The sequence below is a fragment of the Panicum virgatum genome, chromosome 9N, assembly GCF_016808335.1.
Source record: "Panicum virgatum strain AP13 chromosome 9N, P.virgatum_v5, whole genome shotgun sequence".
Classification (NCBI taxonomy): domain Eukaryota; kingdom Viridiplantae; phylum Streptophyta; class Magnoliopsida; order Poales; family Poaceae; genus Panicum; species Panicum virgatum.
The window spans coordinates 37,163,457-37,235,545 of NC_053153.1; the positions used below are offsets into that span (position 1 = coordinate 37,163,457).

Sequence of the window (72,089 nt, forward strand, 5' to 3'; positions counted from 1 at the left end):
TGAGCATTTCCATCTCTGTGACACGTAGCGTCACCGGACCTGTCCCTACGTGGAGGAGTAGGTCCGAGGCCGTTGGCCCGGTGAGACAGAGTCAGACCGCTGGGGGCCGGCTGCTCAGGCCCTCAGGGCGTAGTTACGGATAACTACACGTGTATCATCCTTGACATAGTAGGAGTGGGTACCCCGGTCTGGGTACACCGACAACCAGTGTTTGGTCTAGTGGGAGGTGGTCCGTGTAGATGATTCCAGCGAGGTTTCGCTTGCTGACATGAATGCCTGGGATGCGGAAGGGCAAGAGCCGATCTCAGGGATCGCGCTGGAAGACTGTGATCAGATCGAAGCGACAAAAAACGGGCTGAGGCTGGTCTTATCCACTGGCCTCAAAGAGTAGACACATCCTGGCAAGCTATGGAATTCAGCAAGGTTAGAGAGGCCGGTCCCAGCGACCGGCCCCAAAAAATGAGTAATATAGACTTGGGGCTACAATTGTTACATTATGTACAAACAATGGCCTTTGCTGAGCATTCAGTTTTGAATAATAACGGCCATGTGGGAACGGCCAGCCCGTGCGGTTGGCCGGAAAATTTTTCTTGTTACCTCCCTGTGTTTGCTGTCGATGTCGATCTTTCAGACGGCGGCAAGTTAGGATACGGGTTTACGTCTGCTGACGATTTGGAGGAAGTCGATATCGGTCCCGGGGATAAGCCGCGACCGACATTTATCAGCAAAAAGTTAGGCCCGATCTTGCGTGAGCAAATGATAGCACTGTTGAAGGAGTACAGGGACTGTTTCGCATGGGATTATACTGAGATGCCCGGCCTAGATAGAAACATCGTCAAGCATCGGCTCCCGCTTAAGAAGGGATTTTTAGAGGAGGTTAAGAAAGAGGTGCAAAAGATGCTGGATGCAGGATTCATCAGGCCATGTCGGTATGCGGAGTGGATCTCCAGCGTGGTCCCTGTCCAAAAGAAAGATGGCCGATGGCGAGTCTGCGTGGATTTCAGAGACCTCAACAGAGCAACGCCAAAAGATGAGTATTCGATGCCTGTTGCGGAAACATTGATCAACGCAGCGGCTGGTCATAAGATGATGAGTTTTATGGATGGTAATACTGGCTACAACCAGATTTTTATGGCCCCAGAGGATGTACACAAGACTGCGTTCAGAGTACCAGGTGCGGTCGGGTTGTTCGAGTACTTGGTCATGACCTTTGGATTGAAAAATGCCGGTGCAACGTATCAACGTGCCATGAACTACATCTTTCATGATCTCATCGGCAAGTTGGTAGAGATCTACATTGATGATGTTGTGGTCAAGTCCACATCGACTGGGGGACATCTGGAAGATTTACGTCAGGTCTTGGAGCGGACTCGAAGGTTTGGGCTCAGAATGAACCCAAAGAAGTGCGCCTTTGGTGTATCGGCCGGTCAGTTCTTAGGATTCCTGGTGCATGAACGGGGAATTGAGATCGGCTTGAAGAGTCAGGAAGCTGTAAGGACAGTGAGACTGCCTACTACGAAGAAAGATTTGCAGAAACTCATCGGCAAAATCAACTTTGTCAGATGATTTATCTCCAATCTGTCTGGGCGCATCGAGCCGTTCATGGGTTTAGTGAAAATCAAGTCTGATGCTGAGTTTCGCTGGGGGGCAGAACAACAGAAGGCTTTTGATGAAATTAAGGAATATCTATCGAAGCCTCCGGTGTTGGTTCCACCCCAGCAAGATAGGCCTTTCTATGTGTACCTGTCCGTGGGTGACACTTCCATTGCTTTGGTATTGGTTCAGAAGCATGACGGCCAGGAGAGGGTGGTTTTCTACCTCAGTAGGCGCATGTTAGACGCCGAGACCAGGTACCTTGAGATCGAGAAGCTTTGCCTCTGTTTATTCTTTACATGCACAAAGCTTCGTCATATTTTGCTCTCGGTGGAAACGATTGTCATATGCAAATCGGATGTCATAAAGTATATGCTGTCGCTCTAGTTCTGAAAGGCCAGCTCGGAAAGTGGATGTTTGCATTGTCAGAGTTCGATATCCGATATCAGCCTGCGAAAGCAGTCAAAGGACAGGCACTGGCGGATCTCGTGGCAGACAGGGTCAGCACCGATAAAGCTGCACTGTTTATTCGTGCCTGGGCCATGTTTTTTGACGGGTCGGCATGCGATGATGGATGCGGCATGGGAATTCTGTTGGTATCACCGCAAGGGGTGACTTATTCTTTTTCCATCAGAATGACTGCTCCATGCACCAATAATTTAGTAGAATATGAGGTCGTGCGCAGAGGGATGGAATTACTCCTAGAAGTTGGTGCAGAGGCAGTGGAAATATTTGGGGATTCGAAATTGGTGATTTCTCAGCTCACGGAAGAATACAAATGTGAGAGCGAGGCTCTTTTCCAAATATGGATGCAATGCCGTGAATTGATGTCATAATTCAGGTATATTAATTTCCACTAGATACGCCGAACTCTGAACAATGAAGCCAATGATTTGGCACAGATGGCTTCAGGTTACAAGGAAACGGCCGATGGGGTCGATGTGGAGGTTCAGTTTCTAGAACCTGGAGACTGGAGATCCGATATCTTCAATTATTTGAAGGATTCGGCTCAGGGGCACCCAGAAGGATAAGACTCAAAGCCATGAAGTATGTTCTGGTCGGGGACGACATGTTCTACAGGACTTTGGAAGGGCTGCTGCTTAAATGTCTGGGACCTGCAGAGTCGAATCGGCTCTTGCATGAGATTCATGAAGGAGCCTGCGGCACTCATCAATCGGCTCATAAGATGAAATGGCTGATTAGGCGATCGGGATATTACTGGCCTACCATGCTTAAGATTGCTTCAAATATTACAAGGGATGTCAGGCATGTCAAAGATTCGGCAAGATTCAGATAGTGCCGGCATCAGTAATGAATCGTATTATTAAGTCGTGGCCGTTCAGGGGTTGGGCCATGGATATGATTGGCCAGATTAACCCACCATCTAGCAAGGGCCACCAATGTGTGTTAGCTGTTACAGATTATTTCACAAAATGGGTAGAGGCAGTACCCATGAGGTCGGTGGCATCAAGAGATGTGATTTGTTTTGTCAAAGAGCACATTATTCATAGGTTCGGGATTCCTCAAACCATTACGACTGATGGAGGATCGGAGGAATTCAGGAAATTCGCTGATGACATGGGGTTCAAGCTGATCAGATCATCCCCATATTATGCCCAGGCTAATGGACAAGCTGAAGCATCCAACCAGAGCCTGATCAAGCTGATCAAAAGGAAGATTGATGAATATCCTAGGCGCTGGCATGAGGTGTTGTCAGAGGCTTTGTGGGCATATCGTATTTCGTGTCACGGATCCATCAAGACATCACCATACCATCTGGCCTACGGTCAAGACGCTGTGTTACCATGGGAGATCACAGCCGGATCGAGGCGTGTTGAGTTTCAGAATGATCTATCGGCTGGAGAGTATGCAACCTTGATGAATGATAATGTGGAGGATCTTACAGAGCTAAGACTTTGGTCACTTGAGAAAATTAAGGAAAACAAGGCTAAAGTTGCTTGTGCATACAACAAAAAGGTCAGGCCGAAAGAATTCCAGGTTGGAGACCTAGTTTGGGAGGCAGTGTTACCATTGGGAACCAAAGATAGAAAATATGGCAAGTGGTCTCCAACTTGGCACGGGTCGTACAAGGTTGATCAGGTTTTGCCTGGAAATGCATACATGCTTGAGGAGTTGGAAGGTATCAAGTTTCCTGTGGCTGTCAATGGCCAACACCTCAAGAAATATTTCCCGAGCATGTGGGAGGGCGAGTGACAAAAGCCGATGAAATCCATCTGGTTGTATCATGAGAGGCCAACACGTTGAGTTGGCCAGTAAAAAAAATCATGAGAGGCCAACACGTTGAGTTGGTCAGTAAAAAAAGAGATAATATATGAGAAGCTAGACAGCCGATGTGTGACCATCGACTTAAGATGTTTTAAACAGTTACAAGTTTCAGGTTAACAGGCAATACTAAATGTTTCTTGAGCCTATCTATTAGTTCAGGAATTCTTCTATGGCATGGATGGCTTCTATGCGGACGACGTCTGCTCGTGCTATGATTGCTTCGTCATCCTTGTCATCGCCTGTTACTATCTGCCGACTCAAGGTGCTTATCTCTGCAAACTCTGCTTGTATCTACTCGGCTATTTCTTGGGTTTCTTGCCTGGAGTTTGCAATAGAAGCTTCTTCGGCCTGGATGAGTTTCTTGGTTGTGCGGACCTTTTCTTCGAGTTCTGCCAATTCTTTCTTCAGGAGATCGAGTCGGTTCATGTTGGCAGACACGTCGGCTTTGATATCTAGAGTTGCCTTCTTCTGGTTGAGGGCCTTGCATTTTTGAGCAATGTCAGCTTTCAGAGAGACTTGAGAACGACGTGCTTCTATTCTTTGTTGTGCTCTATTCACTTCTACCTGGAAGAATGGAAGATTGCTGGCTGGCCAAAGCTTGATTTGCAATGGCTCCGGGAGTTGGGATTCTATTTGCTCGAAGATGTTCTTTATTTCACTGGAATCACCAACTAGAGCAATAATTGGAGCAGAGAGCAGATGCTTGATATTCTGAAGCTGATTTGTAATTGTAATCGGCTGCTGTGGTGATTGCATTTCTGCATCTGGTGCATTCAGACCCATTGATGCTGGGTCATAGGAGAGCAGGTCTGAAATATTGAAGCCCTGCCGATATGATGAAGATTAGTTGGGAGCGAAGTGCATTAATGGAGTGATCAGCTGATTTAAATCTGCTCATAAAGTTACCTGTTCTGAACAAGAAGTGATGATCGGTTTAAGTGCGGCCGATCCAGTTGGTTGGGAGATGACAACAGGGGCTTCGATTATGTCAGCCTGTTCGTCATGCACATCTGTCAGAGCATTGGAAGTTTCAGTTGCTCCAGTGTCAGCTTCATGAATGATGACTTCGTGTTGTACTGATCTGCTAGTATTAGGGATGTCCTCAGCTGCGTCCTGGAAATAGAATTACAGTCAACCAGAATACATGTATACGCAATAAAGAAGAGGTTTTAGAAAGATGAGTTACCTGGTTGGTGTTAGACTCTGATGGATTTGGGGAAGCTTGTGCTGATTTCTTGATGACTCGCCTCGTGATCATCTTCCTTTTCTTAGTTGGGACTCGGGGGGCAACACTTGCAGAGGTTTGTCTCTGTTTAGAAGCCGACTGAAGTAAGTCTGGTTGAGCAGCCATTATTACTTTCTTCATTGAATGTGATCCCTTGCAAAAGAGGACATCAGGAGCAGTTGGAAGAAAGTGGAATGGTTCCTCGTTACTAGTCACGGGTTCTGGATCATCTTGTTGCTGTAGGCAGGGTGAGCAGGATTAGTCAAGTAAAGGGATAGAGGACTCAGAAAGAATAAGTGCACATATTCAGTACCTCTTCCTCGGGGATTACATATTCTGGATCAATTTGCTGCAGTTGAGGACCTAAAGCTTTTCTGAAAACATGAGTTTTCCACATTCCCCACCATGTACAGAAGCCGATTGATGAGGGAGTGAAGGACAGATCGGCTGGTATTGGGATGTGAAGGTTGTCAAACATGCTGTAGCATCTTGAACTGGTGAGACCATCAGGCAGATCGGCTCTACTCTCCACCAAGTGGTGAATATGGAAGTGGGGAGGGACTTGTCCTAAGCCAAATTGCCGAGTTGCTATGACTAGTTGATAGGTTTCATAGTCTGGTTTGATAATTCTATTGGAAGTACTCATGCCAACAGGGAGAAAGCCAGGTTGAATCATCAAGGAATATAGATGCCGAGTGCTATCGTCATCGGCAAAACTATCCAGTCTAAAGGCAGTTGGGTTCTCAAAAACTTTAGATTTAGTGAATGGAAAATAGAGTGGATTGTCTAGTCCTTTGTAGAAAACTCTGAACCAATTTGCTGCATTTGTTGGATTCAGTTTGCTGCCAGGGAGGCTGAATAGGGCTTGGCCATAGCTGGTGCATCTAATTGGCTTGCCGTTTTCGTCGGGGAAGGAGTTCTTGGTTAGGCTTTGAAAGTTTGGGATTTGATGCTGAAAGTAAAGTTGTGCCCATAGCTGAATAAACCACCAAGGGCCTCCAGTTTTGAGTTTCTTTTGGTTAAGCAAGTTGGTTGTCATCAGGTGGAGACATCTATATGTTTCTCCAAGGAAAAGTTTGCCTAGGCCGGTGCGGTTGCCATCGGCCAGGTGGTAGGCCAAAGGAAAGTAATTCTTAGTTGGAGCTAAGGAAGGACCACAGAAGATGAAATGTTCTAACCAAAGATTTAAAAAGGCTGTGTGTTCCTTTTCGGTCACTGGACCTTTTGTTTTCATGTGCTGGTTCATGTAAGTGCCCCAGTTTGTGCAGTTTGCCTTGGATGAAAGTTTAAAGGGGACTTCTGCCATTTTGTGGGCAGCAGGATTGGGGGATCCAATGTCTAAGCCAGTGATCATGGTGACATCTAGCAGAGTAGGGGTCATGGGACCGTGGCCAAAGAGGAAACAGTTCAGGGCGTCAGACCAAAAATAACCGATGGTTTTCAGAAGGTTCTCATCTTTGTCAAGGGGTGATAATGATAAGCTAAGTGCATCGGCTATATTCAATTCCTGCCACAAGGGCATATGAGTTTTTGCTACTCTGCTGTACCATGTAGTCCAGCTCTTAGGGGGGTTAGGCCAGGCTCTTAAGCAGTCGGCCCAAAGGTTCAAATCAATGTTTTGACTTACAAAAGGGATCCTATTTGCTTCACAAGAGATTAAATCTGTGGGATTTTCATAAGTTCGTGGGCCAAGACAAAAGGATTTGGGATTGGGAGGATGCAGTAGAAGGATGTCTGACACCTAAAGTTCAGAGATTCAGAAATTTACATGTGGTGTCATATTTCAGAGTTTGATTTGTTGGAGGCTCAACAAGCTGAAGAAAGTCAAAAGGGCAGGCTGAATATTACCTTTAAGCCGCAGATTGCCGCATCGTTGGGTGCAGAATTCGTCGTCTGAGCTGCAGAATCCGCCATGGTTCAGATCTGCTGACTTAGGGTTTGGTTGTTTTGCGGGTTCTGATTCAAATTCTGGATGATTTTGCGAGTTTTTACTCGAATTTATGGAGCGGGATTCTTGAATTACACTCGGACTTGGAGTGTCTATTACGAGTTGGATTCAGAGTGGAAGTGGTGTTCTGTTCTTATGCGGGTTGCTTCCAATTTTGAATTTCCGTCGGCTCTTGGACATTAGTAAAGCCTGATGCGATGCCATCGGCTTTTTTGGGAATAATCCAAACAAAACAAGATGAAGAAAAGACTTCATTAAAGATTGGATTTTTACAAGCAAGAAGCCGATTTGACAAAGGATAATTCCTTCGGCTTTACAGACCTGCTTCTACTCTACTATCTACACCTACTACTCGTAGGTACCTAGTACCTACGGCGCTTGGGGCTTCGAGCCGGTGCATCTTCGCCGTCGCTGTCGTCGTCGTCGTCGTCGCTGGCGCCGTCGAAGGCGCTGCTGCCGCCGTCGGTCTCGGCGTTGTCGCTCCAGCCGCCGCCACCGCCGCTCTCTTCCTCGCTGTCTTCCTCAGAGGACCCGAGGAACCGGAAGGGCTTTCCTCCCATCGGCTCATCGTCGCTGGAGGGGGACCCGATCTCCTCTTCCAAGGAGGAATCGGCTCCATCCCAGGAGAAGCCGTTGTCGCTGGTACTCTCCGGCTCCTCCTGGAATAGGAGTCGGAGGTCTTCTCCTTCGGTCTCGGGCTCATTGTCTTCAGAGACGATCCCGAAATCGAACTCCTCTGCATCCCAATGCAGAGGAGCGAGTGCCTCGTGTGCCGCCGTCGGATTGTATTCCGGCGTTGGTTCTCGACTCTCTGGAATGGAGTCGAGGGAGGAGGCAGACAGGTCTGAAGAGGAAGGAGAAGGAGGGGGGAAGAATGGCCGATGGAGTTGGAGCCGGAAGAAGAGGAAATCGCCATGGCTACTGGCTACTGAAGATTGGGGTTTTCTGCACTACTTGGTTTTGGGAGGGAGATGAGTTTGCCGTGAAGAGAGCCAACTCGGGATGAGATTAAATAGTAAAAAATGGGAGATGGATCGGCAGTTTTCACGTTCTACGAGGAGTCAGTTGCAGAAACGTTGTGTCTTCCTTGGTGGTTGCAGTGTGTTTTAATGAGCATTAACGGGAAGATGAAGCGACGGAGTGATTTTGGAATTATCATTGCCAAAACCAGGGGGGCATGTGTTATCGCCATAAATTAACAAGGTTAATTATGGGCCGCGAGTGAGTTGGGCTTGATGAAGAAATTGAAGAAGGCTTACGAATCGGCTCCTGCGTGAGCATTTGGGCCATGTGGGCCATGTATCCTTAGATTTAGTTCAGATTGAGTTAGATATAGAGTCCGGTATGGACACATTAGTTTAGATTGTTTCCCAAGTCTCCGGACTTTAAATATGTACCCTATGATATTCGTAAAAAGAAGAACGTCATCACGTTTTTCAAACAACAACTCTCGGTGCACCGCCACCCCTAATTCTAGGGTTTCATCCAAGTAAGTGCTATGTTGCCCTGATCGCTTCTTGCGATCAGGGCAGCATTGTTCTTGCCTTTATCTTGGTATTACTCGTACTGAAGCATTTTTGATGGCAAGTAGTACTAGTTATCTTGATGTTCGTAGCATGGCTTTTAGTAGATTCATTATGCTTTCGTTGCTTGCCATCTGCGAATATTATGTTCTCTCTATGCATTCATGCTTGATCTTAAGCTAATTCTCGTTACAGAGGGTTAGCTGCGTAGAGTTAACACCTTGCTTTTTTTCTATCTAGTAGATCCAATCTGTTGCGGTTTGTTCTTATTTTATAAGGATTAGCTCAATATCTGCTAGGTTAGGCCCTGCAAACGGATTGGATGTTCCGGTGATGTAATAGATGCTTTATTGTAGCCTTAATAGGGATTGTTCCAGGAATCGGCTCTTGCTAGTTCTTAGGCATCTGTTTTTTGTTATGGTTTAGTTATCTGTTATGTTCGTTAGGCCTAGTTACGTGTAGGACGTTCCGATCTAGTGGTGAAGCTTTTACTGTTGTGGATCGGATCAATTAGATTTAATTGAAGCAAGTTTCTCATAATTATTTGCTTTATTCATCAATATCTGGATAGATGCAGATCCAATCTGACACCGGGACTCGATCGGTTCTTTGAAAGCCGATGCAAGAGTCGTCCCGAGGAGCCGACCACGGCTCGGACTAATGTTTACATGTGTTTGTGCATGCAGGCAAATCGTTTAAAGCACGTTCGCACCTTCCTGATTAGGTATAGGTCAGGTGGCACGCCTTACATTCTCCGAAATCTTCGGCGTGTGCCGGATTGCGGGCCGTTGTCCGAGGAAGCAGTGCCTGCCAGCGCCCCGGCGACCTCCCGGCTCTTCGTGTTGCCTGTCGCTACTCGCCGGTGGGTTTTGACCGACAACAATATCACAGTTTACCTTAGCAAAAGTTGTGTCATCATTCTTCTGTGGTGTATCTGTTGACGTTGCAACCACAGTTTGAGTAAGGGTGTAACCAAGCTATCTTTCGTAAAAATTAAGCGCAAACACTTTTCTGCAACTATTATAAGATCCCCAGACACTCCTACCTCTAATTATCTTGCCGAATTACATCAATCTGATTGTGCATTTTTATAGTGCCTACTTACCTTTCCTTTCCTAGCGTGTATGCAACTGGTTTTGAATGAATTTGGTACATAGGAAAAGGTCTGGCTATGCGCTTTGAGTAGGCTGCTGACCGGATAACTATGTTATAGACAGGAACCTCATTTTTTATTAAAAAGTTTAACTTAAGTAGTCTCCTGCAGATATAAGAGGTCATCTGCCTCTACACCCTTTATCTGTTTAAATGAAAGAAGGCTACAATACATATATATACATGCCTGAATTTTGAATCATCTAGAAGCAGGTATCAGGAAGACTAATTGCAGACCAATGGAACATTGCAAGAATGGGAAAAAATAGAAACAAGCAAAATGCAGAATAACTATATCAAACCCTACCAAACATACATATCCTCACATAAAGAGTAGCCTAGCTGCATTTTTTAGTCCCTTCATTTTTTGGAAAAATACGGTTACTGTCCCTCTATAATACCAGGTCTGTCATGCTGAACTTTCACGCCAAATTGTAGCTACTGATCTGTTAAGGTGGGTTATCCAGATAATTGTGCTAGAGATAGCAACTTGATTTTTACTAAAGAGCAAACTTTCCAAACCTACTGACATCACAAAACATGAGGAAATATAAGTAAGGTAGCCTAATCATAAACTTCTGAACTGAACAACTACTTTGCTGGCAGCAATTTAAAATGACTCAAACATATATAACCACCATAACACACCTAAGGTAAGAAGTAGAGCATCTGCAAGGGTAAAAAAGCTGGAAAGGAAAAGTAGAAACTACAAACTCATTGAAGGAGAAAAAAAGGACCTGGTTCATTAAGCGTTCATCTTTTCTTTGCCCTGCTCACCTGGACCTACAAACAAAACAAAGCGAAATACATTCCAATCATGCTCATGAAAGGGCTGCAGCACCCCGATGGAAAAAAAAGGATCGAAGAAGATGAGATGAGCCCACCTTTAAAAGCTTCAATCTGGGTGTTGCTATGTAACCCTTACCCTCCCAAGGTCAGCTGACGCCATCGCGGTACCTACAACAAAGCACATGGAAACCTTGCAGATTAGGCCAAGGCAAAAACCCAAGAAGCAGCAATTAGTCCTAGGGAAAATTAGTAAGCCGAACAGCACAGAGTAGGAGAGAGAAACAGAAGCAAAAGAAAGGCGCGGAGCTCACAAATCTCTACGTTCTGGCGCGGGAAGCAGAGGGAAGAACAGAGCAAATCAAAACTGCTGCTAGGGTTTGGGCTTGGGCGAGATGGGAAAGGCAGTGGAGGGAGGGGGAGAGGCAGGGGAGGAAGGGGAGGTATACTTAACTCGGCGACCGTCGTAGGGCTGCTGCGAGGGCAGGTAGGCGCCGACGGGATGGCACGGGTTCGGCCAACTGCTCCGTTGAGACAGCCTCGGCATCAGCACGGAGAGGGAGGGGGCGCATGCCTGTATGGGAGCGATGCGTCGCCACGTAGCAGAGAAAGGAGGGAGGGCACGCTCGGCAGCGGATAGCGCGGCTTGCTCCCCTGCTCGGACGGGATGGAACACGTCGGTGAGGGGGCTACAGGCGAATCTGAGGAGATAACGATGGATTGGCTACGGACGGAGCGCTCCACAACTCTATCAGCCTATCCACCGCCCTCCTCTTTTTTTCCCATCTGTACAACCTGCACAATCACCCCTATCCCTGCCAGTGGGGCCATCTTCATAAAAGACCCATCGTCCAGTGAGATGAGGAATTGATGGACTGGTTTGCTGATGGAATAGCGAGCCCCCTTCCATAAATTCAGAGTAGAATATTGCTGCTTGAGTTATAGCAGCTGACGGTGGGGCAACTGACGGTGGGGCAGTAGCATTATGAGGTCCACTTGCCAGCAGGTGCTTGCAGGCTCTATCGAGTGCACAACAAGGCTGTTTCCCTTTTGCCTCTCTCATGGTGGACTGGGGGAGTGAATTCAGTGTTGAGCAGGGAGTCAGCTTTTCCGGCGTGAATCGCTCCCGAGCGAGGAGCGCAGCGTGAATTGCTCTCGAGCGAGGAGGAGGGACCTCTCGTTAAGAAACCCGATAACTGTTCCCCACTTATTCGTGCAGGAGACCTATCACCTACCTTTTGCCGTAGAAACAACTACCCGTCATCTCCGTCAGCGGCTTGCCCCAGAATGTTGTACCAGCTACATGTACAAATATTATCGAAATCTAGCTATTAAGTGTCATGCATCGTTTGTTTGAAGTAGACCTGCTTTCCTTGACAACCTTCTGTGCTGCTTAAGAGTACATATTAAGCCTCTATGGTCAATTCCTTACCTGCTCATCAACATTGCCGATAGGCATCGAGCCTCACGTACAACAAACCAGCATTGCTTTCTTTAACTTGAATAAACTATATTAATTATACGCTTATTGCACTCGCGCGCCAATGACGCGCGTGATGTACTAGTTGATGTAAGGCGTAGGCAAAGACATCGATAGTGAAAAAAAGCAAGTTTCACTGACCTGTGGGACCCCGCCGGCTAGAATTCCTCATGCGGGCCATTTCTGGGAAAAAGAAAAAGCCCCTAGAGAAGAGAGAGACAGTGGTCGTACGCCCCCGTGTTCCTATCTGGCTCTCTTCCCCTTCCAGTCTTCCTCACCCGAACCCCCCTGCCTCCTGGCCTCCCCTCACCAGCGAATCTCCCAAACCCCTGCTCCCCCGATTCCGAATCCCGCCCCGCCCCCGGAGAGATCAGATGCCGGCGGGCCGCTGCTGACCGAGCAGAGCGGAAGCGGAGGCGATGCGGGCGAGCCGGCCGGCGGTGCACCCGGTGGAGGCGCTGCCGCCGGCCGCGGCGCAGGCGCAGGAGCAGGCACAGGCACAGGATCATGGGGAGGGGGAAGGCGTCGCGCACCCGCGCGGGGTGCGGATGAAGGATCCGCCGGGGGCGCCGGGAACGCCCGCGGGGCTGGGTCTACGTCTCACGCAGGCCTTCTTCGCCGCCGCAGCGCTCGCCGTCATGGCTTCCACCAACGACTTCCCGTCCGTCTCCGCCTTCAGGTCCGACGCATCCCTTTTCTTCTGGATCCCCTCTCCGCCTCTCGTCCGAGGAAGTCTGAGCTGACTCCTTTGGTTTGTTTTTACGGCCGGATTAGAAATGCTAGCAATCTCGCACGTTTCTTAGCTTGCGAGATTTCGTGAGCCTTGAGCTTCAGCTTTGCAGCGGAGTAGTCGTATTGGTATTGATATTTGCGGTATATTGAAGCAATCTTGTGCAAGGGGTTGGGCGATGGCGTGATGTGTTTTATTGAATGCTGACCTTACGACTAGGAAAGGTCAAGAGGCTTTCTTTTATCAATGAAAGGTAAATTTTGACAAGTTTCGCTATTCTGGAATCTTTACACATGACCTAATCGTCTAGATTTTCCTCCTGCTAACTACATGTGGACACGTAGCAAATGAATAATTCTCAGTAAGCTTACATTTGAATATGTGTTGAACTGTGACCGACAGACTGGCTGCTGCTATGATTGCAACCAGAATCTGACTAGGCTGTGCGTCCATATATGTATTGCTCGTTCTAATAACTCAAGCAGCAAGTTTTCTTCAGTTCGAACAGACTGATTAGGGCATAACCATCTTATTTTTATGTGCATGATCACAGGACTAATTGAAACAATGAGGAATCACAGTAATCTAGCATGTTTTTTGACCTGGGAGAGTTCTCAAGCCTTGGTTTTCAACTCTGATTAGATTATTTGTATTATCTACAGTATATTAATGTTAAATTGTGAAATGGTTTGGCCGATGATGACATGATGTTTTTGATTGAACTATATACAGAGCTACACATGTGGTAATTAGGGTAATGCTTCAGAATTTCTGTTTAATCAAGGAAAAGGAATCCTTGAATCCCTGAATCATGTTCCATGGCCTAGATTACTTACAAATTGCATGCTCTGATTTTGAGATTGATAAATCTGCTCATTTAGCTAGCTTTTGATTGGTCTTTAAACTATGTGTACTATTTATTTCTGATTATAGCTGAAACTTGAAGACTTTTTGGTGTATATGAATGTTCCTAGAACTCATTCATTCAGCATTGTTTTTTTGCTTTTAAATACAGATTGAGTTCGGCAATATCTTGTGAAACGTTCAAGATGCCTAAGAGGGGGGAGGCCGGGGGTGAATTAGGCTCTAACTAAATTTTCTCGCAGAAAATAAAACCTACACACTAGCCTAATCACCCCATGTGCTTAAACCTTAGAAAGTGTGACTATTCTAGTCGTTCCAAAGTTTTGCAACCTAGTTCCAATCCTACACTAACATGGTAATTCTAGGAATTGAAATTGCGGAATGTAAATTGCCAAAAGTAAAGAGAGGGTTAGTTCGCAGAATTTTTTCTTGAGGTATCGAAGAGTCGGCACTCTCCCCTAGTCCTAGTTGGAGCACCCACGCAAGAGTATTGCTCCCCCTTGATTCACGTAAGGATCAAGTGCTCTCTAGCGGATATCCATTCTCTAACTCCGGATCGGTGGATTCCAAACCGAGCACAACCTTCTTAGGGCTTCTCACAAGACTCCTTGAGAGCTCACCAAGAACACCACCATCAAGCCGTCTAGGTGATGTTGATCACCAAGAGTAACAAGCAACGAACTTCACTTGACCTGCACAAGACCAAGAGAGAGGTGGATGCACACTTGCTACTCTATAAGAGCTAATGATGTCCTTAATCTTCAATTAAGAACTTTGCAAATCACTCTAGTGTTTCTCTTGCCCTTGACTACCAAATGTGTGTGTGAAACTTTCTTGGGGCCAAGAGAGCCTTCTTGGAGCTATAGCAAACATACATATAGACCACTTCGAAAGAACTAGCCGTTGCCCCAAAAGCTGCAGACGAAACACTGACCGACTGATTTGGTCAGTTCAATATACACAGACCATATGAATCAGTCAGCTCAATTTGAACGCAGCCAATGGTCATTGACAAAGGACCGATTGATTCGGTCAAGGCTATCCTTCGCAAAAACTGAATCACCCTGTCAATCCAGAGTGGTATGGAACAAAACACCATGCTGACCTACTGATTCGATCATTGTATAGGTACAACACCGAATTAATCGGTCTGTGCTTCAGTTTGAGCTGCGGTAACTAATGTTGACCAATTGGTTCGGCCATTGCTCATTCCGCGCACCGAAATAATCTGTCAATCCAGTGCCGGAATAAACACTAGCCAAGGAGGACCGACTGATTCGGTGCCCCTTCCTTTTCTTGACCGATTTAGTCGGCCAACTAAAACCTGCCATCCTGAGTTTAGCAAACTCGTCCAATTCGATTTCTTGGAGTTTCTAACTCGCATCTTCACTTCTCATGGATTTTTCTGAGCTACCTAGTACTAAATTTCACAAGTGTGCATCATACCTAACTCTAAGCTAATCTAGGTCAAGCTACTACTTGTTGGAATATAAGTGAATTGCCAACCTCTCCCCATCAGCTTAAGCTTTTGGGTTGAACTGGTCGGTGCATGCAACTCAATATGGTATCAAAGCCAGAGGTCTCGAGTTCGAATCCTGGTTAGCGCAATTAAATAAAATAATTGCTGCTCGCTCCTATTCCACGTTTGAGGTCTGAGGGAGCCTCCACGTGAGGGGGAGTGTTGGAATATAAGTGAATTGCCCACCTCTCTCCAGTCTCCATCAGCTTAAGCTTTTGGGTTGAACTGGTCGATGCATGCAACTCAATACTTGCCCCCCTTTATCGTACGGCGAAAGGAAAAAACAAAGACCTAAACTAATCTAAGTGTCTCTCAACGCCAAACGACACTTATAACTAGCTTATCCTTAACCTTCGCGCATATCCTTTGAACCAATTACAATGAAACCCATAATAATTGGGGCCAAGGAAACCATGAGAACCCATCATTGCACTAACTTAAGATTGCCGCTGCAAAACACACGTTAGTCGCAATGATTATGTTGCCATTAATCGCCATAATCAAATTAGGGGCCTAGATGCTCTTTCAATCTTGTTTCAATTGACAAGACTAATAGAGCAATAAGGAGTTCTTGTATCACTCAAAAGCCTTACCCTGTAACCAATGACAGGGTTATGTTTCCGCCAGGATGACACCATACAATTTCAATTCTGATAGGATCTGATGCTATATAAAGTCTGGGTATAGCTATTTGTCCATGCTCATGTCTTGGGCCCCCTTGAATTGTCACTGTATGAAATAGGTAGCAGAGATGTGAAAAGCCTCAAGCCTCAGGAAGAGGCCATTTTCTATGCTTTTGTTAGTGGATTAGTGTTACTAGATAAGATAGGAGCATATATTGGTTTGTTTTTTCTTGAATAAAATGGTCACTGCACTTGCCTATTTTTGCGAAGAGAAATTTTGGTAGTTCAGTGCGATTAATATTTTACATGTTTTCTATATTTTTCGCGTCTTGAAAGAGGGCATGCTTTTTGAATGTGACATGACCATTTGTTTGTTATCATGTTTGCTTCAATTATTCTTGCAACACTTCAGATCCAATTAAGTATTTTTATTGATATAATACTGCTGATTAGCTTTAATCTTATTTGCTGATCATAAACATGTATGTGAAAATAGAAGATATTTGTGCATGCTATTTTTCTAGGCATTCAGCGAACTTCTTTTCTGTTTGTTGACATTTTTTGGTATCATGTTACAGAATTCGGAACACTGACGGTGAAGTAGCCATTTTACCAATGCTTTATCTTTGAGGGATACAGTCCAATGTCTATATAACATTATTTAAAAAATATATATTATGGATTTCAAATGTTTCCTTAAACTTTTTCTTTATCGTTCATAACTAGCATAATAATCGCTATCGAGAATATTGATGTAAGAACACTTACCTTTTTCTAGTGAAAATTATTCATACAGCACATGCTTCAACTATCAATAAAAGTCAAGATTTCAAAATCTAAATATAACCACAAATTAGATACCAATGCAAATAGCTACATTGCATAACCTACGACATTTTTAGATTGATGTGGCGTCCCGCTTTCCCAGCTAGCAGATTAGCTTAATTGAAGTGGCTTGGTGATGGTTCAAGTTTTCAGAAGCGGAGAGAGTTTTTTATTTTGTAAAAGGTGAGCATGAGTGGTGTGCTAACTAGGTAAAATTTAGGTGATATTATTTTCCAGCATGACAATAGCACCTTGGAATAAATACATTCGGTCACAAATATGTGATGTTTTGGACGTTGACAGTCTCCAAAACACAACTTTAACTAATACTCGTTGTAATATGTTTATAAAACATAGCAAGTGTATACTTTTAGGTTTATGAAATTACTTATCAAGGAAAATTTACTTATCATTTTCAAATACAAAGACTTGATACGGAAATAGAAATTGTAGCAAAAAATTGAAATGATTGACTGCACACAACTAAATAGTAATTTATTGGTGGCTGGATGGAGTATATGTTAACAGTTTGTTTTCACATGTTTTGATGGTTTAGGGCTAGGTACGGATGAAAACATTATGGATATTTTCTGTCCGTCCATCCGTCTGATTGAAGGGGTTCAGAGACTAAATGGAATAGACGTATCTGTAACCGGGTACTCAATATCCGTACCGTATCTGTATCTGATTACTCAAGTGGGATATACTATATGCGAATAGGATGGATATCAATATCAGGCACATTGTGCGAATCCGACTAAAAATAAATATGTATTCCTATTTGTATATATTTGTCCCATGGTTTTTAAAGTGTTAAAGGCGAGGTGAGGCGAGCCACCAACCCCTTGTCGCCTAGGTGACGCCTAGGCGGGATAAGGCGGACTAAGGCGACACCTTAGGCGAGGCGAGCCACCACCGCCTTGTCGCCTAGGCGACGTCTTAAAAATATCCGATCCATTTTCATCCCTAGGGCTAGGTAACAGAAACCTGCATGTTGGTTCTCATTTTCCGATGCATTTGTTCCTAGGCTTCTAGTTGATCTTCTATAGTTTAAATCATCAAAAACATTAATATGCAATTTGGGAAATTGTGGTGAACTAGTTGGACATACCAGCCAGTTTCTGGTTCTGGCCTTGGTTTGGGTACATGAGCTCATTGAGGGTGCTATTCAAATGATGGTATGGTTTTGGGTGAAAACGGATCTTTGCTAGTTGAGTGGTGATGCTGACTTTTGTTTTTGTTACTGAAGATTTATATGTATTTATTTATTTGGCTACAAGATGAACTGATGGTTTTCTTTTGACCAGCTACCTTGTCGCAGCAGCCATTTTGCAGTGCTTGTGGAGCATTTCGTTGGCATTTGTCGACATTTATGCACTTCTTGTCAAGCGATCTTTAAGGAATGCCCGAGCTGTATGTATATTTACTATCGGAGATGGGGTGAGTCATGTCTTTTCAGTCTACCCTGTAAAATATTTGTCTATATTTGGTGAATGTTGAAATGGTGTAGACATATCAACAAAAAAAAGAAGGGATGGCCATGTTACATTAGTTTCTTTACCTGTAAAAAAAAACTATCTTATTCGTGAACTGTATAGTTAATAACTGTTTATATTTGTTTGTAGATCACAGGTACACTAACCTTGGGTGCGGCATGTGCATCAGCAGGAATAACTGTTCTCATTGGTAATGATCTCAACATATGTGCTGAGAATCACTGTGCAAGTTTTGAGACTGCCACAGCGATGGCTTTCATAAGCTGGTTTGCACTCGCGCCATCCTGTATCTTGAATTTCTGGTCGATGGCCTCCAGATGAGAAATATAGGGGGTTAAAACATAATTTTGGGTGGTCGCTGCACCAGATCATGGTTTGTGACAGCTACAATGCTGTGGTGGTACAGCTAATTGTAATACAACCAGAAATTGATGAATGGATGTGGAATGTAGTTTGTGGTCGAATTGTCTGTACAAAATAGGGAGTGCCTTTTTTCAGATTGAAAAGGATTGTTCTGAAGCTCTTCAGTTCTTCCTTTTCCATTAACATGTACCTCCTGTGAAGCTTGTTGCATTGTAAGCTGGCATGACACATAGTCCCTTCGTCCAAAAAAAAAACAAGTCATCATAGGAATTCTAGGATAAATTAAGAAGGTAAAATGACCATATTTGCTCTTATTTATTATTCATATTTGGCACTAATTGATTCTTATATGAACATGCATTTTCTAAATTGGGTAAGATGATTAGGTTTTTAGGATAAATTTTGAATCCTAGAGTGATTTGTGTTTTTTGAGACGGAGGGAGTATATGGCTTGAGATGATGGTTTCCATGATGCTTATTGTAAGCTAGCATCATGCATATATGACTCCAGATGATGGCTTGCCTTATATCTTGTTTTGCCCTTACAAAATAATATAAGGTATATATTGTTTTTACTACATTTGACAGGGCATATTGGTTGCATTTGTTCTCAAACAAGATTTCTTGCGCAATATTGTAGAGCTTGATGAAGGCTGAGTAGGATGAAGAAGATTTACATTAAATTGCAGAGCTTGATGAGAACTAAAACTGCGTAAGATAACCTTTTCATTTGATATTCTATATCTATTTTAAATTAATTATTTAATTTTTCAAACGACCTGTAAGGAGATGTGCCTTATACAAAAGTTGAAGTTTCAGTGTTCAACAAGATTTAGAACTTGAAATTGACAATCTTTTCATTGAAGATTGTTTATATTCCCAAATGCTTAATATAATATTTAGTAAAGTGAAGTTGAAAGAAATACAATTCGTAACTAGTTAAGAGCATCTCAAAGAGATCTTCTAAATATCCCCATAATGTTCGATTTACCTATTTACGCGTCAAAAACCTCTCCAACATCCTCTCCATTTGCTTCTTCGATTTTCCTCGTTCTGTATCCCACAACTTCTGCTCGGAAGAAAAGGAGAGCCTCGCTCGCCCTTCATCTCGGCTTTCAGCCTGCTTCGGGCGTTTGTCACCCCTTGCGTGGCCGTCGGTGTTTTTTTAGCACCGGTTAGTGATTCTTGTGGATGCGCGTTTGGTAGCGGATGGCAATAAAGGAAGACACAAGGATTTATACTGGTTTGGGCCGCCCGGAAGCATAATACCCTACATCCAGTTCGTGCTGCTCGTGTATCTTGCACTAGTTTGTAGTGGGGGTTACAAACGGTCGAGAGAGAGACGAACACCCCAAGTCTCTACAATCCGTGGGAAGAAAGCGTGTTCGTGACTCTCGTCTGGTTAGGGCAGTTGCCAGCGAGAATTGCCCGGAGTTCTGCCTGCCTCTTTCCCAGTGGCGAGAGCATGCTTGTGTGCTCCGATGGAGTGATCAGTCATGCCTTTGATCATCTAGAGCTCTCCCTTCCCTCTCCTCTCTGTCCTTTCCTTTATATCACAAGGAAGAGAACGATGTACAATTAGAGAGAGAGAGAGAGAGTCCCCATGGCGCCTTCTCCGCTGCGCTGGTCGTCGTGGGTCCGCATGACCCTACCGTCGCCGCCCTCCTCCTCCGTGGCCGGGTCCGTCTGATCCCGTGGTCCGTAGAGCGAGATACGCGGCGACGCCTTGGTCGTGGTGCAGCATGCCCGCTCCCTACCCTACGTCCTACCCCGCCGTAGGACGCGATAGGAAGGGGCGCTCCACTGTGCACCGTATCAGCACAGGCCGTGGTAGAGTACGTTTGGTTGCTTGTCAGCCACGCCGTTGTCAGACCCGTGCGATGCGAGTCATGGTGAGCCCTCACTACAGGCCGGCATGGTTCCCTCGTCCTCCTGGTAGTTCGATGAGGTGGGATCCATCCCATAGTTCGGGCGAGGCGGGGATTCCTTCCCTAGGTCAGGCAGACGGAATCCCCACTCTTTCGGTGAGGTGAGGTGGAGCCCTTCCACGTGGGTTGGGCCGGCTGTTGCCGCTGTTTCCATCAGTTCGCCTAACGGAATGGCTTAGCCATCTAACCCCTCACCTTTGGGCATCCGGTATATTTATACCCGACAATAGCCTCGAGCCCTTGATGGGATCCTTTCGCTGGATCTCGCAAGGGGTGTTGTTGTCTGGTAGAAACGCCCTTAGCCGGAGATGCCATTCTTGTTGGGTGCGCGCGAGCGCATGTTGGCGGTCGATAACGATGGTTTTCACCGCCAACGCTCCGCCTGATTTCATGAAATGTAGGCCTTAACCATAACATAACCATTACTACTAATGAGTTCCACAAGTTTTGGTGTTTATTTGATCTCAGGGACGACATATCCAAATTTGACCCAAAACGGATGCTGTTTGGACCGGAAGGCCCGAATCCGGCCGACCGGCATACTTTCGGTGGAATCTTGGCATGAGACTTTACCAAAGTCACATAGAGGGAGAATCCAAGCCATTCCAATGGGCTATATCAAGAAATGCACAACTTGGACCCGGAAGGCTTGGACCCATATCCAAAAGAGATGCCAACCTGGGCCATGATCAAGTATTCAACATACACCCTATCCAAGATTGATCCATGGCCAGAGAGGAGCGTGTCAGTGCAACGGAGGACCGAGAGGCCGCCAGAGGCAGGTCGGCCGGCCCCAAGGAGGCCGCCCAGCCCAAAAGAATGTCGGTTGATGAAACCGCCTGAAGAACCGACTCCTGGAGGAGATCAGGACCGTCCCACGGAAAGGCGGTACCACGTGGTGGTAGGGGCAGGCCGGTCGGCCAAGGCCAGGCTGCCCGGCCCCACTCTGCAGCCTCTGGTGTCCAGCCTTCGCGTGAAGATCAAGCACCGCCTCCTCTGCTGCGTACAACTGGCGCTACCTGAAATAACCGTCAAGAACCGACCTTGGCACACTATAAATAGGACCCCCTCACCTCACTTGTAACACACACCTTGGGAGCTTGAGTGCCTCACAATTTCAATTCATCCATAGTAGAATAGGGAGAGTGTGAGGTGAGAGCTTTGGTGGAAGCCGGGCTAAAGGGGCGGAGTAGAGTTCTCTCGACCTTACCCCATCTTGTACCCATCTCGGGGGAATTCTTATAATCAAGTAAGTTTTCCTCGCTTGTCTTTAGTTCCTCGCTAGTTTATTTTTTACTTAAGTTACTTGCTTAGTTACTCTCTTTGGTATGTGGGATCCCTTGTCTGTGTGGATAGCAAGTTCTGTCCATTTGGGGTTTCTTCTTGCCTTAGTGCGAGACGAAAGTCAGTGACTCGATAGTTTAGGCGTGGTGCCTAGGCTTGGTAGTTACCTCGGGTTGTGTTCCACCCCACGGTACCGCAGTGGTAGGCGGCAAGTGGTGACAGCCTTGTCCGTCCCTAGTAGTCCACCACGTTCGGGTGTTTTCATAGCAGTAGGATTGCCGAAAGTATGTTGGGCCCCTTCTCATCCCTTTCTGAGCCCTTCTCTTAGGCCGCCGAAACAGATCAAGTTAGTAGCTTCTCAAGTTATCTTAGTAATTAGAATTCTATCTAGAGATAAGTCCTCTACCCTCGTACCTCTGCTCCTTAGCGGGTTCAGCTGAATTGCTCCAGACCACTAGTCGAAGCTTATCGTTCCTTGGATTCGATATCCCAGGCTTACTCACCTGGTGAAAGCTACAATCGGTCTCTGTGTGCTTGCGGAGTAATTCGTTAGGCTAAGGAGTGCCAACAAGTTTTCTGGCGCCGTTGCCGGGGAACGATAGCAACACTAGTACTAGAACTTTTTAACTGTACACTTATCCATCCATCCATCCACCTTTCCACATGGAGTATCCTCCTAGTTATCCGGCAGTTCTATACCGCAAGTATATGGAACTGCCTCCATCCTACCATCCCATCCTGTTTGATGGCTACGAGATCCGTCCCAGTCTCGTAGCCATGGTTCGTGCATCACCCTTCTCTGGTAGAAGAGACGAATGCCCCTACACTCACTTGCTAGAATTCGAGGAGAATTTCTCTCTCCTTATCATACCGGGGATGAACAAGAACACCCTGTGGTGGAAGTTATTTCCATTCTCTCTGATGGAAAGGGCAAAAACCTGGTACTATCGGACTACAGTGAGAGTTGGAGGGGATTGGATTCAACTAAAGGACGAGTTCTGTCTGTTCTTTTTCCCTGTTCCTAAGGTGATTCCGCGTCGCATCCAGCTGCTCACTTTTGAGCAAGGCGACAATGAATCACTTGGGGCAGCGTGGGCGCGATTCACACATCTCGTGACCTCAGGTCCCCCACACAAGATTGCTGAGGATGTTGACGCAACACTTCATCTACGGCCTCAACCCGGAAAGCGAGCGTTTTCTTGAACCTCGCTTCCGAGGGATCAGTCTTGTATAAGACAGCGGCTGAAGTTAGGACCATCCTAGTGAAGGTCCTTAACTCTACTGCTTACACCGATGTCTTTGACGATCCTCCCGAGCCAAAAATTCCGCCCACTGAAAGGGAGCCACTCCTCATCCTTTCCGTTGTTTCCTCTCCACCTTCACCACACATAGAGGAAATCACCGAACCACTCAAGTCCTCAGATCATGAGCCACTCCTTGAAGAATTGCCTATGTTCATACCTGACCTCTTCTCAGAGGAGGAGTACAACGAACTCGGTCATGTTTCAAACATGCTGAAGGAACATAAGTGGATTTGTTCACGATCGGAGGTGTTCATTCCTGTAGCCACCTCGAAGATTGAGAGTCTTTATGCGATTATGAGCCGAGAATGGATAGAAGAAGCAGAATCTTGCGGTAGTATCATCCAGATCTACCAGAATCCCAGACTTCTCTTTTGCAGTATTGGGGACGCATCCCGGCCACAAGAGGCCTTTTACGACCCAAGGGTCGGGGTGAACGTAATGTCCAGAGCTCTGGCAAACCACATCTCGCCCGAGCAGCCCTTGACCTTGTCTCGTAAGCACCTGAAATGGATTGACGGCCAGATCATGGAGAGTCGAGGTATTCTCCGAGTTGTTCCATTCATGATGGAAACCAACAAGGTCTACCTTAACTTCCACATCTTCGATATCCCTGAAGGTGTAGAGTTCCTCTTAGTCGGAAGGCCAATAGAGCCTCTCGTCAACCCCAACAGAGATCGAGCCATGCTCGAGGATAAGGTTGGCAGAGATATCATCCCGGTCAGCTTAGTTCAATCCTGCAACACCATTGCGGAGGCTAGACCGGAGCAAGACCCACTTGAAGAGACTGTGTGCACCATCCAGGAAGGGCAAACTCAACCCTCCCTCGATGACGATGCCACTCATTTCACCCAGGAGCTGGAACTGGACGGCCAGAGTAAGCTGGACGGAGAGGTGCCACCGTAACCTACTCTCCAGAGCTGAAGCTGCTACCTCCTGGATTGAAGTACGCCTTTCTTCACAACAACAGAGCCACGCCAGTCGTCATCAGCGACAAGATGACAGAGAGTGAGACTCGGCGGCTCGTAGTTCTGGAGAAGTACCGATCCGTCATCGGGTACTCTCTGTAGGACTTGAAGGGGATTAGCCCCAATCTGTGCACCCATCGCGTCCCCATGGAACCGGACCATAAGCCGTCAAGAGAGCATCAGCGGCGGCTTAATGATGCAATGAGGGAGATAGTCAAGAAGGAGGTTCTGAAATTACTGGACGCAGGTATCATATACCCCGTGCAAGATAGTGAATGGGTCAGCCCAGTTCAAGTAGTCCCAAAGAAGGGAAGCATGACAGTGGTCCAGAACGAGAGAAATGAGCTCATACCTCAGAGGTCCGTTACTGGTTGGCGAATGTGTATCGACTACCGGATGGTTAACAAAGCTACCAGGATAGATCACTTCCCACTGCCTTCATTGATGAAATGCTTGAACGGTTGGCCAAGCATTCCTATTTCTGTTACCTCGATGGCTATTCTGGTTATCATCAGATTCCTATCCATCTTGATGACCAAAATAAGACTACCTTCACCTGCTCGTACGGCACGTTCACCTACCGGCGAATGTCCTTTGGTCTCTGCAATGCACCCGCTTCTTTTCAGCGGTGTATGATGGCTATCTTCTCTGACTTGATCGAGAACATCATGGAAGTTTTCATGGATGATTTCTCGGTCTATGGAAAGAGTTTTGACGAATGCCTTGAGAATTTGGATAAAGTTCTCAAGAGATGTCAAGACACGCACTTGGTCCTTAATTGGGAAAAGTGCCATTTCATGGTTAGAGAGGGGATTGTCCTCGGACATAGAGTGTCCAAAAGAGGGATAGAAGTGGATCGGGCAAAGATAGAGGTGATCGAGCAATTGCCACCCCCGACGAATGTCAAAGGGGTGAGAAGTTTTCTGGGCCACGCTGGCTTTTACCGGAGATTCATCAAGGATTTCTCCCATATAGCCCGACCCTTGACAAATCTCCTTGGCAAGGATGCCCCTTTCAACTTTGATGACGATTGCCTCCTAGCCTTCTACACCCTCAAGAAGGCACTCGTTACCGCACCCATCATATAACCCCCCCGATTGGAGCCTTCCTTTCGAGATCATGTGCGACGCTAGTGACTATGCCGTTGGAGCAGTGCTCGGTCAGTGCAAGGATAAGCAACACTAAGCTATATCTTATGCTAGTAAGACACTGACCGGCCCCCAGCTTAACTATGCCACAATGGAGAAGGAACTGTTGGCCGTGGTCTTTGCCATGGACAAGTTCAGGTCCTACTTGGTTGGTGCTACACGGATCACGCTGCACTTACGTACCTACTCACCAAGAAGGACGCTATGCCATGACTCATCCGTTGGATTCTTCTCCTTCAAGAGTTCGATCTTGAAATGAGGGACAAGAAAGGAGCAGATAATTGTGTGGCTGATCATCTCTGCCGGATGCAAATCCAAGGATCGGATCTTCCGATCAACGATTATCTGAGAGAAGATACTCTCCTGAAGGTCACTGCATCCAGTCCATGGTATGGTAACCTAGCGAACTTCATGGTGACCGGATATATACCTCCAGGAGAAGACAAGAAGAGGCTGATTCACCTCAGCAGATTCCACCTTTGGGACGACCCCTATCTATTTAAGGTATGTGCCTATGGTCTACTTCGTCGCTGTGTCCTGCTTTGTGAGACCCGGAGGATTCTTGAGCGTTGTCACTCCTTGCCTTATGGAGGACATTACGGAGCATTCCGTACCCATGCAAAAGTTTGGCAGAGTGGTTTCTTCTGGCCAAATATGTATGGAGACGCCAAAGAATTCGTCCGGCGTTGCCCAAGATATCAGAAGCACGGGAATATCAGTTCCCGAGATGCTATGCCCTTGAAGAGTAACCTTTAAGTGGAAATTTTCGACGTATGGGAAGTAGACTTCATGGGTCCCTTCCCTATGTCAGAGCAGTGCGAGTACATCTTGGTGGCTGTGGACTACGTGTCCAAATGGGTAGAAGCACTTCCTTGTGTTGCGGCCGACTCAAGGAGCTCCAAAAGAATGTTCCAGGAAACAATATTCCCGCGGTTTGGAGTTCCACAAGTCGTGATTAGCGATGGAGGCTCACACTTCATCGATAAAACCTTCAAGAAGTGCCTCAGCGAACTTGGAGTAGACCACCAGGTTGCTACTCCATACCATCCCCAAACGAGTAGTCAGGCAGAAACATCTAACAAGCAAATCAAAAACATTCTGCAAAAGACCGTAAATGCCATGGGGAAGGGATGGAAGAGCAAATTACCTGAGGCACTTTGGGCATACCGGACAGCTTATAAGACCCCGATAGGGATGACTCCATACCAACTGGTTTACGGCAAGACCTGTCATCTTCCAGTTGAGCTAGAATTCAAGTCCCATTGGGCAATCAAGAGGTGGAATATGGACCTCCAATCAGCTGGAATTAAGCGACAGATTCAGTTAGCTGAATTGGACGAGTGGAGGGAAAAAGCGTACCATAGCTCCAAGTTATACGAGGAGCGTACGAAACGTTGGCACGATAAGCGAATCAAGATCAAGCAGTTCAAGGCGGGGGATAAAGTACTCCTCTTTAACTCCCGCAGTCAATTGTTTGGTCATGGTAAGTTTAGAAGTAAGTGGGAAGGCCCTTACTTAGTGCTTGACGCCGCCGATCACGGCGCGGTGACCCTCCAAGATGATGACGGGAACACTTTCAAGGTTAACGGCCAAAGACTAAAAGTGTTCCTAGAACAAGAAAAATGCCGGAACTCGAGGAAGTAGACGTCTTCGAGCTTTCCTAGATATGACAAATCTCGTCTATGGTCCTCGCCAGACCCAAAACTGGCCTTATCATACTGTGGAGAATTAGGCCGCCCGGCCCCACTGTCAGCAAAACGCCGAGGTCTTTCTCTTACTGCAGGTTTGCAACTCCTATAGCTTACTTCTCTAAAAGACCAGTTCAAATTGTGCCTGGTTTAATACAAACTAAAATTTGAACAAGAACTTAGAGAAATATGAAATCATTTCATGACAATCAATACATGCCTGAGTTTTATTTCTAATGCAAGTATTTACATGCCTTTGGAACTCAACTATGTTAGGATCATTGGATCTTTTGCTTATTGACTCTTATGATACTTTGAACCAAGATCATGCTTGTTCTAATTCAAGGATTTGGATGAATTTATTTTGAAAACAAAAATCATGGCAACTCTCCTTTGCTCAACCACCACCAATGCCATATACATTCATGAGAGTAGTTCTATGATTCCACATAGCTATCTTGAACATTTTGAGCTCGTTCAAACTTATTGCCTCACAAGTGTGTTATGTACATTTCTTACTTGGGCCATACACGTACACGACATCAATCACTGTCCGTCATGACTAATACAAAAGCTCATCATCCCCCTAAAACAAAGAGGAAAGCAAGTAAAGTGAGTCATCATACTCATGGATTCTTGATCAAAAAAAAGAGAGAGGGGAAGATGATAAGAGCAAAAATATAGATGACGGACAAGTGCCAATGTTTACACTAGAACATGGTCAAAGTAGTTTAATGGCATAACTACTTAGAGACATTTTGTTTGAACTGGCAAGACAAATGGAAAAAAGATAAGTATATGCCTTTGTTTCCATACAAAAGATAGAAGTTACCTTTGAGAGAATCATATACCATGAGCATCTAGAGTTTGCCTTATTTCGAAAATCTAAAAACCCTCCAAACTCCAAGAAGGAGGACTTGCATTGATTTGTGTGATGAGTTTTGAGGGTCAATAGACAGAAGTGAAGATGTTAGCCACCTAAAATCCAAGGTATGCAAAGAAAGCTAAGAAATAACTCTTATGCATAGTTTGAGTTCATGAAACCATTCTTCGCTCTTCTCTCGACCTTATTGCTCGGGGCAAGCAAAATCTGGCTGTGGGGGTGTGCTGGCGGTCGATAACGATGGTTTTCACCGCCAACGCTTCGCCTAATTTCATGAAATGTAGGCCTTAACCATGCCATAAACATTACTACTAATGAGTTCCACAAGTTTTGGTGTTTATTTGATCTCTGGGACGACATATCCAAATTTGACCCAAAACGGATGCAGTTTGGACCAGAAGGCCCGAATCCGGCCGACCGGCATACTTTTGGTGGAATCTTGGCATGAGACTTTACCAAAGTCACATAGAGGGAGAATCCAAGCCATCCCAATGGGCTATGTCAAGAAATGCACAACTTGGACCCGGAAGGCTTGGACCCATATCCAAAAGAGATGCCAACCTGGGCCATGATCAAGTATTCAACATACACCCTATCCAAGATTGATCCATGGCAGAGAGGAGTGTGTTAGTGCAACGGAGGACCGAGAGGCCGCCAGAGGTAGGCCGCCCAGCCCCAAGGAGGCCGCCCGGCCCAAAAGAACGTCGGTTGATCAAACCACCTGAAGAACCGACTTCTGGAGGAGATCAGGACCGTCCCACGGAAAGGCGGTGCCACATGGTGGCAGGGACAGGCCGGCTGGCCTAGGCCAGGCCACCCGGCCCCACTCTGCAGCCTCTGGTGTCCAGCCTTCGTGTGAACATCAAGCACCGCCTCCTCTGCTGCGTACAACTAGCGCTACCTGAAATAACCGTCAAGAACCGACCTTAGCACAAAATAGGACCCCCTCACCTCACTTGTAACACACACCTTGGGAGCTTGAGTGCCTCACAATTTCAATTCATCCTTAGTAGAATCGGGAGAGTGTGAGGTGAGAGCTTTGGCGGAAGCCAGGCTAAAGGGGCGGAGTCAAGTTCTCTCGACCTTACCCCATCTTGTACCCACCTCGGGGGAATCCTTATAATCAAGTAAGTTTTCCTCTCTTGTCTTTAGTTCCTCGCTAGTTTACTTTTTACTTAAGTTACTTGCTTAGTTACTCTCTTTGATCTGTGAGATCCCTTGTCTGCGTGGGTAGAATGTTCTGTCCATTTGGGGTTTCTTCTTGCCTTAGCGCGAGGCGGAAGTCAGTGACTCGATTGTTTAGGCGTGGTGCCTAGGCTTGGTAGTTACCTCGGGTTGTGTTCCACCCCACGGTACCGCAGTGGTAGGTGGCAAGTGGTGACAGCCTTGTCCGTCCCTAGTAGTCCACCACGTTCGGGTATTTTCATAGCAGTAGGATTACCGAAAGTATGTTGGGCCCCTTCTCATCCCTTTCTGAGCCCTTCGCTTAGGCCGCCAAAACACATCAAGTTAGTAGCTTCTCAAGTTATCTTAGTAATTAGAATTCTATCTAGAGATAAGTCCTCTACCCTCGTACCTCTGCTCCTTAGCGGGTCCGGCTGAATTGCTTGTGACACTTCAAGTGTCCAGCTATTAGATCAAGTCGAATGTGTGAATTTGTGATTATTATTGTTTGATAGCTAAAAATATTTAGTGTAAAAGCAAGGGTATTTTGGTAATTTTGAAAAATTACAAGTCCCTGTTTGCAAAAAGTTTTGACTCAGGGAGTAATTTCAACTTTGTGAAGGGCTTTCTTGCAAATGTGGTAATAATAGTTATTTTGATAGCATTGTTGCATTTTAGCCGAAAAATATAGTAATTTTGCTATTAAAAGTATTTTTTCCTTAATGGATTAATGTTCTTTTGAAATTATAAAAATATCTTCAAATCCTTAGATCTAGTGAAAATTTGCATAACATGAAAGTTGTAGATCTTGAAAAATTGAACAACTTTCATGTTGGGAACTTTTTCATTTGAGTCCTAGATCAGTGGAAAAATTTGGTTTACAGTTAAGCACCTGAAGTTTTCACAATTGCAAACCAGCCCTCCACTCCTTCTTGTACCTCCAACCTTGCCGGAGTCCTGGCGGCGCCGCCCCGCCGCTGGTTTCTCGCCCACCAGTCGCCCTCGCTGCCGATTTGGAGCACCGCCGACTCTTTAACTCCTCCTAGTCCCACTCCCTCTCTTGCTGGCGCCTATCTCCCTCTCCCCAAGGCGCCGCGCCGCCGCCACCTCTGTTTTGATTGCGGTAAGCCCGATCGCCGCCCCACGCGTCGAGCACTAGATCCGCCGCCTCCCGAACCGCCTCTGCCTGGCCTCCATGCCGCGCGCCACGCTGACCCGAGGGCTCCCTTTGCGCCACCTCGCCGGCCTCCCATGGCAATGCCGCCGTCGCCACCGGATCCCGCCCATAAGTCCCCTGCGAACTAATCCACCCCCTTCTCTCGCTTATCTTCCTACCAATGGCCTATAAATAACCCTGGCCAGTCCCTGTCATCGGCCATCCACCGCCGCACCTCCTCCCCTAACTCCGGTGAGCCCTGTCCTCCGCCGACCCACCACCACAGACACAATCCAACCACCACGACCCCCCAGTTAGCTCCTTTTTAAGCTCGCGAAGCTAGTTCGCCACCCCTCATCGCCATCCCCCTACCGGAGCATCGCCGCCGTCGAGCACCCCTCGCCGGCGTGTTCTGCTCCTCGCCGACAAGCCCCCTCCGGTCACTCTGCACCCCGCTCAAGCACACCAACAGGTGCGCCTTAACATCCTTGTTCTCTCTGGCCCCTTGGCCCTTGCCGCCGGCGATCTCTCTTGCCGGAACACGGCCGGCCCTCCCCTGTTCCCCTTCCACCTTGAGCCAGGGACCCATTTGTAAGGATTTAAAATATTCCAGGGTCCTTTCTGCAAGAATTCAAACCCTTTTCAATGTGAACTTTGAAATTTCATAAGAAATGGTAGAAAAATTAGAAAAATGCAAAGTTAATTTTGTTTTGCTCCTTGTGATAAACTCTACATGTTGATGCTATGAGAATGATTTGAAACTTTGTGTAGTAAGTTTTAAAAATAGGAGTTTAATCAAGCTCTTTTCATTTATATCCTATGTTTTAAAATTGCTCTTCTTGTGAGCTTGAAGGCATGTGATCTATGAAATGTATTTAGCTTTTTATTTTTTCTAAACCTATTAATGGACTTTAATTTGTACTTTTCAAAATTTCCTTCTTTATGTGTTAATTGTATCTTTAAATAAATCCTTTCTATGGATTATTTTAAAAACCCTTTTCCATAATATCTTGTGTAGCTAGAGTACATGATATGGATAATCTGAGTTGTTTGATTGATTGAGTTTACAACTTTATCGTGAAGGAAAGCTATACTCAAGTATAGTACTTTACTATTTTTTTCCAACTATTACATTTCATATAGAGATCACCCCGTTAGCAGACCGAATGTACGAGTTTATCCAGAAATCAGAAGGGGATTTTTCTGAAGTCCAGGCCAATGTTGTTGAACTAACTGAAGCTCCGAACTCTGATTCGGAAGAACCAAAGTCTACTGACTCTATAGACTCTACTATAGGCAAGACCGATGCATAATCCTAATATTTCTGAATTATACAATTCAGTACTTTTTACTTGTGCATTTAAGCTATTGCAGTTGAATGAAAACTTAGATGCATAATTCTAGGCACCTATGGATTGAACACTAGAACTGAGTCCATTTAGATGCTATGCTAATAGGACCGGTAAAAGTCGAGTGATTGCCTGTCACTCGCGAGAATTATAGGAGTTGATTGTTTACATTCTTGCAATCACTATAAGGATCGTGGACGAATTTGGTTACAAGCTTCAGTTGAGATCCGTCTGTGTTGATAAATTACTAAGGCCGCAGTTTGTAGTAGCGGTGGTTAAGCGTTTGAAAGTACTAGCCACATGCCGTAAATATGGTACGCGGTAAGCCTAGTAATTGATCAGCCCAGCAAGTGGACATACCTCCCACTCTCTCTTAGAGATAGGAATATATGTATTATGTTGCAACACCACGACTACAAAGATGTGGTGGTTCTTTGTAGTCGGGGAGAGTGGCACTGATCCATGAACCGGAATGAAAAGCAAATGGTTACTTGGGAGTGACTCGCAGTACTCCTAGCGTGTGTGCTAGGTTTATCCTTGCAAGGTTGGAATTTCGATTCAGAATCGTCCATTTCTCACGATGAATGAAACTGCTTAATCCCTTTGCTACATAGAGTAAGAAGTGGAACACTGAAGATTTCAAATATGGTTGGATGGAAATAATTCTCTACCATGTTTGTATAGATAGGTGCTTACTTAGAATGGTTAATTCAACTAGAATTTGAAAGCTAAAATTTGAAATTAAGGACATAGTCTTTGTGGCTTTTCAGCAAAAGTAAACCCAGAACCTTTCTAAGCCTAGCATGTCTAGATAAGGGGTTATTTTTTATACCCTTAATCGAATCAGTCTTGCTGAGTATTAGTATACTCAGTCTTGTTTGTGACCCTGTTTTCAGGAATGACTTTGGAAGATCCAAACACTAGTTTGACTTGGTCTAGTGTTATACCTTCTGGCTGGTCTATGGAATGGGAACCAACTTTGACCAGCAATGACCCGGATAAATGATGTCATGCTCGGGCTTATCATGACATCTACCCTATGACGTTTATGTATAGTTGTGTTTTTAGTTTTCCGCTGCAGAACTTCTAAAGTAAGCATAGCTTACTGTTATCTCTTTTCTTTTAATTAAGTTGTAAAAGCTAGAACTTTAATGTACTAGCTTCAAAACTTTGTTGTAAATTACACCTCTTATCTATGTAATGTAAAATATTGTGAATTATTGTATCTCCGAATCGCCTTCGTGCGAGACATATACTTGTGTTACGATCATATACTTAGTGATTATATCGGGGTGTTACCCGACAGACCAAGAATTCTACCGATTAAGGTGCGTTTAAGTGTTTAGTGCACTTATTCTGGTGTATTTTAGATTAGTTCTGCCACATCACTCCAGACCGCTAGTCGAAGCTTATCGTTCCTTGGATTCAATATCCCAGGCTTACTCACCTGGTGAAAGCTACAATCGGTCTTTGTGCGCTTGCGGAGTAATTCGTTAGGCTAAGGAGTGCCAACAACGCCCTAGTGGGTGTCACCCCCGAGCCTCTGATTTAATCATGGATTCATGCAGAGGGTTATCTCATCATGGCTTGGCTCCTCTCTGTTGGTCAGGGTCATTCGGGGAACGGCCGGATCCTTCTTGAACTCAGGTGGGTGCGCGCGAGCGCACCCATTGGGTGTAACCCCCAAGCCTCTGGGCGAGTCAAAGATTTATTTAGAGGGTGGAGTCCCAAGAGCATCACAAAGCTCGATGCTTTGAACCAGGGTGTCCCGTCCCGTCAAGCATTTATTGTTGCAAAGCTCGATGCTTTGAATCCGGACGTCCCGTCCCGTCAAACGCTTATTTATCGCGCCTGCCGCGTGGATGGGACGCCGCTGAGCCGGTCAGGAGCGGGCTCTCGCAGGACTATTCTGTTCCAGTGCCTCCGTCAGGCTCTCCATCTCCCCATTCTGTCTCGTCAGTGCCAGGGTACTCGAGTAGGATTTGCTGACGGAAGCCACCATGGCATGGATTCTTGACCGACGGTCGTTGCGTCCGTCTCGATGAAGGTGCGCCGTACACGACATGGTCCGAGCCCACCTGCCACCCATTCGGGGTGTCGTGTCACGCCTGCCCCGTGCTGTACTGCCATGGGGGTTCGGTAGTAGGGGTAGGTGCACGCATTTACTGCCCGTGTAGTCGGGTCGCTCGCATGGCTATAAATAGGGACTCTGGGTTCCTCAGTTCCACACCAAGTCACCTAGTTTCCCCTTAGCCATGGCACCTGCTTACTTCAACCTTCTAAGAGCTCGAGCTTGCTCAGTCCGGAGCATCCGCTGGTCCCTGGCTGGTTGCTGTTAGAGGATCGATCACGATCGAGGGAGGATGTCAAAAAGGAAGTCGACGACTGGGATCCAGCCCACCTTCACCATGAGGCGATGGTCCTGGTTCTGCTCGGTGTCGCATGGTGGCATCTGTACTGGGCAATCGCCGGTGGTTCCCCATCCTGGCATCCATCCTTCGCATCCTCCCCTGTGCCGGCGCTGTGGGAGCCTTGCTGTTAGGGGATGGATTATGATGTTATCGTTGTCGCCGATCCATCCTCTTGGGGATGTTTCCACACACCATTCATCGGCGACAGTCGGTTGGCTTTCGTTGGAGTAGTTTGTTCTTGTACATGGCCGTAAGCCAGCTCGCATGTAACTGCCCCTTGTTTTTATATGAGCAGTGTGTTTTTCTACTCAGTGTTGCATTTGTTTATGTGACCGTGTTTCGACCACTTTTGCGAGTTCACCTCTCGGGCCTCCGCACGTAGGGAGGATCCCATCAGGAGGCATCGCGTCTTTCCATCATCTCCCACGTGCGTCCCTTTCAATCGGGATGGAGAGGTTGAGCCATGCTGCACAATCTCTCGAGGGGCGAAGTGCGGTGCTCGTCGAGTTACAAACGGGTTAGTGTTGACGGTGTTTACACCCACAATTGGCACGGTTTAGGTTTTCTGGATACAATCTGGGCAGACCGGTCAGACCTCTCATATAAACTGGTCAGATTGGTCTAGACAAGTTGTCAAATTGTCAATTAGACTATACCATTGCGTAGATCTCGTTGATGCGACCAAAATGCATATATAGAACGTCCAATTTGGAGTCTGGATGAGAAAGTTATGCCTCCGGGAAGACCTGCATCCCAGTGTGACTGGTACAGGGCGGTCATACCAGTTCAGAGACCGGTTAGACTAGTCCGGAATGCCAAATCCAAGTTAGGAGTTGTATTTTGACATGAGATTTGATAGGGTTTCGACTCCTGATGGGTACAGACCTCCCCACCCTATATATATGAAGGGCCACGGCCGATTGAAGGTAATCCCAATCGATTCAACAACTTGTACCTTACTTTTTATCTCTGAACGCTACTTTTCCAACCCCATCTGCTATTCTTTGCTTGTCTCTACGGCGTTTGAGGATGTTCTGAGTGGCCCGCCGACCTCAGAGCAACCATAGATCCACGAGTCCCGACGGGGTCCCTCTCGAGCTCGAGATTTTAGGTTTTTGCGGTATTCTCTGTAGAACCGGTATGACCGGTTGCCCTCACCGGTCTGACCGGTCTGTGCATGGGGAACTCATTTGTGAAGATCGTGTTGACGATCAACGCGCTTTCTAGCGCATTTGAGTGTGTGACTGGATTTTGTGTCAATAGACGGTCCTTAAGTCAGAAATAGAACTGTCAACTCCTTCATCTTCTCATTACATTCAATCACCAAACATAGTTGTAGGACTTAATTCTAACCAATTCCACGAGTTTTGGTGATTCTTAATTTGCAGGCATGCATTTGTGGAATAAGGAGAAAACAAGCACAATACGCAATGCTAATGCACAGAAATCCAAACCTGTGTCACACTTACAAAGAGGGCCCAATTGTCAGAGCAAACCGACGTACAAAACCCCGGCCCACATGCAAATGAATCAAGGACGCACCTGTCAGTCACCCAGCCAAAGGCGGGTGACCAGAGGCAGCAATGGGGGGCCGGCCGACCATAAACTTGGACTGACAACAGTCCAGGTGCATCTTGGCCAGTGATTCGCTCTTATTCTCTCAAAGGCGGTTGAACAAGTTTCCATACTTAGGGATGGCGGTAACCGACCTTAGAAGATACAAAAGGGCCTCCACTCACCCCTCTCAAGGCATTCACATTTTAAAAAGGATTCAAGAAGTAGTAGAGGGAGATACTTCCACTTGTATCATTAGAATAGGGAGTGTGTGAGGAAGAGGATCGAGGAAGAGCCGGACTTGTCGACCTTTCTTCGTCTTGTACCTCGACGGATACGATTCGTTTGAGTAAGTATCTGGAGTTCGTCTTCTGGTAAGTTCTTGGTTAGGTATTCTTTAGTTATTCATTTGTTTGCGGGTTCATCGTCTGTTCTCATAACGGATACTCTGGTAGAGGGCCCCTAATAAAGATGGGTAACCCTCTGCGAAGCTAGAGTAGTAGTCGAAGGCTTGAATGTGGTGTTTAGGCCCTAGATTACCTTTGTTTGCCTCGTACTCCATAGTATTGAGGGATAGACCACAGGTGGTGACAGCCTCGTTGGTCCGCTACGAAGCTGCTTTGTGGTTAGTGTAATCCCCCTTGTCCGAGTGTGGCGTAGAGCTACAAGCCGGAGGTCCCTAACAGTACCTGAGTCAGACCGATGCTGGAAGTGAACGAGGGACAACCTAAGTTTACATTACCTTGATCCTTTTTGGGTTGTATCCGAAGACATGGAAAGGGATGTTTTTATGTCACCAGACGAAGCCAAAGCTTATGGACTTGTCGATATTGTAGGGGATGAAATGATTGACGAGCACTGCGATACTGATCCAGTGTGGTTTCCAGAAATGTTTAAGGATTGGTAGTGGCTGGATTTCTTGTAAATTTATTTCAAACCTAAATTCGGGTTTTATGCTATTTTATAGAAAATAGAAATACTTCATGATGATGAATCATCAGGTTAAGATCAATCTAAACCAATCCATTTTTTCTATATACATACGACATGCCAACGGTTAAACAACTTATGATACCAAAGCTCTCCTACCTCTTGTTCTTCAAGGGTACACTAGCTAGAAGATCATTACACCTCCGTTCCCTGAGAAAATATGATACCATGAATACCCTCCGGGGTGAAGTGCTACAATGGTATCTTCCGTGTACTTGCCGATCTTATCTGTGAACATTAAGAAATACCAACAAGCATTTCTGGCGCCATTGCCGGGGAACAGTTGCTATAGTTATCTTTGAACCTAGTTTGCCCATGTATCCTTTCTTTTACCTTTTTCTTCTTTTTTTCCTTTCTAACCATGGAGCTCATCTCTATCCAAAACCTTTCTGCTCCCAAGGGTGAGTTCGTAGAGCCACCACAATCTTTGAAGCCAATCACAGCTTCCAGTTTGAGCTCCGTCCTGGCTCCATAGCCATGGTTCGGGAACAAACCTTCTCAGGGTACGATAGCGAAAATCCCTACCACCACCTACGTGAGTTCGTGTAGTTGTGCTCGTGTCTGTCAATCGCAGGCATGCTGTTGACGACCATAAACTTGCATTCTAGCTGTCAACTTCTCGGGAATAACACAAGCTTTACACTACGTTCCATTCAGATTTTATTTATTTCTAATGAGTTACACAAGTTTTGGATGAGTTTTGATTTCAGGTGAACATCTACCAAAAATGGGCAAAATTGGGTGAAAACCCAGGCCGATCGGCCTCTCCCAGGCCGGCCGGCCTGGCACCCTTGAAAACAGGGTCCCAGCTTGGAACCAGAGGCAATTTGACATGATAATAATGCCCTGAGTCGAGGATTGGGTCTCGGTTTGATCGGATGGATCGGAAGGCTTGCACAAAGAACAAAGGGCCCAAAACTCAGTACCAACTTGGGTCCAGGGCAGCGATCCACCACCGTGGCAAGATCACCAGAACGCAGAGGGAACGTTGGCACAATAGAGGGCCGAGATGGGCCAGAGGGAGGCTGGCCGGCCTCCCCTTGGCCGGCCGGCCTACAACATTTAGCATTCGGGCAACGCAACGAATACCGACCTCAGGAAGCAATCCAGGACGTCCGAGCTAAGACGGTGGCCAGATGGCCGCACCCCAGGCCGGCCGGCCTAGGGTAGGCCGGTCGGCCCCACCTTGCAGTCTTTCATGCCCCGGCTTCGCGTGGAAGACAAGCACACCGACCTTACCTGCTTACAACTGATGCTACGGGGATTAACTACCAGTAACCGACCCTGGAAGGCTATAAATAGATGCACCATCCATCACTTCAACACACACCATTGGACCTCTTCTCTCTTCACATATACTTTCTAGAGTAGGTTAGTAGATTGGGAGTTAGAGTCGAGTCGAACTTGCTCGGGACTCTGGAGTCGTCGAAAGTCTGGTATAGCTCTTATATCTTTCTTTTGACATTATCAATATAAGTTATCTTCTTTACTTTTCTGAGTCAGCTTTACTTTCTGCTGTCTTTTATTTACTCGAGTCTAAGTGTTCAGCTCGTGCGTGGAAGTTTTCCTTTAGCTTAGACTAAGCTATCTTTCTTAGTGATCGGGATCTTATCTTACGGGTTTTCTCGCCCGGACTAGAGTATCTCAAGTTAGTGCTCTAGGTTGAGTGAGATTTCTCTCGAAGGCCTCAAGAGAAATCCTAACACCGAGTGCAGACGTGGTGTCTGATCTTACTGTTAGCTAGAAATTGTGTTCCACCCCACGGAACCGTTGTGGTAGTCGGTAGGTGGTGACAGCCCTATCCGTCCTTTGTAGTCCACCACGTTCGGGTGTTTTCATAGTAGTAGTGCAGGTAGCCGTTGGACTCCCCTCTCATCCCTTTCTGAAGTCCTTCCTCTTCCAGCCGCCGAAGTAAGCTCTGCTTTCGCGAGAACTAGTTAGGTGTTTAGTCTGATCTAGAGAGGTTTGATAGTTCAGAAGTGTATCAGGTATCTTATCTCGCTCGTTGTCCTCCCAGCTGTTACCTCTCTAAGGAGTTGAACTCTCGTGTGTCACTCAGTCATCACCTGGCCATTTATCTCACTTATCTATCTGGCTTACCCCCCGTCTTGTTAGCTGGACGAAAAAGCTAGTACGATTATCATTCGATTTACGATACTCTTTACCATAGTGCTTCCCTTAGGAAAAATATGATACCCTGGAATACTCCAAGGTGAAGTGCTACAGTGGTGATTCTGTGTGCTTGCAGAATATCTATTCTATCAGGCATAAGAAATGCCAACAAGCATTTTTGGCACCGTTGCCGGGGAAACAATTGGCTAAAGATATCGTAGATAGTTTGATAAACTCTACTAGTTTGTCGCCGCTAACCCTAGCGGGCTTACCATTGCTCTCTCTATCTTTTGATCGATGTAGAGTAGTGTATGACCGGTTTCGACCTACCAAATAACTTCAACCCGAATCCAGAAAGAATCGGGAGAATCGTGAGACGCCGCGTCGTCCCACCTTAGAAGAGACTCACTTGGCCCTACAGTTCACCATCCAATTCAGCATCTGTCGGTGTTTACCGCCAAGCCTTGTAGGTAGGGATCGACTGCTCTGGAACTCGATGGTGCAAGGAACACAAAGATTTAGACAGGTTCGGGCCACGAGTTGCGTAATACCCTACGTCCTGTGTGGTGGTTTGTATTGCCTTTGGTGTTGATGATCGTTTGGAGGGGGTCCCTGTCCACCATTATATATCCGGGGGGACAAGGTTACATGGAAAGTCCTAGCCGAGTACAGTTGGAGTCCTACTACAACACGATCGGGTAGTTTCCTTTGTACTGTGGCTAGTTCTACGCCTATCCGGGTAGTTACAAGAGAGATAAGGTACATCTATGAGCTATCCCTTACTCTAGAACATTCTATGCCTATAAGCAGTCCCACTGCCCCGGGTCTGACAAGCCCTCGAGCTCTTCGTAGCCGAGTCCTACAGGCATCGAGTACATGGCTGGGCATCTTCGAGTACTTCAAGTAGCCAGAACGTCTTCTGGGCCTTCCTTCAGATACATCGAGTAGTCCTCCAAGTACTTTTGGTTGCTTTGAGGCTGTGAGGCGTTCAAGCCCTGAAATATTGATCATATATGGTGCGCGAAGTATTCGCGCTCCTTATGGAGTAGCTCTCGAGCCTTAGGTTGAATCGCAGAATCAGGCTGAGGGTCACTTCAGTCTTTTTACTTCATTATTTTCCAAGAAATTTGAAAAATAAATCTCTGATACACATATCCCGCAGCACCCGAATCTTGAATTTAAATCTCTCCATTTAGATTTAAGAATCAAAGAAAACTTGTGGCAGAATAAGTAATGAAGACTTCCCTGAAAAGGAAATAATCCGTTGATCTCCCAAATATTCACAAAATTGCCACCAGAGACCAGTAACTTGCGAGGGTTTTACCCTTTTGAACTCTTGGCCGCCGTCAAATTCAGATCCACACTTGCCTACTCCCGGTACCGTCCATAATCCCTCTCGTAGCCCCCGAGCCTGAACTCGTGACGTTGAGATGGCTCCCAAGAAGGACAAATCCAAGGTTGAAGATGAAGCAGTTGCCAATCTTTCAACAGGTTGGTGCAAAAGCAAAATATCTGAATCTGCGGTGCAAGAACTGGAGAATTTGGGTCTCCTCCAAACTCAGGGCGTGATCCAATGGCGTGTAGGCGACGGAGAAGATTATCCTATGGAAGGTACCCTTGAAACCGTTGTATTCCGTGATTTCGTGGAACGTGGCCTTGCACTTCCCGTGTCGGAATTTTTATATGCTCTTCTGCAATTCTGGGAAATCCAATTGCATCATCTGACTCCCCAATCCATCTTGCATCTTTCCATTTTTACTCATTTTTGCGAAGCATTCCTTGGCATTCTTCCCCACTTTCACCTTTTTCAACATTTCTTCATCCTTGTCCCTGTCCCAAATGCTACCAAACCTGCCATCGTCGGCGGATGTGAACTAATACTCCGCCCTGAAACTCGGGACTAGTACTTAGCGTATGATCTAGCGGGTAAAGGACTCGAGTGGAAGAAATTCTGGTTTTATGTCGGGAACTTTGAATATCCACTTCCAGAAAGAGTTCCTGGTGCCCCCCACGTCCAAGAAAACTGGACAAGTATAGGACCTGGTGGCCAACAAGTCGAGTGCCTCCTTAGAGTCATTGCACAGGTGAAAAATAAGGGAGTTACCGGAGATCACGTGGTTTTCTCCTTTGTGAGCCATTGGATCCAACCTCTTCAGCATTGACAACATCCATCCTTTAGATATGAAGGGATAGAAGATGCTACCAGAATGTCGCCAGAACCAATGGCACATTCTGATGTAATCAGAAGATGTTGTAAAGTACTCGATAATTTTGACAAATTTTTGAAGCTCCCAACACTCTTCTGGGCCAAGAATCCTCCCGAAAATGCATGGGTAAGTGTTGAAAAACACCGTCGAGTACTTGTAATTAAAGTTTTTATCTTCTGATGGACCCTTGCTTCTTTTGTAGAAAAATTATAAGACATGGCATTGTATGTCTCCAACTTCAGTAGATGCTGCTTCTGATGATAGCAAGAAACGGAAGGTCGCTCCTGGAGCTTTGCTGCAGAGGAAGATACCTCGTGTTGATGCTGGCCAGTAAGAATCTGATATTCTTTAATTGTATCCTGTTTGCCTCAGCTTTCTTATTTAAAATCTTGCTTGGCTAGGATCCAATATCTTCCAGCACAAGAGAAAGACCAAATCCAGGACTTCCGTAACTGGATGGAGAGTAGCCCAGAAACAAGTACTCAATCCACCCCCGAATCTCCAATAATTGGGTTGATAGTGTAACACCCGGTTTATAAAAGAACATAAACCGAGCAATCATATACGTGCCAGGATCAAGTCACACGTATATACAACAGAATGAACAGTATATCATAGCACATATCACGTAAAAAAAATATAATAAAGCGAATACGAATGTTATTTATTACAATAATGACAAAAATGTCTGATACAGCGGAAGCGAAGTACAAAATACGAATAAAGCTCTCCGAAGCTGAAGCAGGGCGCCACAGGGACGTCGACTGGGAGACGAAGCACCTAGAAGTCCTCGTAGTCCTGGTAGCGCTGGACGAACTCCCTCGTGTCGGCAGGAACTGAGCAGCAGTAGCGTAGCCAAGAGGAAAAAGTAGAGAAGAGGCAAGAGTGAGTACACAACTTGTACTCAACAAGTATAACACAAACTATGAGGCTCTAGGCTGGCTGACTCAACTGCATTAGCTTTTAAGTGTTGGCAAAATTTTATTAAAACTATTCACTATGAGTTGATGAATTACCATTGACCCAGTTACATAGTAATTAATCAGAATTAATTATACTACTACTGAGAACCACACCAAAACCAAGCCACCAAGGTAAACCCCGAGAAGCACCTCCCTCGTCGGAAGGAGATAACTCCACTAATCAAAAGGAGGATCTGGGCCGCTCATAACCGTGAGCACGGCTAGTATACCAGTTTTACACTCTGCAGAGGTTGCACATCTTTACCCACAAGTCGTGAGCTACGCCAGTTGTTCATCACACTTCCTTAGGTGAGATGGCCAGCGACTCACTACGAGGCCTTTAAAAAGAATCTCGTTGGTAAGGCGTAATCGCGAGAGTTAGGTCGGCGACGATGGGGCCCACCTCCGGGGGTACAAGCACAGGAGCGCAATCCAAGCACAGACTAAGCCGGAGGAGCAGGGACCATTGAAGCTTACTACTCTTGCCCCGCAGGTAAGTTATTCCAAACCAAAAAGATCTAATTATTACGCCAAGTCTATCCCATTCTAGCCTTGTGGTAGCGCTGTTGTCCCAGGTTGTCGCTCTATGAACCGGTCCTTACGGAGAGTGGCCAACCAAGCACTAAGCACCGTGCTGGCCCCCTAAACCATGTTTCTACAAAAACAACTTTTAACGAGACGTGAGCCACTCAAGCCACACAGAGTGCCACTCTCAGAATTAAATTCAAGTAAACCATTAATCAATTTAATTAAAAAGGACCAGAGTGTGTTATAGCGCAGCAACCTAGCACAACTAACCAAAATGCAACCCAAAGGTATATATAAAGGATATAAACTGGCTAGGAAATCCTTAAAGGCATACAGTATTAAAATGCAGTATGAAAATGTATTTAAAAGTGATGGGTTGTTCATGTTATACTTGCCTTCCTCGTACTGCTCTGGCTGCTGCTCAAAGTGCTCGGAAGACGGCTGCTCCGGGTACTGGTACTGGGGCTCCTCAGATGGATCAACGTCTACTCACGAACACATGGCCAAAACAATGCACGATAATAAGCATACAAGCAAACAATAACAAAAACTAAGAAACAGTACATCAATACATGAAAACAGCACACTAAACTAATCTAGAACTATTCTACGCGTTACAACGATCGCGTGGACATAAAGAACGCTAAAATCGGAGCTAAAACGCATTTTCTGGGCTAAAAACAAGTTCTAGGGGCTTATTTGCAAGAAAACAGAAGTTCCAGGGGTTTTTCTACAAAAACCAGGGACTGAACGTAAATAAACATTAATTCTAAGGGCTAACTCGCAAAAAGAACTAACCTGGACGGCGGGTCCTATTTCCAGAAAGACCAGGGGGCTGCGTGCTAAAAAAATGGACCAAACTGCAATTTCTTTTAGCTAAGGGTGGACTGCGGGTTGATTACTGGAAACTACAGGGGCTCTTTAACAAAAATGCCAGGCGAACCGGTACGCACCGATCTGGACCGTCAGATCCAGATCTGATGGCTAGGATCAAAGGGGCGCCGTTCTAATCTCGAGCGCCCGTTCCTGATCGGACGGCGCAGGGCAGTTTTTGCGTGGGGCGGCGGCGGGACGCACCAGCGGCGTGCTCCCGCGGCGGGGGATCGCCGGCGTGTGATGTTTCTGGGGTTCCCGAGCTCAGATCGGCCTGGGATTTGGTCGTGGAGGTTGCCCGTGGCATGCGTAAGGCACTGGAGGGGAAGGCAAGGTGCGGCGGGGTTCGCAGAGGGGTGCTCGGCGGTGGGGGCGGCTCGGTGTGGCGGTGCTTCGCCGGCGAGCAGCGCATCGGCACCTAGGGGGCGTCCTAGGCCAAAACATCTAGCGCAAAAGGAAAAGGGCCGGGCTTGGAGTTCTCACCGAAGCTTGAAACGGCCAGGGCGCGACGTAGGACGAGTCGGCGGCGAGATCAGGCGGAGACGCTGGACGGAGGTCGCGGTCCGGGCGGTGCTGGGCTACTCCGGGCTCCTGGGCCGCACGGATCGACGATAGACGGCGCTGTGAAGACGAGCGAGGGGTTAGGAAGGGCCGAGGACCACTAGTGACGAGGAATTGCACCGGCGGAACAGCTTACCGGCGGTGGTGGTCGAGCCGAAATCCGGCGCAGGTGCGGCTCGAACCGGGTCAAGCGAGCTCAGGCTTGGTCTTGGGCGCGAGGCGGGGCTCCAGCGGTGGTTGACCGAGGCTGGGGGGCCGTGGCGTGGCTGGTTCGCGGCGGCGCCGGGGTTTAACGCGGCGCAGCGGTTGGTGGCGGCGTGCTAGGGTTAGGGATGGCGGCGCTGGGGGAAAGAAGAGAGGCCTGGGTCCCTTTTGTAGGGCGGCGGATGCCCTGGCGTGCGGGTCTGGTGTGGGAAGGCCGGCGAAATCTCAGGCGAGGATCGCGGGCGGGCGTTGCGGGAGGAGGGAGACGGATCTGTCAGGCGGGCCCGGGGGCGCAGCGAGACGGGGGCGGGGAACGCGTGCGGGCGACGCGGGCTGCGGCTGACGGGTGGGCCCAGCGCTGGCAGGTGGGCCGAGGCGTCAGCGAGACGGAAGGGACGGGTGACGCGCGTGGCGTGCGAGCGGGCTGCTGCACGAGTGCGCGCTGGGCCGCGCGCAGAGGGAGCGGGCATGCTGGGCCGGTGTGAGGCAGGTGCGGTATAGGGCCGAGCGGAGGAGGGGGTGAAACGGGCCGGGCGCAAGTGATGGAGAGGAGTGGGCCGCGGCAAAGGGTGCTGGACCGGGCCAGGCTGGCTGGGCTGAAAGCTGGGGTGGTTTGGGCTGGGTTTGGGTTGAGTTTGGGTCCGGTTTGGTTGTGGGTTTGTTTTTCCTTTTCTATTTCTATTCTATTTCTCACTCAAGCTCAACTATTTGAATTCAAAAGAAAATTTGAATTCAAACCCCTATGAAATCAAACAATGAAAACGATGCATCAACATGAATGCAACACAAGAATTAAACCTATGATGAATTTTAATCATTAAGGAACAAAATTGAATTAAATGCCATACTAAACACAATAAACCTTAGAAAAATAAATAAAGCCAATTTAAATTTATTACTAAAATACTGAAATTTAAATTAGGGTGTTACAGATAGAGAACTCGACTACTCTCTCCCCTAGTGTGGACATTTCTGGGACGTCAAAGGAGCCAACTCTTGAGGTACCCGCGTCTACTCCTTCTGCAGCTGGTGAAGGTACTTCAAGTGCTGCTGGATGTGAAGGTGACAAAGCTGAAGGATCGAAGAATCCAACTGTTCGACTATTGCCTTTTCAGTCGATGCCAAAATCTACCCAGGAAGAATTCGGTAAGGAGCTCTTTGATGATCCATTATTGTCTATGGAGAATATGAAGAAGCTCGCAGATTCCATGCAATGGTGTTTCAAATATACCTTCCTCTGCTGCTGCTTGTATGTGTCGAGTAGTTTAGTGACATCTAACGAATCTTGCCTTGTATGATACAGGATGTTGCCAATCGGTCTTTCTTGAAGTCTCATGCTTTATATAAGACTGTTGACAACTGTAAAACCTTGGAGCAGCAGAATGCCCTAATTGCCAAACGACTAGGTGAATCCCTTGCTGCTCGGAACAAGCTGTATGAAGCAAACCGAAAGCAACATCTAGAAGTTTGTGACATGAAGCGGCATATCAAGAGCCTCGAGGAAGAGAAATCAAAGCTCCAAGAAGAGAATTCAAAGCTTCAACAACAGTTGCAGATTACTTAGGCTTGTGTGTATTTGATCTTTTGTCTTGATATTGCTTTGCCAATAATTACTGAAATATCCTTACGTCAGGTTCTCCAGGTGGCAATATTCTACTGTTAGCAGCAGCTCAGGTCATTGTGGACATGGCTGATTCTGAAGAGGGGTCGTCGAATAGCAAGTCCTTGGTAGAGCGTTTAGAAGAGGCTCCCAAGAAGATCTTTGATGTCAGGACGGCTACCTCCAAGAATTATCTGACCGACATGATTGGAGTTGTCAAATCATATTTGCCTCAGTTTAATTTAGCTCCCATAGCTAAAGGAATAGCTCCCGATTGTTCTGATGAGAAATTCCATGACTATTGTAAAGAATCAGAAGTGATTGCTGAGGAAATTCTGAGGAACTTAGCAGAGTAAACTGCTTGTAACAATTCTTGTAATCTTCAGTAAGATTTTGATGTTGTATATAGCTTTTATCCTATTGGTGTTTCTTCAGAAGTATAATCTGATACCGTAGGATAAGTACAAACTACTCGATCAATCGAGTAGAATGCTCATATGGAGTAATCTTTGTAGTTGATCAGTTAGGGTGAATCCCGTCGGACTATCCAAATAGAAAAAAACTGTAAAGATATCCATAAACTTACTCGAGCAAGCGAGTAGGGTGTCCTGACCAAGGACTGGAGTAATTTCTAAGATAGATCTATTAGGATGAACCCCGTTGAGTTATCCAAGATGAAACCATCTTAAAAATATCCAATACCTATTCAAGCTTGTGAATAAGGTGTATAACTTGTAGACTGGAGTAACTACTAAGATTGACTGATTAGGATGAACCCCGTCGGGTTACCCAAGATGGACAAAATGTAGTAGTATCCACAACATACTCGAGCAAGCGAGTAGTTTCGCCTTAAGACAAGGCAAGAGTTCCTTATAGTTGACCTGTTAGGATGAACTCCGTCGAGTTACCCAAGTTGGACAACTAGTAAAGGTATCCATATACCTTCTCGAGCTAGGCGAGTAGGTAGTGTCCTCATATCGAGGACAAGGATGTGGCTTGTGTAGTTATCCTGATGAAAAACTGTGTAAGCTATCCTGAACAGGTGACACTGTCAGATTGAAAACTACCTTTAATGTAGTAGATATACTGGTGGAAAACCCTTGCTTTATTAAAGACATCAACTAACATCATCATGTTGTTTGGATCAAGGATAGTATTTGTGCAAGTGCTCAATATTCCAGGAATTGGATACCTCATTGCCATGTGCATCAGCAATTTTGTATGATCCAGGTCTAGTAACCTTAGTTATGATGAAAGGACCTTCCCATCTGGAATTTAACTTGTGCAATCCCGTTTCATCTTGAATCCTTCGTAAAACTAGATCGCCAACATTGAAAGATCTTTGCTGGACATTGCGATCATGATAGCGTCTGACTCCTTGAAGATATCTAGCCGATTGGGTTAAAGCATTAATTCTAGCTTCTTCAACTGAATCTAACTCAAGTTGTCGAGCTTCATCTGCTTCTCCTTCTTGATAGGCTTCTAATCTTGGAGATTTCCACATGATATCTGCAGGAAGAATAGCCTCTGACCCATAAGTGAGGAAAAAAGGAGACTATCCAGTTGCTTTACTAGGCTGTGTTCGCAACCCCCAGACCACATGGGGTAATTCTTGAATCCACTTGCCACCTTTCTTGGTGTTAGCATCATAGAGTCTTCTCTTCAAGCCGTCGAGTACTAAGTCATTGATGCACTCTACCTGATCATTTGCTTGAGGGTGAGCTACTGAAGCATATTTGACCTCGATGCAGGAGTTGTCACAGAAATCCCAAAAAGATTGTGACGTGAAGTTAGAGCCAAGATCCGTAATGATGGTGTGGGGAAATCCGAACTGGTGAATGATGTCAGAGATGAAGTCCACTGTTCTATCGGATGAGATCTTGACAATGGGCTTGTACTCGATCCACTTGGTGAACTTGTCGACTGCTACCAGCATATGATTGAATCCTTCTAGAGCTACGGTTAATGGTGCGATCATGTCCAAACTCCAACAGGCGAACGGCCATGATGGAGGGATTGCTATCTAGTTGTGCGCTGGGACGTGAATCTTTTTGCCGAAGAATTGGCAGCCAGGGCATCATCTGACAAGGTCTTCTGTGTCAGAAACAACTGTTGGCATGAAAAAACCTGACCTGTAAGCCTTGCCGACTAGTGTCCTTGATGCGGCATGGTTGCCGCAAACTCCTTCGTGTATCTCTCTGAGGATGTCTTTGCCTTCTTCATGGGTAACACACTTCATGAGGATGCCAGAAGCAAAGCGCTTGTATAGGTTGTCGCCGATGAGGATGAAACTCTTGCTACGCCTGATGATGCGGGCAGCTTCAGCGCTTTTAGGATCGACATGTGGTGGAAGCTTGAATTCCTTGATGAAGCCAATAAACTGGATCCGCCAATCTTCTTCGATCATAAGTACTTCTCTGATTGTGGCCAGAACCTCCATGTCAGTGGCTTGTTGGCTTTGCACCTTGACTGATAGATGATGAAGTTCATGGACAAAAACTCTAGGTAGAACAGCTGCTCGAGTAGATCCGAGTTTGGAAAGAACATCTGCTCCCACGTTGTTGTCGCGGTCTATGTGGTGGATTTCCAGTCCTGAGAACTTGTTTTCGAGCTCTCTGATTTCTTTGACGTATGCGTCCATTGTATCCTTTTTGATGTCCCATTCTTTATTGACTTGCTGGACGACGAGTAGAGAATCGCTGTAAGCTAGTCGCTTGATGCCGAGAGAAACTACTAGTCGAAGGCCATGTAGCAGTGCCTCGTATTCAGCTTCATTGTTGGAGACCTTGAACAAGATTTGGAACACATACTTCAATTGCTCTCCCTTGGGGGAGATGAACAGAACTCCCCCGCCGCCTCCGTCGAGCTTGAGTGAGCCGTCAAAGTACATTACCCAATGCTCTGGAACATTACGAGGCGCTGGAATTTAATTTTCCCGCCATTCAACTAAGAAGTGGACTAGTGCCTGTGACTTGATTGCTGTTCTTGGCTTAAAGTTGATTTCCAAGGCTCCCAGTTCAACTGCCCACTTTGAAATTCGTCCATTGGCATCCCGATTGTGGAGTATATCCCCCAATGGGAAGTCAGTTACTACTGAGATCTTGTACTCGTCGAAGTAATGCCAAAGCTTCCTGAAGGTGATTAGAATTCCATATAGAAGTTTCTGCGTTGATGGATATCTAACCTTTGATTCAGAGAGTACTTCACTGATGAAGTAAACTGGTCTCTGAACGCCATAGGCGTGGCCTTCCTCTGGGCGTTCGACTACTATCGCCGTACTGACTACATGAGTAGTCATAGCGATGTAGAGGAGCTGTTCCTTGCCAGGTAGTGGAGCTGTTAGAGTCTGCGGTGACTGGAGATGATGCTTGAGGTTCTCGAGTGCTTCCGCGGCTTCTATAGTCCACTCGAATTTGTCTTGTCGCTTTAGGAGCTTGAAGAAGGGTAAGTCCTATTCGTCAAGTGTAACACCCGGTTTATAAAAGAGCATAAACCGAGCAATCATATACGTGCCAGGATCAAGTCACACGTATATACAACAGAATGAACAGTATATCATAGCACATATCACGTAAAAAGACATAATAAAGCGAATACGAATGTTATTTATTACAATAATGACATAAAAGTCTGATACAGCGGAAGCGAAGTACAAAATACGAAAAAGCTCTCCGAAGCTGAAGCAGGGCGCCACAGGGACGTCGACTGGGAGACGAAGCACCTAGAAGTCCTCGTAGTCCTGGTAGCGCTGGACGAACTCCCTCGAGTCGGCAGGAACTGAGCAGCAGTAGCGTAGCCAAGAGGAAAAAGTAGAGAAGAGGCAAGAGTGAGTACACAACTTGTACTCAACAAGTATAACACAAACTATGAGGCTCTAGGCTGGCAGACTCAACTGCATTAGCTTTTAAGTGTTGGCAAGATTTTATTAAAACTATTTACTACGAGTTGATGAATTACCATTAACCCGGTTACATAGTAATTAGCCAGAATTAATTACACTACTACTGAGAACCATACCAAAAACAGAGCCACCAAGGTAACCCCGAGAAGCACCTCCCTCGTCGGAAGAAGATAACTCCACTAATCAAAAGGAGGATCTGGGCCGCTCATAACCGTGAGCACGGCTAGTATACCAGTTTTACACTCTGCAGAGGTTGCACATCTTTACCCACAAGTCGTGAGCTACGCCAGTTGTTCATCACACTTCCTTAGGTGAGATGGCCAGCGACTCACTACGAGGCCTTTAAAAAGAATCTCGTTGGTAAGGCGTAACCGCGAGAGTTAGGTCGGCGACGATGGGGCCCACCTCCGGGGGTACAAGCACAGGAGCGCAATCCAAGCACAGACCAAGCCGGAGGAGCAGGGACCATTGAAGCTTACTTCTCTTGCCCCGCAGGTAAGTTACTCCAAACCAAAAAGATCTAATTATTACGCCAAGTCTATCCCATTCTAGCCTTGTGGTAGCGCTGTTGTCCCAGGTTGTCGCTCTATGAACCGGTCCTTATGGAGAGTGGCCAACCAAGCACTAAGCACCGTGCTGGCCCCCTAAACCATGTTTCTAACAAAAGCCAATTTTAACGAGACGTGAGCCACTCAAGCCACACAGAGTGCCACTCTCAGAATTAAATTCAAGTAAACCATTAATCAATTTAATTAAAAAGGACCAGAGTGTGTTATAGCGCAGCAACCTAGCACAACTAACCAAAATGCAACCCAAAGGTATATTTAAAGGATATAAACTGGCTAGGAAATCCTTAAAGGCATACAATATTAAAATGCAGTATGAAAATGTATTTAAAAGTGATGGGTTGTTCATGTTATACTTGCCTTCCTCGTACTGCTCTGGCTGCTGCTCACAGTGCTCGGAAGACGGCTGCTCCGGGTACTGGTACTGGGGCTCCTCAGATGAATCAACGTCTACTCACGAACACCTGGCCAAAACAATGCACAATAATAAGCAGACAAGCAAACTCTAACAAAAGCTAAAGAATAGTACATGAATACATAAAAACAGCAAGAAAAACTAAGCTAAAACTATTCTACGCGTTACAACGATCGCGTGGATATAAAGAACGCTAAAAACGGAGCTAAAACGCATAAACTAGGCCTAAAACAAGGTTCAGGGGCTTATTTGTGAGAAAACTGAAGTTTCAGGGCTTTTCTGCTAAAACCGAGGGCTAAAACGTAAATAAACATTAAATCTAAGGGCTGACGTGCAAAAACACAAGGCCTGGACTGCGGGTGCTAATTTGGGAAAGCTCAGGGGCTTAAATGAATAAAACAGGGCCAAACCGTAATTATTTTTCAAAAGGAGTGGACTGCGGGTTGATAACAGGAAACATGGGGGTGTCTTTAGAAAAACTACCACCGCTGACCGGTATCTAGCGTGGTCAACGGCCCTGGGCCGTTGGATCGCGATCGGGCGATCCAGATCTAAACAACCGGGGTTCTAATCGCGGCCGTTGATCCGAGATCGGGCGGCCAGGGCGGTTCGGCGCGTGGGGGCGGCGGCGCTCTCCCGCCGACGACTCTGCTCCGCGGCGGCGGGGGCGGAAGCTCGCCGGGGCTCGCCACAAGTGGCGTTACAGGGCTCAACTCGACCAGGTTTTAGGTCCAGGGGAACGCGCACCGCTTAGCTAACCCAACCACGGCCTCGGCGCAGGGCCGTGGCACGGCGGCGTGCGAGTGCAGCGGCGGGGCGGGGCGGCGTCACGCCGGTGAGAAATCGTGCGCGGTGCAGGGAGCAGATAAGGGGTAACAGGGCACGGGAAGTTTCATTACCGCGACGCGAATGTCCTGGGGTGCGTAGAGACGGAAGTACGGTGGTGCAGGCGCGGATTTGCGGCGGCACGGCGGAGCTCCGATGACCAAAATTGGCGCAGGCGCGAACTGCGGTCGGGGCAGCGAGTCCGGGGGGGTGGACCTGGCCCCAAGACGAAGCTTCGGCGGCGGATCTCGGTGGCGGGGGTGCGGCGGGGCTTTGGGAACCCGGCGGCGCAGGGGGTGCAGGGGTTCTGCTCCGGGCGGAGCAACTTGGAGGCGGCGGCTGGGGTTTGGGCTGCGCTGCGGGGTGGGATGGCGGCGCAGAGGGTCGCGGGTGCCAATTAAAGGAACCCCGGGTCTCTCGGCGTGCGGGTCTGGCGCGGGGCTCGCCGGGGATCTCGGCCGGAGATCGCGGCGGGGCGTTACGAGCGCGCGGAGAGAGAAAAGAGGAAGGGGATGGCGCCGACAGGTGGGCCATGCTTGTCAGCCGGAGGGGGGGCGCGCTCGCGGTGAGCCAGGCCGGGGAAGCGCGCGGCTTACTGGGCTGCGGGATCGCGCGGTGACGGGCTGAGCGGGACTGGAGGGAGGAGTGCGTGCGGGGAAGGGGAAAGCCGCGGGAGCTGGGCTGGCGCAAGGAGCGTGAGGCGGGCCGGGGAGCGGGCTGGGCTGGGTTCTGCTGTGCCCGGGGGCTGGGCTGAGGGAGAAAGGAGCGGGTCGAACTGGGCCGCGGGGAAAGGTGGGCCGGACGGGCTGGAGCTGTTGGGTTGGGTTTGGGTTTCCTGTTGGGCTTCTATTTTCTTTTTCTATTTCCTACTCTTCTCCTTTCTAAGTCTAATTCAAACTAAGTTTGAATTCAAATATGAATTTGAATTCAAACCACACTCAAATAAAAGTATGCACCAGCATGAATGCAACAAAAATTTAAACCTATGATAAATTTTAATTAATTAAGGAACAAAAAATTAGATTAAATGCCAACTAAACACAATAAACCTTAGAAAATTTAAATAAAGCCAATTAATTTATTAATAAATGCTGAAATTTAAATTAGGGTGTTACAGACCCTACCCCCTTAAAGAAATATCGTCCCCGAGATTTAGCTGGGCTGGCTAGCAAAGAGATCTGGATATGTCTTCCTCAACTCATCTTCTCGCTCCCAAGTAGCCTCAGCTTCACTGTGGTGACTCCACTGAACTCTGCACATCTTGATGCGCTTGTTCCGAGTGACCCTCTCTGATGTCTCCAGAATCTTTACCGGATGCTCAGTATAAGTCAGATCCTCCTGCACATCTACTCCATCCAGTGGTGCCTGCTCCTCGGGTACTCGCAAACACCTCTTCAGCTGAGATATATGGAAAACATCATGAACTCCTGAGAGGCTGAGAGGTAACTCCAGGCGATAAGCAACTTCGCCTTTCCGCTCTAGCACCTTGAATGGCCCCACATACCGAGGTGCTAACTTCCCTTTGACATTAAATCTGCGGATTCCTCTCATCGGAGACACCTTCAGGTATACATAATCACCGACACTGAAAGTCAGGTCTCTCCGTTTGCCATCAGCATAGCTCTTTTGTCTGCTCTGTGCAATCCTCAGATTCTCTCGCACAGCCTGGACCATCTGCTCTGCATCATCTATGATCTCAGGGCCAAAGAGCTGCTTTTCACCAATCTGATCCCAATAGAGAGGAGTCCTACACTTTCTGCCATACAATGCCTCGAATGGGGACTTCTTTAGACTGGCCTGATAGCTGTTGTTATATGAGAACTCAGCAAATGACAGGCACTTGTCCCAACTAGTGCCATACTGAATAGCACAAGCTCTCAGCATATCCTCCAACACTTGGTTGGTTCTCTCTGTCTGCCCATCTGTCTGAGGGTGATAAGCCGTACTGAAACGCAGCTTCGTATCCAACGAATCATGGAGCTGCTCCCAGAACCGAGAAGTGAACTGAGACCCTCTGTCGGATATAATCTTCTTGGGCACACCATGCAAGCAGACAATCCGAGATATGTACAACTCTGCAAGTCTAGCACCGGAGTAAGTAGTGTTCACTGGTATGAAGTGAGCAACCTTCGTCAATCGATCCACTACTACCCATATGGAGTTGTACCCTTTCTGAGTACGAGGCAATCCAATAATGAAATCCATAGTGATTTCCTCCCATTTCCACTCTGGAATCTTCAAAGGCTGTAACAGACCTGCTGGCCTCTGATGCTCAGCCTTGACACGCTGACAGGTGTCACAAATAGCCACGTACTCTGCCACTGAACGCTTCATCCCGTACCACCAGAAACGTTCCTTCAGATCATAATACATCTTCGTGCTACCCGGATGAATAGAGTATGCTGTATCATGGGCCTCACTCAGAATCAACTTCCGGAGATCATGCACATCAGGCACGCAGATCCGGTTCTTGTACCACAAAGTACCCTAGTCATCCTCTCTGAAATGAGGAGCCTTGCCCTTCTTGAGCAACTCACGGATCTCCTGCAGCTTCTCATCGTCTTTCTGATGCTGCCTGATCTCTGACTCTAGAGTCGGTACTGCCTCAAACGCTGCACTGGAGGTATGATGCAAGAAGCCCAGACTCAACTGCTCGAACTCCTCGCATAACTCTGGTGGCATCTGGAAAGCAACGGCCATGTTGACATAACTCCTTCTGCTCAAAGCATCTGCTACAACATTGGCCTTGCTCGGATGATAGTGAATCTCCAGATCATAGTCCTTGACCAACTCTAGCCATCTTCTCTGCCGCATGTTCAGCTCATTCTGCGTGAAAATATACTTGAGGCTCTTGTGATCAGTGTAGATATCACACCGCTGCCCATACAAGTAATGCCTCCAAATCTTCAGAGCATGCACAACTGCGGCTAACTCAAGATCATGAGTAGGATAATTCAGCTCATGCCGACGTAACTGCCGTGAAGCATAAGCAATCACTCTGCCCTCCTGCATCAGAACACACCCAAGACCATCCTTCGAAGCATCACAATATACCGTGAACCTCTTCGTCTGGTCTGGCAGAGTCAGGACTGGCGCCGTAGTCAACCTTTTCTTCAACTCATCAAAGGCCATCTGACGCTCATCAGTCCATACAAAAGCCACATTCTTCTCCAGCAAAGAAGTCAAAGGCTTCGCGATCTTGGAGAAATTCTCGATGAACCTCCGATAATATCCGGCTAAGCCCAAGAAAGATCTGACTTCCTTCACTGTCTGCGGTGTCTCCCACTCGAGCACATCCTTCACCTTACTCGGATCAACAGCAATGCCTCCCTGAGAGATAACATGACCGAGGAATGGAACCTCGTCAATCCAGAACTCGCACTTGCTGAACTTGGCATACAGCTGATGCTCTCTCAATCTCTGCAATACAAGTCTCAGATGCTCCTCATGCTCTTCTTCTGTCTTGGAAAATATCAGAATATCATCAATGAAAATCACCACAAAGACATCCAGATAATCCATGAAGACCATGTTCATCAGATGCATGAAGAAAGCCGGGGCATTAGTCAAGCCGAAGGACATGACTGTATACTCATATAGCCCGTACTTGCAGGTGAATGCCATCTTCGGAATATCCCCAGGATGGATCCTCAGCTGAAAGTAACCCGAACGAAGATCAATCTTCGAGAATATACGAGCACCTCGAAGCAAATCGAAGAGATCCTCAATACGGGGCAGTGGATGCTTGTTCTTGATAGTGACTGCATTCAGCTCACGATAATCCACACACATCCTCTTCGAGCCATCCTTCTTATCTACTAGCAGCAATGGAAAAGCCCAAGGAGAGAAGCTGCGACGGATATAGCCCTTGGCTAGCAACTCATCAATAGTCTTCTTTACTTCTTCATGCTCTATAGGCGCCATACGGTAGGGCCGCTTTGCAATAGGAGCTGTGCCAGGCAAGAGATCAATACAAAACTCAATGGCGCGTTCAGGCGGCATACCTGGCAGATCATCCGGAAAGACATCCGGGAATCCAGACACCACGCGAATACCGTCCGTGGGTCTAGCCTCCATCTGATGAAGAAATCCAGAAGGCTCTACTGCACTGATAACAACCTCTTGGCCACTGGAAGCTGATAACAAGACTGTCCTCTAAGCATAATCTATACGAACTCCCCATTTGGCCAGAGTCTCCATTCCTAGAATGACATCAATGCCCTTGGTGTCTAGCACCATCAGATCAGTATAGAACTCTACTCCCCTCAAAGAAACACTGACTCTCGGGCAGTAAGTGTGAGACCTCAACTGTCCTCCCGGTGAAGATACTAACAGGCACCTCTTTAATGTGCTAGTATGAATACCATGATGCTCGACAAAAGACTGAGTAATGAAGGAATGCGTAGCACCAGTATCAAAAAGCACTATAGCTGGATATGAATTAACCATGAACGTACCAATAACCACGTTGGGAGCCTCGGCCGCTGACTCGGCCGTCACGTGGTTCACCCTGCCCTGTGCTGGCGCCCTGGGCTGAGCTGGGCGCCCCTGCTGTCCCGCCTGCGCCTTCCGGGGGCAAGCGTTGGCGTAGTGCCCCGGCTGGCCGCAGTGAAAGCAGGTGCGAGGAGGTCCCTGATCCTGCTGTCCGGTAGGAGCTGCCAGACGTGGAGCCTGCAGTGCCGGTGGAGCTGGTAGAGCAGTACGAGCCGGAGGTGTCGGTAACCTCTGGCCCTGACCTGCCTGCTGCTGTCGAGGCGGGTACTGCTGCGGTGGCCTCTGCTGGTACTACTGAGGAGGCCGGTACTGCTGCTGGTACTGCTGGGGCTGCTGGAGTCGAGGGCGAGTGTTGCTGCCGGAAGCAACGGGGACAATCTTCCTCTTCTTGTCCTCCATCTCCAAGTGCTTACGCTCGGTGTTGAGCGCGCTGTCAACCAGATGGTTGAAGTCGTCGAAGCGGAGGTTGAGCAGCGCGTACTGGAGGTAGTCCTCAAGACCCTCCATGAAGTGCTCCTGCTTCTTGCGGTCATCCGCAACCTCGGCAGGGGCGTAGCGTGCCAGCTGAAGAAAGCGATCACGATACTCCGTGACCGACATAGTCCCCTGAATTGACAAAGACAGATAGATATCGGAAGATTAACTCAAGATTCATAAGGATAGAACAAGGGGGCATTAGCTCAAAAGAAAACGCTGAATGATTATACTTAAGATTACCTGCTTCAGTGCAAGGAACTCCTTCTGTTTCATCTTCATAACGCCCGCGGGGACGTTGTGGCTGCGGAAACGCTCCCTGAACTGAAGCCAAGTGAGAGACTCGCGGTCGTGAACTGGGTGGGACTCCCACCAGTCCAAAGCTTCCCCTCGCAGCTGTCCGGCTGCGTACAAGACACGCTCACGATCATCGCACTGGGCGATGTCCAGCTGACGCTCCACTGCACGGAGCCAGTCGTCGGCCTGAAGAGGGTCGGACGTGTGAGAGAACGTCGGCGGGTGACCCCTCAGGAACTCAGCACGCCTGTCGCGAGGCTACGGCGGTGGAGGAGGCGGAGGCTGAGTGTGAGCGTGCTGAAGAGCCTGAACGGTGTTGTTCAGGGTAGCCATCATCTGCATCTGGAGCTGGAAGTACTGCTCCGGAGTCAAAGGCGGAGGCATCGGGATCCCAGTACCCTGGTTGTTCTGACCCTGCTGCTGGCCAGAACCTGAACCGGTGCTCCTGGTGTTCACCATCTGATTTGAACAAAAGATTTCACGAGTAAGGATATTGCAGGAGTAAATTCAGATGGATATGATAACTCTTTGCGGAAAAAGACTCAGCCATGATAATGTAGACAGGATAGAGTTGACTATTTTACCCCCAACGATCTAACTCATTTTATTAATTAGTTAACTTTAATATCAGAGTGATTTTCTTTAAACAAATTTAAACTACTAAGCTATGCAATCAGTCAAAAATCCAAATCAAACATGTAGCATAATAACAAGCAGACAATTTTCACAACTTAGCCGAGTTTAGCAATAGACTCGACTAACACAATGCGTCGCAGAACGTGCTATCGTGTTATTATAAAAAGGTCACCTAGCTATGCTCATGGTGGTCAGATGACTGATTCAGGCCAAAATCTACGAAAACTATTCTTCAGAGTGAGAAATCAAGGCAAGACGGGTAAAAAGTCATAGAAGTCAAGGGGTATAATAGTAAAATAGTTTCAGCAGACAAGGATTGGTGAGAAGAAGTCCTAAAACTCGACCAGTTCTATCTAGGCTTCGTCCTACAGTCGATATGGCTCTGATACCACTCTGTAACACCCGGTTTATAAAAGAGCATAAACCGAGCAATCATATACGTGCCAGGATCAAGTCACACGTATATACAACAGAATGAACAGTATATCATAGCACATATCACGTAAAAAGACATAATAAAGCGAATACGAATGTTATTTATTACAATAATGACATAAAAGTCTGATACAGCGGAAGCGAAGTACAAAATACGAAAAAGCTCTCAGAAGCTGAAGCAGGGCGCCACAGGGACGTCGACTGGGAGACGAAGCACCTAGAAGTCCTCGTAGTCCTGGTAGCGCTGGACGAACTCCCTCGAGTCGGCAGGAACTGAGCAGCAGTAGCGTAGCCAAGAGGAAAAAGTAGAGAAGAGGCAAGAGTGAGTACACAACTTGTACTCAACAAGTATAACACAAACTATGAGGCTCTAGGCTGGCAGACTCAACTGCATTAGCTTTTAAGTGTTGGAAAGACTTTATTAAAACTATTTACTACGAGTTGATGAATTACCATTAACTCGGTTACATAGTAATTAGCCAGAATTAATTACACTACTACTGAGAACCATACCAAAAACCTAGCCACCAAGGTAACCCCGAGAAGCACCTCCCTCGTCGGAAGAAGATAACTCCACTAATCAAAAGGAGGATCTGGGCCGCTCATAACCGTGAGCACGGCTAGTATACCAGTTTTACACTCTGCAGAGGTTGCACATCTTTACCCACAAGTCGTGAGCTACGCCAGTTGTTCATCACACTTCCTTAGGTGAGATGGCCAGCGACTCACTACGAGGCCTTTAAAAAGAATCTCGTTGGTAAGGCGTAACCGCGAGAGTTAGGTCGGCGACAATGGGGCCCACCTCCGGGGGTACAAGCACAGGAGCGCAATCCAAGCACAGACCAAGCCGGAGGAGCAGGGACCATTGAAGCTTACTTCTCTTGCCCCGCAGGTAAGTTACTCCAAACCAAAAAGATCTAATTATTACGCCAAGTCTATCCCATTCTAGCCTTGTGGTAGCGCTGTTGTCCCAGGTTGTCACTCTATGAACCGGTCCTTATGGAGAGTGGCCAACCAAGCACTAAGCACCGTGCTGGCCCCCTAAACCATGTTTCTAACAAAAGCCAATTTTAACGAGACGTGAGCCACTCAAGCCACACAGAGTGCCACTCTCAGAATTAAATTCAAGTAAACCATTAATCAATTTAATTAAAAAGGAACAGAGTGTGTTATAGCGCAGCAACCTAGCACAACTAACCAAAATGCAACCCAAAGGTATATTTAAAGGATATAAACTGGCTAGGAAATCCTTAAAGGCATACAATATTAAAATGCAGTATGAAAATGTATTTAAAAGTGATGGGTTGTTCATGTTATACTTGCCTTCCTCGTACTGCTCTGGCTGCTGCTCACAGTGCTCGGAAGACGGCTGCTCCGGGTACTGGTACTGGGGCTCCTCAGATGGATCAACGTCTACTCACGAACACCTGGCCAAAACAATGCACAATAATAAGCAGACAAGCAAACTCTAACAAAAGCTAAAGAACAGTACATCAATACATAAAAACAGCAAGAAAAACTAAGCTAAAACTATTCTACGCGTTACAACGATCGCGTGGATATAAAGAACGCTAAAAACGGAGCTAAAACACATAAACTAGGCCTAAAACAAGGTTCAGGGGCTTATTTGTGAGAAAACTGAAGTTTCAGGGCTTTTCTGCTAAAACCGAGGGCTAAAACGTAAATAAACATTAAATCTAAGGGCTGACGTGCAAAAACACAAGGCCTGGACTGCGGGTGCTAATTTGGGAAAGCTCAGGGGCTTAAATGAATAAAACAGGGCCAAACCGTAATTATTTTTCAAAAGGAGTGGACTGCGGGTTGATAACAGGAAACATGGGGGTGTCTTTAGAAAAACTACCACCGCTGACCGGTATCTAGCGTGGTCAACGGCCCTGGGCCGTTGGATCGCGATCGGGCGATCCAGATCTAAACAACCGGGGTTCTAATCGCGGCCGTCGATCCGAGATCGGGCGGCCAGGGCGGTTCGGCGCGTGGGGGCGGCGGCGCTCTCCAGCCGACGACTCTGCTCCACGGCGGCGGGGGCGGAAGCTCGCCGGGGCTCGCCACAAGTGGCGTTACAGGGCTCAACTCGACCAGGTTTTAGGTCCAGGGGAACGCGCACCGCTTAGCTAACCCAACCACGGCCTCGGCGCAGGGCCGTGGCACGGCGGCGTGCGAGTGCAGCGGCGGGGCGGGTCGGCGTCACGCCGGTGAGAAATCGTGCGCGGTGCAGGGAGCAGATAAGGGGTAACAGGGCACGGGAAGTTTCATTACCGCGACGCGAATGTCCTGGGGTGCGTAGAGACGGAAGTACGGTGGTGCAGGCGCGGATTTGCGGCGGCACGGCGGAGCTCCGATGACCAAAATTGGCGCAGGCGCGAACTGCGGTCGGGGCAGCGAGTCCGGGGGGGTGGACCTGGCCCCAAGACGAAGCTTCGGCGGCGGATCTCGGTGGCGGGGGTGCGGCGGGGCTTTGGGAACCCGGCGGCGCAGGGGGTGTAGGGGTTCTGCTCCGGGCGGAGCAACTTGGAGGCGGCGGCTGGGGTTTGGGCTGCGCTGCGGGGTGGGATGGCGGTGCAGAGGGTCGCGGGTGCCAATTAAAGGAACCCCGGGTCTCTCGGCGTGCGGGTCTGGCGCGGGGCTCGCCGGGGATCTCGGCCGGAGATCGCGGCGGGGCGTTACGCGCGCGCGGAGAGAGGAAAGAGGAAGGGGATGGCGCCGACAGGTGGGCCATGCTTGTCAGCCGGAGGGGGGGCGCGCTCGCGGTGAGCCAGGCCGGGGAAGCGCGCGGCTTACTGGGCTGCGGGATCGCGCGGTGACGGGCTGAGCGGGACTGGAGGGAGGAGTGCGTGCGGGGAAGGGGAAAGCCGCGGGAGCTGGGCTGGCGCAAGGAGCGTGAGGCGGGCCGGGGAGCGGGCTGGGCTGGGTTCTGCTGTGCCCGGGGGCTGGGCTGAGGGAGAAAGGAGCGGGTCGAACTGGGCCACGGGGAAAGGTGGGCCGGACGGGCTGGAGCTGTTGGGTTGGGTTTGGGTTTCCTGTTGGGCTTCTATTTTCTTTTTCTATTTCCTACTCTTCTCCTTTCTAAGTCTAATTCAAACTAAGTTTGAATTCAAATATGAATTTGAATTCAAACCACACTCAAATAAAAGTATGCACCAGCATGAATGCAACAAAAATTTAAACCTATGATAAATTTTAATTAATTAAGGAACAAAAAATTAGATTAAATGCCAACTAAACACAATAAACCTTAGAAAATTTAAATAAAGCCAATTAATTTATTAATAAATGCTGAAATTTAAATTAGGGTGTTACATCAAGCCTGGACAGGAATAGGTTCAGAGCTGCCATGCAACCTGTAAGCTTCTGGATGCCCTTGATAGTAGCTGGAGCGTCCACGGCCATGATGGCATTGATCTTCTCTGGATTGGCCTCGATTCCTAGGTTGCTGACGATGAATCCAAGTAGTTTTCCAGAGGGTATGCTAAAGACGCACTTGGTTGGGTTGAGTTTCCAGCGAAATTTCCGGAGGCTGTTGAAGGTCTCTTCCAGGTCAGTAATGAATTGATCCTGGGTCTTGGTTTTGACGACAACATTGTCGACATAGGCTTCAACATTGCGATGTAGCTGGTCGGCAAAGCACAGCTGTATCGCATGCTGGTAGGTAGCACCAGCATTCTTCAACCCGAAAGACATGGTCTTGTAGGCGTATGCCCCGTAAGGGGTGATGAAGGCCGTCTTGATTTGGTCTTCTTCTTTCAAGGCGATCTGATGATACCCTGAGTAGCAAACGAGAAAGGATAACAGGACACATCCTGCTGTAGGGTCGATTACTTGATCAATATGTGGTAGCTCGAAAGGATCCTTTGGGCAATGTTTGTTTAGATCACTGTAGTCGACGCACATCCTCCACTCGTTGTTGTTCTTCTTCTGGATGAGTACAGGGTTAGCCAACCACTCGGGATGGTAGACTTCCTTGATAAACCCTGTTGCGAGTAGTTTCGCCAGCTCTTTCTTGATGGCTTCTCGCTTGTCCGGTGAAAAATGCCACAACTGTTGCTTTTTGGGTATGGCTTTAGGGTCGACATTCAGGGCATGCTCGATCAACTCCTTGGGCACCCCTGGCATATCCCCTGGTTTCCACGCGAATGCGTCTCGGTTGGCCCTAAGGAAGTTGACGAGCTCGATTTCCTATTTTTCGCCCAGACCTGCTCCGATGATAGCAGTTTGAGAGTCGTCTCCCTCTTGTAGTTGGATAGTTTTGGTGCCTACATCACCAGTTGTCTTGACCAACAACTGGCTTGGCTTCTTGGAAGGCATTGACTCTTTGAGCGAGAGTTCCTTAGCGGCAGCAAGTATTTCACTGACAGAGCTAGGAATCCGGATTGTGGCAGCATGATCTATTGCTTCCTTGTCACACTCGAAGGACTTGAGGAGGTCTCCTCGTAAGAAAAGTACTCCTGTATTGCCTGGCATCTTGAGGAGCAGGTACATGTAGTGTGGTACTGCCATGAACTTGGCTAACGCTGGTCTTCCCAGGATAGCGTGGTGAGAAGAGTCGAAGTCGGCTACTTCGAACTTCATGTACTCCGTCCGGAAGTTCTGTTCTGTACCAAATGTGACCGGAAGGGTGACCGAGCCAATTGGTGTGGAAGAATTTCCGGGGACGATGCCATAGAATGGGGCCTTGCTTGGAGTGAGTAGACTCATGTAGTTAAGGTCCATCTTGGCTAATGTACTTGCGAAGATTAGGTTGAGCCCGCTTCTGCCGTCGATGAGTACTCGAGTGAGCTTGGAGCCGTGGACGACTGGGTCGAGTACTAGCGGGAACTTTCCCGGTTCAGAGAAGCTGGTCCATTGATCTTCCCTAGTGAAGGTAATGGGGACCTCGCTGTATTTCAGCGGCCTCTGAATTGCTGGCTCGACTGAAAGGATCTCTCTGAGTAGGAGCTTCTGGGCTCGCTTGGAGAAGCTGGGATCTCCTCCAAATATGACGTTGACAATATTTTGTTGCTGTTGGAAACCGTCAGGGTCTTTCTTGTTGTCTTCATCATCTTTGTCCTATTTTTTCTTAGGAGCGTCTGCAGGTGCCGACTAGAAGGATTTGCGCAGGATCGTGCACTCCCACATCGAGTGGTTGCTCTTGGGGTGGATTGGACATCTCTTGTTGTGAAGAATCTTATCCAACTGATCCTGCAGCTTGTCGCCCTTCTTACCATGTGGGGTGCGATCCATAGTGCCGACAGTGTCATCAGCCTTGCGTTTACGCGTAGGATCCCGTTGGTTATTGGGCCCTCCACGGTCGTTGTGGCGCTTCCCATTGTTGTCGCTGTTACGTCGTGGGAAGCGACTGCGTTCTTGTTCTTTTTCGTCCGCCCAGCGCTGCATCATGTCTTGTAGCTCCACTACCATTTTGGGGCGATTACGCCTGAAGTCACAGTACAGAGACTGGACGGTGATGCCGCTCTGGAAGTAGTCGATGATGTCGTCGTTGGCGACGTTGGGGATGGTGGCTCTTGTGTTGAAAAAGCGCTTGACGTAGGACCTGATCAACTCGCCTTGCTCCTGCTTGCACATGGACAGGGCGTGTCAAGTAGCTACTCGGTGTAGCGACCCTTGGAAATTATCGATGAAGGGCTTCTTGAGGTCATCCAACGAGTGTATGGACTCGTGCGCCAAGCTCTCAAGCCACGTGAGAGGTGCGGGCTCCAGGGCCATTGGGAAGTAGAGGACCTTGGTGTTGGTGTCTCCCCCTGCAACACTAATAGCGGTCGAGTATAAACGTAACCATTGAGCAGGGTCTTGCTTACCATTGTACTTTTGGATATTCATAGGCTTGAAATCCTTTGGGTACTCGATGTTGTCGAAGACTCTGCTGAGGACTTGGAAGTGACCGGAGTTGTCTGCAAGCTGCGATCTGCGTCTTGTGTTGATAATGTCCCGTGCGTCCATTATAAAGTCGGCTACCTCTTCCCTGTTGTGCCCGCGGTTGTTGCTGTTGCGATTTGGCTGAGGCCCAGGGGCTTGGTTTGCCGGCGGTTGGCCACCCTTGGGTCGATGAATACTTGCAACTTCCTGATAGTCCTGGTTTCTTTGGTTTTGCTGCTCCAACTGTTGTTGACGATTATGGCCTCCAGGAGTGCGACTTGCTTGAGGTATGACTGTTGCAGTGGCCTTTGACCGGGTGCCGTGGAGCGAGGACAATAGGTTTTGTCTCTCGAGTTGTTCAACAACGTTCTTGGCAAGGTGTATGGCACACTCCATCTCCGGGTTTTGAGGCATTTGCATGAGCCGCGGGGTTGCTTCTGTCATCGCGGCGATTGGGGTTCTGAAAACTGGTTCGTTATTGAGGTTGCGCGGGGGAAGGCGAGCTCATTCAGCTACTTGAACCCTGCGCTCCCCTTTACGTTGATTTCTTGCCCTGCGAGCTTTGCGAGTAGCTTCATCTTCATCTTGTGGAGTGTCTTGGGTCATATTGTCTGCTGAAATCTGATCCAAGGCTTCGTTTGGATCATGCTGACTAGCTTCAGGTTGTTGAATGATCACAGGAACCAAATGCTCAGGGGAGAAGCTTTCCAGGTGTGAGTCGAAATCAGCTAGGACAGTTTCACCGGACCTAGTTTCCCTCTCGGTTACGAGGGGAGTACCGTGTTGAAACAGAAGATCGTCAATGGTGGCAACGTCCCGGAGGTTATCGAGTAGTTCGGCAAGAGTATGACTTTGGCATGACTCGATTTGGATTTTTGCCAACGCATTGGTGATGAAATCCAGTCTGTCTTGAGACGACTCGACTGGATTTGGGTATACGTCGAAAACAGGTGCCTCCCGGCTAGCGGTGACTGAGTGGTTTTCGATGCAGAGGAGATGATCCAAGCTATTTTCATAGATGGATCTAATCATCTGTTTGTAAGCAGATGACGAATTGCGCAAACCGAAGATGGGTTGAGCAAGAGGAGTCCCAACCTGAGTAGGTTTCGGTTTGAGATTGATCTGAGTCCGAGTGGAACTCGAGTTGTCTTCGAGTTTCGCCTCGATCTCCTTGGCGAGGTTGGGAAGCAACATGATGCCGTGATCGTCTGATCCGGCGAGTTTGTCGGAGTCTTCTGATGTGGTGATCTTCAGTGTGGGAGAGTTGGTTAGGGGGCTGTCCAAGCCGCCCGAACCATTGGCGACGCAGATCCACGAGCCGAAGACGAAGGTGACGCGTTGAGGAGGCACCATGGTGCTGAAAGCGAAGGTGACCATTGAACTCGCCGATGAACTCGCCGAGTCCCCTACCTGGCGCACTAGCTGTCGGTGTTTACCGCCAAGCCTGCTCAGGGATACCCTTAGCAGTAAGGTTTGTAGGTAGGGATCGACTGCTCTGGAACTCGATGGTGCATGGAACACAAAGATTTAGATAGGTTCAGGCCGCGAGTTGCGTAATACCCTACGTCCTGTGTGGTGGTTTGTATTGCCTTAGGTGTTGATGATCATTTGGAGGGAGTCGCTGTTCACCCTTATATATCCGGGGGGACTGGGTTACATGGAAAGTCCTAGCCTAGTATAGTTGGAGTCCTACTACATCACGATCGGGTAGTTTCCTTTGTACTATGGCTAGTTCTACGGCTATCCGGGTAGTTACAAGAGAGGTAAGGTACATCTATGAGCTATCCCTTACTCTAGAACATTCTGTGCCTATAAGCAGTCCCGCTGCCCCGGGTCTGATAGCATCCTCATCCATGGCTCAGAAGACTCTTCGTCAGTTCTCTGCCCCATCCAGTAGCCACATCCCTACTGGATTGAACATCAACCAAGCCGGCAATGACGGCTTGGAGCTGAAGACTGGGCTAGTGAACATGGTCCAAGCAAGTCCGTTTTGTGGAAAGGCATCCGAGGATGCCAATGCCCATCTCTAGAACTTTCTAGAGGTGAGTAACACCATCAACCCCAAAGGAACTACACTGGATATCGTCCGTCTTCATCTGTTCCTGTTCTCACTGCTCGGGAAAGTCAAGACGTGGTTCTATTCCAATAAGGAAGCTTTCACCACATGGGAAGCTTGTTCGAATGCATTCCTAGCAAAATACTTTCCAGTGGGCAAGAACAACGCCCTCCGGAACAGGATCATCGAAATTCAACAATTGCCAGATGAGAGCATCCCAGAAGTCTGGGAACATCTCTAGGAGTACATTCAAGCATGCCCACACCACGACATAGAAGAGTGGATGATTATTTAAAACTTCTTCCATGGCCTGAATCAGCAAGCTCAGGACCACATTGACGCAGCAGCGAGTGGTTCCTTCCTTTCTCTCGACGTTGCGGGATCAAAGACGCTGGTTGACAATATAGCTTCCAACCAAAGTTGGAAAGGAGAAAGGCAGCCAGGCCGTCCCAGGGGCGTACATCAGATCGACACAGTCGATATGTTAGCTGCCAATTTGGAACTTCTGATGAAGAAGCTGGAATCTCCGCACTAGGAGGTTAATCAAGTTCCGGAGTCTCGTACGACATGTGAAATATGTGGTGAGACTGGGCACTCGGGCACCTCATGCCCATTAACTCAAGAGGACGTAAATTTCGTTGGGAGCAACAATAATCCCAACTCAGGATTTTGTCCTCAGCAGGGTTGGAACTCCAAGCCCAACCTCCCCTTCGGTCAACAACAAGGTATGAACTTCAATAACAATTTTCAGCCCACATTAAAAGACCTAGTGTACGGCCAAATGCAAATTAACGACAACATTAGTAAGAAATTCCTTGCTAATGATAAGATCTTGGAATCTATGGCTGCGCAACTAGAGGGATTCAATTCTGTTATTAAGAACCGAGCTTTAATAAGATGATAGAAACTCAAGTAGCTCAGCTTGCATCGTCTTGTCTAATGTTAACATGGGGAAACTACCCGGGCAACCGGAAGTACCCCCGAAAGAAAATGTTAGTGCGGTGACCACGCGTGGTGGTAAGACCACGCAAGAGCCACCTTTTCCACAGGATGTAGGAAAGCAGCGGAAGACCGTAACCGCTAGTCATACCGAAGTTGAAGACGAAGTGTAGGAGGATGCTGTCGAATCCAACACTTCTGCTACCCAGGAAGACCCCGTGGAACCCCCTAGAACTTCACGGGACTATCACGACACAACTGCCTTACCGTTTCCGGAACGGAAAAGGAAGCCGGTGGCCGACGAACAATTCGGCAAATTCGTCGAGGTAATAAAGAAGCTATATGTGAATATACCGCTTCTTGATGCTATGCAGGTACCCACGTATGCCAAGTATATCAAAGATATTCTTGGAAACAAGCGGACGCTGCCCACCATCGAGGTTGTGTAGTTAACTGAAGAGTGTAGCGCAGCTATACTCGAGCCTCTCCTGGTGAAGAAGAAAGATCCAGGCTGCCCCACCATCACTTGCTCGATCGGGGCTCAACACTTTTCAAATGCTCTCTATGACTTGGGAGCAAGCGTCAGTGTCATGCCAAAGGTAGTTTATGATATACTTAACCATCATGCACTTGCCCCTACTGCCATGTGTTTGCAGCTAGCAGACCAAACGGTCCGCTACCCCGCGGGAATAGCAGAAAACATTCCGATAAAAATCCGGAATTTCTTCATTCTCGTCGACTTCGTCGTGCTTGACAAGGAAGTCGACACCAAGACACCGCTCATCCTGGGCAGGCCATTCTTGAACAAAGCAAACGCCCATATTGATGTTGGAGCTGGAGAGATTCAGCCCAACATTAATGGTCAGAAGTAGAAGTTCGCCTTCAAATCGAAGGTCAAACAATGCTCACTAGTCAAGGAGGCCCATCGGAAAAAGAAACCCGAGAAAGAGGCAAAGAAACCGTCGCTTCCAAACATTGAAGCCCTCATTGAGTTCGTGGAAAGTCTACAGATTCAGGAGGAGTTACGAATTTAGGAGGAAGCGAAGCAAATTAGGCTTCACAATCAGAAGAACGCCAAGCGAAGAATCCAGCGCAAGAAATTTCTAGAATCGCAGAAAACAAAGGTCGAAACACCACCCACACCCAAGAAAGTGTGGCGGAAGAAAGTGTCATCACCACAGACTCCATCCGGCGACGACAATCAAACCAAAGAAATGGAGAGTCTAGCTCCAGACGCAAAACCCAAGACCTCGCCATAAAGTACGTGGCACATATCCATCATTGCATTGCATATATGATAGTATAATTTTTTCTTGCATATATTTTCTTTTCATCTTGCATAAGCATGTTTGAAATTTAACCAACACATGTTTAAAATCAGAAACTTTGCATCTCTAGAACTTCACAAAAAAATATCAAAATTTTTTGGCCGAGTTGTAGGCCGGCCGGCCCCACCTGTTCTTCTTTGGCAGAGAGCAGCAGGGAGTGGGTTTGTTGATTAATCATGAAGCAAAGGCAAAAGGATTAGCACCGAACGTACTGGAGGCAGGCCATGCGGCCCCTTACAGGCCGGCCGACCTCTCCCCTCCACTCGCGTCCCATCACTACCGAAGACAACATGTTACCTGCAGGTCTAAAGGAGTAGAGCTTCGACGTGGCTCGTTCGCCGCCGCGCAGGAGCCGACCGGCCTACCCCAGGCCGGCCGGCCTGGCCTGGCACCCGGCTATAAAAGCCGACGAGCTCGACGATCCTCAGTGCACCAGAAGCTCAGGTTCAAATGCCTCAGCCTGAGCTCCTTCATCTTTTCTCCCTTCCTTGAGTTTCTTTGCCTAGTTGAGCCCTTTCGAGTTGATTAGGTGAAAAACTTAAGTGCTAGCTCGCCCCAAAAATAAAATTTGAGTAATAATTAGTGAAGTTCATAAACTAGAAAACACAAACATATTTTCCCACTAAATAAAATCATGGCACGCTGAATGTTGAACGTTTGTGGTGGTTCAACGCCCCGCAAGAACGACTAACGGCTAACGCTAACCCTCTTCTTAACCCCTTGTTTCCTTCGGGTATTGCTCGTACTAATCTTTTGCAGGCACCATGCTGAATCGAGCCAAGGAGAAGGTCCAGAAGGCACTCTCGAGAAAATCAAGAAGCTTGTGGAGTTCGTCTTCTTCCTGGGATAGCATGTCGGTCGACTCCGTTCACCGTTCACACGCATCCCGAGAAGAAGAAGAAATTCCCGTAGTCCCACGAAGCCGCTTCCGCATCAGGATCCAGACGATGGTTGAATAGATCATCTTCAAGAACGACTATGAGCGGCAAACACTCGAGCTACTGAAGAGGCAAACCTATGCCCATGCTAAGAGGTTCGAAACCCGCTTCCTCATCATGACGGGACTTCTGCAAAACATGAACCAAGCTTTCACCACCGTCGGATGGGAGAACTTCGCCGACATCATCGAGCCAGGTATGTCAAAGCGATGGATGGCGCCGAAATCACTTTCTTGCCCGAGACGGAGGCGTACAGATACGAGTTCGGTCTTGAGCATTTTGTGCAAGGGCACATGATGCGAGAGGGGCTAGGGAATTCTATCTTTATGTGTTACCCCGAGTATGATAGGGAGATCGAGCTTCCATGCCTGAGACTCTCTCTCTACTCGGTGAAAAGTCTAAAATTGCAGATGTAGAAAAGAGAACCCGCACGACGGAGTGTTGCAGGTCCACAGATGAGGAGCAGGACCCGACGTGAGCAGGCCGGAGAAGGTCCATCACGATGGACACCCCCAGTTCATGCCTCGGCACAACCAGGGCCGTCCACGCAGAACATGAGCTTCGAGGAGGCGTACGGGCATTACAACTATGACCCGTATCAGGCCGGCAGCAGCGGATTCGCCGGTGGACACGGACTGTACTACCCCACAGGTATGCATCCGTCTTATGGTCCACAGGTGGGTCCCTCATCGTCAGCACGCTTCAACTTTGAGGACCCGATTTTTTGGAGTATCACGGACATTTTGAATCGCATCAGCACCCTTGGTACACAGCAGCAGCAGATGCAGGACATGATGGCACACAACACCCAGCTCACTCAGGAGAGCTGGGGGTTAACCTCCGCTTTGCAGTACGACGTCTCGAACGTCTTCATTCACCTTGGGCTGGACTATCAGCAGTCCCAGCCATACCAGCCGTACCAGCCACCCGAACAGGGGAACAACAACGACAACGAGGAGGATAAGGATGATGAGGAGGAGGACCCCATGGAGGGAGAGCAGGACTCCGATGAGGAGGACTGAGCTTCATCGAAGCTTGGGGGCACACTACCAGGTAAGTCATCGCACCCGTCCTTTTTATTCAGTAGCCATGCCAAAAAAAATAGTAGCAATAAATAAACAATCTCATAAAAAAATACCAAAAATATTTCCATGCTTTGAATAAAAGCTATATGAGTGGAAATCCGTGTAAGCTCTCACTTTGGAAATGATGAATAGTTACTCTGTTTAAACCCTGTATGTGCCTCGTTTACAACTTTTTACTCTCCTAGTACCTGAACTAGTTGGCACATATTAGTTCCACTGAAAATCTAGTTGCGTGGAGGCACGAGTTTAATTTCTAAAGTCTAAGTTGTTGCAGGATTCGAGTAGCCCAAACTAGAATTTAAACTACTTGCTCTAGTAGGGAACCCCTCGGAATTCTTTTGAAATTAAAATTTTGGTAAAGGTTTCCCATGGTTAAAATAACCCATCCAGAGCCTTATATTGTGTAAACCATTTGAGCTATCTGAAGTTACTTTGAGCTTTGTCGAATGGTGCGTCCACTCCGGGAATGGTACTTGCCATCTACAGGTCTTCATCCCTCATAAACTCACCATTTGCTAGCCCAAACATATCTGGCCTGTCAGTCACCCATTTTGGGCATTGACATCCACTTTTGCCAGCTATACTCCCCCGCAATCACAATCCCAATACCACAGTTAATCCCATAAGAGCTTCCCAATGAAAACTCCAAATAATTCAAGTTATATCAGCAAGAGAGAGTGGAGTTATCTTCTTAAAAAAAAGCCCACTCCCCAAAGAGTTGCAAATTATGGAGTTCAAATAAATTCAAATGGGAAGCCGTCTACTTCATTCCTTCAAACCCTCCAAATATTCCATGTTCCATGAGACCTGAATTTGGCTAAGTACCGACTCCATCATGGATCACTCTTCGACTAGGCAATACAGGTAACCAAGGTATGCAAACATCTTCACACCCATAAACTCCACATATCAGCTTTAGAGATAGGAAGAAGATGGTCAGATATCTCGACCACAGGTGAGGATCATACACTTTGAGCGACTCGAGAGTACCATTGGGAAACCTAAACCTCCTTTGGAAAAATCCTTATAAAAATCCGAGCTGGGAACCTGAACATGTAACAGGGAACATTCAGGTGAAGGTTGTTCAGTCTAACAACCGCCCAAGACCGAGGGATGAAAAATGAATATGCCCCATCTTCTAGAACCTTAGGTATGATCCAACTTTTCATAAGTACAGACGGGAAGAGTAATATGCTGTGCACAAGTTACCTGCAAGGGGGTAAACATTGATGCAACTCCTAATCCATCAAGCCTCAGTTTAAGCTTTGCTCGAGGACTAGCAAAAGTTTAAGCTTGGGGGGGTGTTGACAGCCATAAACTCGCATTCTAGCCGTCAACTTCTTGGGAATAACACAAGCTTTACACTATGTTCCATTCATATTTTATTTATTTCTAATGAGTTCCACAAGTTTTGGATGAGTTTTGATTCCAGGTGAACTTCTACAAAAATGGGCAAAATTGGGCGAAAACCCAAGCCGGCCGGCCTAGCACCCCTGAAGACAGGGTCCCGGCTTTGAACCAGAGGCAATTTGACATGATCATAATGCCCTAAGTCGAGGATTGGCTCTCGGTTTGATCGGATGGATCGGAAGGCTTGCACAAAGAACAAAGGGCCCAAAACTCTGTACTAACTTGGGTCCAAGGCAGCGATCCACCACCGTGGCAAGATCACCAGAACGCAGAGGGTACATCGGCACAACAGAGGGCCGAGTTGGGCCAGAGGGAGGCCGGCCGGCCTCCCCTAGGCCGGCCGGCCTACAACTGTCAGCGTTCGGGCAACACAACGAATACCGACCTCAGGAAGCAATCGAGGACGTCCGTGCAAAGGCGGTGGCTAGATGGCCGCACCCCCAGGCCGGCCAGCCTAGGGGAGACCGGCCGGCCCCACCTTGCAGTCTCTCACGCCCTGGCTTCGCGTGGAAGACAAGCACACCGACCTTACCTACTTACAAATGACGCCACGGGGATTAACCGCCAGTAACCGACCCTGGAAGGCTATAAATAGAAGCACCATCCATCACTTGTACTTTCTTGAGTAGGTTAGTAGCTTGGGAGTTAGAGTCGAGTCGAGCTTGCTCGGGACTCCGGAGTGGTCAAAAGTCTGGTATAGCTCCTGTATCTTTCTTTTGACATTATCAATATAAGTTATCTTCTTTACTTTTCTGAGTCAGCTTTACTTTCTGCTGTCTTTTATATACTCGAGTCTGAGTGTTCAGCTCGTGCGCGGAAGTTTTCCTTTAGCTTAGACTAAGCTATCTTTCTTAGTGATCGGGATCTTATCTTACGGGTTTTCTCGTCCGGACTAGAGTATCTCAAGTTAGTGCTCTAGGTTGAGGGGGATTTCTCTCGAAGGCCTCGAGAGAAATCCTAACACCGAGTGCAGATGTGGTGTCTGGTCTTAGTGTTAGCTAGAAAGTGTGTTCCACCCCACGGTACCGTTGTGGTAGTCAGTAGGTGGTGACAGCCCTATCCATCCTTTGTAGTCCACCACGTTCGGGTGTTTTCATAGCAGTAGTGCAGGTTGCCGTTGGACTCCCCTCTCATC

At 47.5% G+C, this 72,089-nt stretch overlaps 1 protein-coding gene across 1 annotated transcript; it reads left to right on the top strand.

The window, feature by feature from the left end:
- Positions 1–12,215: 12,215 nt before the first annotated feature.
- LOC120690228 (CASP-like protein 5A3) lies at positions 12,216–18,727 on the top strand. The gene is made up of 3 exons (XM_039972812.1): positions 12,216–12,672; positions 17,862–17,994; positions 18,180–18,727. Exons 1-3 carry the CDS (start codon positions 12,413–12,415, stop codon positions 18,369–18,371), a joined length of 585 nt encoding a protein of 194 aa, XP_039828746.1. The 5' UTR covers positions 12,216–12,412; the 3' UTR covers positions 18,372–18,727.
- Positions 18,728–72,089: the final 53,362 nt, after the last annotated feature.

Excerpts from the sequence above, each read along its gene's own strand:
- LOC120690228 (XM_039972812.1), top strand. The coding sequence starts at position 12,413 with ATGCGGGCGAGCCGGCCGGCGGTGCACCCGGTGGAGGCGCTGCCGCCG. Across the intron at positions 12,673-17,861 it reads CCGTCCGTCTCCGCCTTCAG|CTACCTTGTCGCAGCAGCCA; the intron begins GTCCGACGCATC and ends TCTTTTGACCAG. Across the intron at positions 17,995-18,179 it reads TATTTACTATCGGAGATGGG|ATCACAGGTACACTAACCTT; the intron begins GTGAGTCATGTC and ends ATTTGTTTGTAG.